The 72089-nt window shown below is 38.3% G+C and overlaps 3 protein-coding genes across 3 annotated transcripts; 2 read left to right on the forward strand and 1 right to left on the reverse strand.

Moving 5' to 3' along the window:
* Positions 1-1864: 1864 nt before the first annotated feature.
* On the forward strand, positions 1865-7381 carry tent5c (terminal nucleotidyltransferase 5C). The gene is made up of 2 exons (XM_053497127.1): positions 1865-2224; positions 3079-7381. The coding sequence occupies exon 2, from the start codon at positions 3101-3103 to the stop codon at positions 4265-4267; it is 1167 nt and encodes a 388-aa protein (XP_053353102.1). The 5' UTR covers positions 1865-2224; positions 3079-3100; the 3' UTR covers positions 4268-7381.
* Positions 7382-19764: 12383 nt separating this feature from the next.
* Positions 19765-39235, reverse strand: gdap2 (ganglioside induced differentiation associated protein 2). The gene is made up of 14 exons (XM_053496547.1): positions 38981-39235; positions 36159-36365; positions 35332-35471; positions 35012-35165; positions 32895-32983; positions 32735-32811; positions 32341-32500; positions 30756-30906; positions 30406-30482; positions 29341-29417; positions 29082-29221; positions 26917-26971; positions 26244-26387; positions 19765-21008 (listed from the first exon to the last, which is right to left on the reverse strand). Exons 2-14 carry the CDS (start codon positions 36362-36364, stop codon positions 20991-20993), a joined length of 1488 nt encoding a protein of 495 aa, XP_053352522.1. The 5' UTR covers position 36365; positions 38981-39235; the 3' UTR covers positions 19765-20990.
* A 473-nt stretch (positions 39236-39708) lies between these two features.
* Positions 39709-57512, forward strand: wdr3 (WD repeat domain 3). Its single transcript, XM_053497323.1, has 27 exons — positions 39709-39805; positions 40355-40547; positions 41361-41570; positions 41677-41795; positions 42325-42403; positions 42646-42741; positions 43065-43172; positions 43680-43781; positions 43873-43970; positions 44066-44167; positions 44264-44494; positions 44654-44747; positions 44847-44948; positions 47487-47572; positions 47655-47793; positions 47925-47981; positions 49625-49725; positions 50006-50117; positions 50389-50523; positions 50744-50794; positions 50897-50962; positions 51057-51149; positions 51953-52003; positions 52184-52227; positions 53269-53397; positions 57013-57106; positions 57186-57512. The coding sequence occupies exons 2-27, from the start codon at positions 40374-40376 to the stop codon at positions 57339-57341; spliced, it is 2829 nt and encodes a 942-aa protein (XP_053353298.1). The 5' UTR covers positions 39709-39805; positions 40355-40373; the 3' UTR covers positions 57342-57512.
* Positions 57513-72089: the final 14577 nt, after the last annotated feature.

Below are 72089 nucleotides of genomic sequence, written 5' to 3' on the forward strand. Positions count from 1 at the left end.
AGCTTTTACTAAAAAAATCTTTACTTGTTTTGGTATTCAACATCTTTTTTATTCCGTCATGTGACTGTTTCATTTGCATATTCATTAAGATTCATTAGCGTCTGTCAAAGATGGGTGTGTACACAGAATCAGTCCTGTTCAAGTCGTGTTAAATTATTTCAAGGTTTATACAACAGGTTGTATTCGATATAGTGATTTTATTTTATGTTTTCTATTTTTTTTAACATATATTCTTACACATGAAATATACAAGTTACTAGTCAGGTTTATATAATATTTCAACAGACATCTAATTCAGGCCACAAGCTGTGTGAGTAAAAACTCTAAAGTGATTGTGGAAGTCTGGAACTCAAGAATAGAAAACGAACAGGATAGACTTAATTTTCTGTATTTACGTAGACCCTTTGTTCATCCACTCGTTGACCTTGAGTAACCCCTCCTGCTCAGGGCCATGGTGGATCCGTATCCGGTGGACTTCAGAAGCATGAAGTTGGAGGCAAGAATACATCCTGGATAGGACGCCAGTCTGGTCACACTTAGCTTCAAACATACGTACGATTAAAGATACTTAATCCAGTTGTAGACATGTTTTTCTGGAGGTTGGATGAAAACCCACATGAATCCACATGAACTATACAGAATCTTAACATAGACAAAAGGCCTGAGTTCAGGATCGAAGTAGGGATCCTGGAGGTATGTGGCGGCAAAAGTGCACCAACATGCTGAAAACTCTCACTCACTCACTGTCTATACTGCAGGGTCGTTTTTCATTTTACCCTAGGGTATTTAGGGTCGCAGGAGGGCCTGGAGCCTATCCTATGTGATTTAGTGACACATGATGGTGTACACCCTGGATGGGGGGACAATCCAACACAGGTTACAGACACTACAGGCAATTTGGGAATGGCAATTAGCTTAATCTGCATGTCTTTGGACTGTGGGAAAAAATGCAAACTTCGAGCAGACAGAGACAGGAATCGAACCCGGACCCTAGAAGTGCAAGGTGACAGTGCTAAGCACTAAGTCACCGTGCTGCCACCATACTGAATTTTATTTGTGGGGATTAAACTTCAACAGGAAGAGTAATAAGATCTTTGAATTGTCCAAAATTGACAGTAACTACATATGACATTTACTATTAAAATCTGTAACAGATACTTAATTCTAGTTTTCTTAAGTATCTGTTACAGATTTTAATAGTAAATTTCATTAAAAATATAGGAAATTGTAAAAATCATTATACATTTGATATCTTTACTTATAATAAATATCCTCAACATGATTGCCATACTTGTATGTGGTTAGACTCCATGCTTGGTGGGTTTCCTCAAAGTACTCGGGTTTCCTCCTATAGTTCAAAGACATTGTGCCCGAAGTCTCCTGGGATTGTCACGGAGAGCCCCGGTACAGGATCAGTGGCATGGAAGATGAATGAAGGATTGACATATCAATGTAAACACAATATCGTCTCTATCAATCATGATATTCATTTCTTCTTTGTATGGAGACTTTTGGGACACCCTGTTCACTTAATCAATTATAAACAATTCTGTTGTAACATAATGTGGATTTGCTTCAGTTACATTCACTAATCAAGACAAAGTATAAGTATAGGGGAGCAAAAGCAGGAAGAGAAACTGGTGTTCAATAGTTGAAAAAGCATTTTCATGTTTAGACACAAAAGTGCCGCCAGCACATTTAGCACAAGGCAGCTGCTCAGTCAGTAAGGGGTAAGACCGAGACCGAGAGGCGGATGGTTACCAGGCAACGCAAAACCTGTTCAGCCAATCATGGCTCGCAGCGCGCATGCGGGGAACGGAGCCCGTGCAGTTTTAAAGCCCTACATTGAGAGCTGTGACTTTCAAACAGCGGTTTAAAAATACTCTACTCATCAGAAACAACACAGTAAAACAATCAGCTATCGTACGGATTAATTATATTATATATCGTACGGATTTATTTAAATAATACAAGGATAAGTTTTATAAATATAGTGCGTCATCGTGGAGGTTGAGTTTTTTTTTTTTTTTTAAGATTTTTACCCAGCAGGCTGTTCGGCCTATAAGAAGGCGAGGCAGCGCTCTGGACTCAGAAGTGCAGAAATTGCGTAACGATGAGACCTGGCGAGTGTGTGGATGGCGCTGCAAAACTTTAGTTAACGTCGTCGTTTTTTCTCCAGCCCTCGGTTTGAGCGCTCCGACCGGATCCGGTGTTTGTACACCAGGTATGAGCGTGTCTTTAGTGCTTTATTAAACACGCGCACTCTGTTTTTGGCTCGTTTGTGTGAGAGCGCGAGCGATTACCGTTGAATTTTATAAATTTCTTTTGGTTTGAATGCTGAAAGGTGTGTACTTCGGTGTATTTTAAAATGCTAAAATGTTGCTGTGTGATTTATTCGGAGTCGAACTCGGCAGTGGTTTGGTGAAGCCGTCACATGGTGTGTGTGTGTGTGTGTGTGTGGAGCCTGTGCTGGCCGCTCCGCCGTGTGTCTAAACCTCCAGCTCGGATGATTCTCCGTGGTATTTAATATAACGCCAAGTCCAACTTTTTTTTTTTTTTAAAGACAGTTATTTTGGGTGGAATAATGGTGGAAAGTTCGCGAATGCACGTTTGTCTGAGCGCGTGCAAGTTTGTCAAAGCGCGTGGTCCTTAACGGGTTTAAGAGCAATATGTTTTTTTTTTTTTTTTTTTTGTATTTCATATTCTTTAAAATGTCAACTCGAGGTCTTTTTTTTTTATTTTTTTTCCGGAAAAGTTTGACGTGGGAAACTTGACGCTTGTTAATGAAAGCTGTTCGGCCTTTCTGGAAGCAGTGGGAGTTAATGTGGGTGGGGGGAAGAAGCTTCTCTTTTCTCACTGCTCTGCTCTGTTCCAAAGTTTACATGTTTATCTGCATGACACAGCTGCTCTGTCCATCATAATTTCTCTAGATATGTTATCACTTCCATTATGTAATGCTCACTTGGGTCACGTTTTTGCTTGAATTAATACTTTTAATATTTTTTTATGATTACTGCTAGTATTGATTGTCCATTTCTATTCTCTGAGGCTTACCAATAAATGTTTCCTTTGTTGTAGTTTGTCTGAAGGAACAACAGCGATGGCAAATATGGCCGAGGCCTCAAACAGCAGCCAGAATGAGTCGTGCAGCGTCCTTACCTGGGAGCAGGTGAGCCGGCTAGATGAGGTGCTGAGTGAGCCGGTGCCAGTCCACGGCCGGGGCAACTTCCCTACCTTGGAGGTGCGGCTGAAGGAAATCGTGCAGAAAGTGCGCAACCGACTTGAGAAGAGCGGCATCACAGTCAAAGACATCCGCTTAAACGGCTCCACTGCCAGCCACGTCCTGGTCAAGGACATCGGCTGGAGCTATAAAGATCTGGATGTCATCTTTAGAGTTAACCTCCCTCAGGAGACTCAGTTCCAGCTCATCAAAGATGTCGTGCTGAGCACTTTGTTGGATTTCCTACCAGAAGGGGTTAACAAGGAGAAGATCACACATATGACCCTGAAGGAGGCCTATGTGCAGAAACTGGTCAAAGTGTACACGGAGCAGGATCGCTGGTCCCTTATCTCCCTGTCCAACAATAACGGACGCAACGTGGAGCTCAAGTTTGTAGACTCGATCCGCAGGCAATTTGAATTTAGCGTGGACTCCTTCCAGATAATTTTGGACTCTGTGCTGTCTCATTACGACTCAGAAAAGCCTCTGTCTCAGCAGTTTCCTCTTGATGTGAAGGGGGAGAGCATGTATGGTAACTTTGCTGTTGCTTTAGACCATCTCAGGAACAAGCTGATTGCCACCAAAAGGCCAGAGGAGATCCGTGGAGGTGGTTTGCTGAAATATTGTAACCTCCTAGTGAGAGACTTCAGGCCCACAGACGAAGAGGAGTTCAAAGCTTTGGAGCGCTATATGTGCTCTCGCTTCTTCATCGATTTTCCTGACATCGGCGAGCAGCAGCGGAAACTTGAGGCCTACCTCCAGAGTCACTTTGTGGGTGAGGAGAAAAGCAAGTATGAATACCTCATGATCCTGCGACGGGTTGTGAACGAGAGCACAGTCTGCCTCATGGGACATGAGAGGAGGCAGACTCTTAACCTCATCTCACTCACAGCGTTCCGGGTGCTTGCTGAACAAAATGTCATACCAGATGCCTCTAATGTCACCTGTTACTACCAGCCAGCACCCTATGTCCGAGATCTGAACTTCAGTAACTACTATGTTGCCTCTTGTAACCAGTCCATTCCAACCTGGCTGCCATGTAACTAGGAGACTGAAATGATTATGCCTTATTAATGAAGAAGAAAAACTTAAACAAAAAAAAAAACAAAAAACAGCTGTTTAGCCATGAGTGGTATTTCTATGTATGGGCATAAAGGATATTTAAAAGGACATGTTTTTTTTTTTTTTTTTTTTTTTTTTTCGGCACTCAGCTTAATTCTTATCTGTCAATTGTCAAGTGTCAAGACCTTTGAATCCAAAGTAATATATATTTTAAGAGTTTGGATTATCTATATTTGGGGGGGGGTCAAATGCCCCTTTAAACTTTTCTCAGATTGTTTTTGTTGCCTTTTGTCCTTAACTTTGAGCAGTGCATTTTTTTGCAAGCTCAGTACTTATTGTGCCTTATTCCTCCCTACTGTACTAAATACTTTTGTCTTTTGGGGAGGAAAATATTTTTCAAAGGACTGTTAATGCTTCTTGTGGTAAAACTTGAAAATGCCAGAAAAAAAAACACAAAATTGTTATAAAATGGGGGGGAAAAAAAAAAAAAAAAAGATTTTGGGTGACAAAAAAAGTAAGCACAGGCTTAAACAAAAAAAACACAGTGTGCAATGAGGAGGGTTCCCCCTTTTTTTTTTTTTTTTTTTTTTTATAACTACTGTGAGCTGCTAATATCCTTAAGAGCTTTCAGCTTGAGCGTTTTAACAATTCCTGTTTCTCAGCTGATCATAACCAGGGTTATGATGAGGTAAAGGACGCTGCACATTTGTTATGGATACAGATGCTGAAAATATAGTTTACATAGCATTTGTTTTGGGGTCGGCTTCAGCCACGTACATCGTTTGCATGCAGAAATATTTTTAGTATTCCAGGACAAACTTCAGAAAGTTATCTCGGAACAGCTGCAAGTTACAAACTTGTTCAGTCAAGCATTTCTAGCTGTTGTGATGTCAGGTTTCTAACAGGACAAATTAAAGTTGTAGCATTTTCCCCCTTAAGGACGACAGTGCGGGTAACAATTTAAAAGCTAATTTGTCATTGTTCTGTGATTCAGTATGGATAATGTAATGTCTGCCATAGTTGGCTGCCGGTGAGAGGCCAGGCTTGCCTTTGAGTGACTTGTACGTGAAGCTGAATTCTAAATGAAAGTGTACACGTGAGGGGAAGCATGATGACGAGGTTGTCCCCTTTCCTTTAAAGGATAAAGCGTTTGGTGTCCGGTGCTCTTGAGTCTATAGTGATCCTTAGCAGGCTTTGCATTGCTGTGTAACAAGATCCAAACTGGTGTCGCACCGCTCTAAAATTATCTTAAGCGGCGCAGGGCAGAATATGTCTACGCTGAAGTGAAGTGGGCAGGGTTTTCTGCTGTGACGAACACCTTACATGTGCTTCTGCTGCTCTTGGCCTTTACACAGATGCACGTGGAACCCTTTTCTGGTCATTGAAGCGGGCCCCATTCACAGAAATATTACAGTAGCTCGAAGTAGACTCCAATTATGGATTTTATCCTGCTATGGTTAATGTTGCTTGCCTCAACTTTAAAACTGATGGCCATCCATGACTTATGCTTGTGTGTGTGAGTTGTTTTAGACACATAATTTAGTGATCATCTTTTTCAATTTGAACTAACAGCTGTTCCACATTTTCTTACAAAGTCGGTCTTTCTGTAGATAACCTGGAGAGTCACACTCGGCCTCTTATCTGCTTCACACAGACTTTGGAGGGACATAGGAAAGGGTCACTGTAGCCCCTGGCAGTTGTGGTCACACCCTGGGTCAGGACATATTGAATTTTTGCTTTTTTTGTTTAAATTTTTTTTTTGGCAGGCTAATTTTTAGTGTTGAGTGGGAGGATAGTCGAAGGTAGTTGAAGTACGTGTATATTATGGAGCTAGACATTTTGGTGTCATGTGAATTTGTTAATGTCCTCTCTGGTCCATCCTTCCACCCTGCTTTTCATAAACCTAGTTGTCTAGTCATTCCAGTAATAGAGAGTTAAATAAATAAATAAATGGAGACTTCAATAGATTTCATTCACCCCAATGAGCAGAGCAAAATTGGGCACTGACCAGTTATTGCTAAATACCTCACACACTCAAATTTCTAAATGTGTACAGGCGTTCTTGTTGTACATCAAAACCCGGCGAGCTAGTAAGTGTTTAATCTCTAAATAACCTATTGGGAATGTATCCTGGACGAAGGGCTGCTGTGTGTTTTTTGTGAATTATTTAACTGGCATTCTGGCCTGAAATGCTATTTTTCTCATGTGATTGACGGGATGTACTTAATGTGTGTGGTGTTCAGCTGTTGTCTGCTTTCTGATATTAATTTCTCAGATGTTCATGGTCCTATTTCTATAAAGCAAACCCAAGTATCTGTTACTTAAACTATTAATTTAATGTTTGTGAAAATCTATTCAAAAGCCCTAATAGGTTTTAGACCACAGATGTGACTTTGGTGCAGCATCTCGTTAACCTGGCCAGGTTGAGCTTTTTTAGCTGCCATTGTACATGTTTTATCTTGTCTAATTAGACTTCACCCAGATAAGGCTTGGTATGATTAGGCTCGGCTGGGCACATATTGGTTGGTTGTATATAGGATGATGGCATTTGGAATGGATGCATGCATAGTGTTTATACCAATGCATAAGTATTTTGTTTTTTCAGAGATGTTTTAATTTTTTTTCTGCTGTAATTCCAGTATTCATTTGAACATTCTTTCCTTTCTGTCTGTGAACAACGATGTTTGAGATTTGCTTGTACTGTTGCACTATGTCTCAGAAAGCATCTGTATCATTTTGTTTTTAGTGGACGATTGTGATTGTGTGGTGTTTGGGCAATTGTTTTGCTGATGCTGGAGGCTTTTTTTTTTTTTCTGGAAGTCCTTTGCCAGGTGATAGTTGTAGGATATGCAGTTTTTGTGTTATGTCTGACTGTGCCACTGATTTTGAGTAACGATAAGGAAAGATCACTTTTTTTTTTTTTTTTTTTTTTGGGATAAAGCTTTTGTCAATTTGGTGTTTTTGAGGTTTCTTAAAATGTTTCATTGTTAATTTGAGCACTTTTACCTAACTTTAATTTACCTTTGGATGGAGTTGAACATCAGGAAAATGTCTATGTAGAGGGGGAAAAAATAAAGTATTAAACCCCACATTGAACCATGTGTTTATTTTAAAATTTGTTCATTTTGGTTATTCGACTTTTATATAGGTTCTCTTCTTCTATTTGATTATTCTATATATAATGTATACAATTCCCTCCCAAGGTTGTACTTGAATGCTTGTAATAATCTAATTGTCTATAGTGATTATCTTGTCTAGGGTCACAGCCCCTTGGGCCCTATCCAAGGGAACTTGTTGGGTACACCCTGTTTGTGATGCCAACTCATTGTGGGCCACAAGAATGCACACGCTCACACCCCCAATCATGCACTTCAATTTTGAAAAGGCCAACCGGCCTACGCTACATCTCTTTTAGACTGTGGGAGGAAACCAGAGTACTTGGTGGAAACCCGCCGTGCTCGTAGAGGATATGCAAGCTCTGCATGCACAGACCGAAGGTGAGATTTGAATCCTATCCCTGGTGGTGTGAAGTGACTGCCGTCATCAATATGACCATTTTTATTTGTGTAAATGCATTTAATGATGTGGCACTGGACACTGCTGGACATGCAACTTCATGCACAAACCAGCATTTCAAGTGTTGGCAATGGCTAAAAGACTGATCTGAAAAATTGAGTTGTGCACAAAAATTAACTGGTTCCAAGTTCTTGAATATACTAAAGGTTTAGTTTACTGGGGTGCTGTATCGCTGAATTGCATCTTGTCTCCAGCAGCTCTCATGCCGTCATGCCACAGCACAAACCTGTGAGTCAGCATGTTAGTTACACGGTGTCGTTAAGCAAAGTTTCAGTCCTGGGCTGAAGGTTTGGTTTTTAAAAAAAAAAAAAAAAAAAAATAGAATTAAAAAATGAAAGGAATGGATTGCTAACAAGCTGATGTGCTTGCAAAACAATTTAACTTTGCCAGGCTATCGGCCGACAAGACCAGAAGTGGTGGGCGCTTTCTGTTGTGAAGTTTTTAACAGGTTAACTAGTGCACTCTCGGATAAGTTTAAGCTGACGACAAGAATGCTATGAATTGCAGTCGTCTGTTTTTACTTAAGAAAATAACTGCAGCCTGTTTTTATTTCTTAAATGGTGAAAGCCTGCTCAATTTTTTTTTTTTTTTTTTTTTTTTTTTAACTTCAAAGACAAAATGGTACTAAAAATAAAAATCCCTGGTTAAATTTTTCAACTGTTGCTGATGTCAACAACCAGAGCAGATTTTGGAGTTCTAGCTTTTGTAACCGCTTTTTGGTTTACTGACACTAATTGCAAAACTGCTTGAGATAAATGTTCCTGCAGTGGACATCTGTCCGTGTTTCTCTTTAAGGGTGAGAGCATTACTCAGTAATGTTACTGCAAATTTCCATCCTGTGGTACACCAATTGTGTGTTTTAAACTTTGACAGGCATTTCCATTTTATAAGCTTGGAGGCGACTCACAACTCACGGCCATGTCAGAAGAAATGGCTTGCTGTGGCCTCTGTATGGTCTTTTCTTCTTGTGTATTTAAAGATGCACGTCAGCGATTTTTAAGAGCACACAAAGTGTAAGCAGAAATCACAATTCTGGTACTTCCCTGGACATGTTTAACTTTACCCGAGGCTCTGTGTTGAATCTCCAGTGTCGATGCGTAGTAACAGCTAAAGGATGTTATGGGTTCTTGTTACATGATTTTATTTTTTTTCTTATTTAGTGCAAGTTTTACAAACAGAATAAAAAAAAAAAAAAAGTAAACAAAATATATATTGTTTCTTAGAACTCCGGTTCCTAAACCTTTTGTAGCTAGGATCCTTTAACAGTTGAGGGGAAAAAAATAAAAGCACGCCAAATGCTAGGCTAAACAATCAAATTGTTACCATACGGCATGGCCTATTTTATTCACGTCAAGTAGGCTTTTATTGTCATTTCATCCATATACAGTGAGACAAAACATTACATACTGTACAGCATAAAGTAACACAACTAGCTATGAACTATACATAAAGAAAAAAGACAGCATGGTGTGCATTGGACTTTTATTTCAGAATTTTTCTTTTTTATTTATGTTTTATATTAAATCAATTTAATTCAATAAAGGTAATACCAAACAGGACAATAAAAATATTTTTATAATGACTTTCAGGTTTGTCAATACGGGCATAAGATTTCCAACACTGTAACAAAATTTAATAGTGATAAGAATATAAATAGCAACAACAGACCACTACGATTTTCTTCCCATAACAGCAAGTCATTGTGTTTTATGTCCTGACTGAATGGGCCATAAGTTTTATTAAAGCTCTCATTCTAGTATGTCGTTTATTACCACACCTCATGCTGGGCCTAATAATCATATAACCAAGGCTGGTCCAATACAGTTCTATTGTGGACCAGCAGGATCAATCGTTTTTGAATATAATGTTATGGGTAAGATGCTTTTACATTACATCTGACATTGGGAACGTGATCAGTTTGAACGGAAGATGTGCAGTGTAAGATGTTTCTTTTACATTTATAGATGGAGTCTTCAGTGGAACGTGAGGTAATGTGTTAGCAGGATCAGGCATGTGGGTGAGGCTTTCAGACCCACACAGAAGCGACCACATTAGCGGTAAAATGCTGTCAGCATGCTTGTGTTTTCCACCCGCATTAAACAACAGTAACAGGTTTGCGGTTATGACAGTCAATGTCCAAAGCCATCCCCAACAGCCTCTCTCCTTTACACCCTGACTGCTACACCCTCGGCTTGCCTCCACAGGTTTCACTTCCTTCTCAGTGGAGTCCTCCCCCCACCTGTTTCTGCAACTCCCTGTCATTAAACACAGCCTGCAACTAAATCAAATGTTCAGCATTACTTTCTCTCGATGTTATTCGTAATGAATCAGGCAAATAAGTATGCTAGCTCCAGCTAAACCCAGGCTCAGGTTCTGTGGATGACACCAGAAGAGCATTTCAGTGTGTCGCCTTAGTGTTTGCAAGTTGGGTAAATGTACATCTGCTTCGACATGACCGTCTGTCTGGTCAGCACCATTTCCAATTCATCTTATTTATTTTTTAAAACATGTTTACTGGTGTGAATCATTGACTTCTGATTGACCTTTCTATTTTCAGTTGTTTTGTGTTAAAGACATATGCTACAGAAGTCTAGAGGTTAGTCTGAATACATTCTGCCTAATCCAATGTTTTCTTTGTCTTCTTCTCACACTTTCATTTTCAACACTGTATCCACTGATGGGTGAGTCCATGTTTTTACTGTATGACGCCTCCAGCTAAATGCGAATTGACATGCTACATACCAGCTTAAAAGCCAGGTGTGTGTGTTTATGTGCTTGTTGCAACCGTGATGGTCAAAACACACATCTAAGCCAGTGACGAGAACAATCAAAACCAAAATAGGCAGTAAAAAAAAAACTATTTCTAGAATATGGCTGAAAGATTTGCAGAGACAATGAAAACACCACACAGCAGAATGCAGGTACGAGAGACACTGGCAGAGACAGTTCACTGTATGTCCTCCCTCACCATACAATGTGCTGCTCTCATCTCTGCACTTTTCTGTCTTTTGTTCACACGCTGTAGAATTTGTAAAAGCCGATTATTAAATGTCATGTCCTCACTACCTGTACCGCGGACATGAACGTTAAATGGAATGAAACGTCACACATTTAATTAGCAGGTTTTTCACAGTGAATAATGATGAAATAGACTGGTTTGGCAGCTCGCTTCAATGTGGACAAGTCGTACCTTTCACACCTTATCTTAATCCAATGACAGTAACGTGAAGACAAGATACAATCACACAGGTGAGACGATGAACAAAAGCAGTGAAGTATGTGATGAGATGGTGACCGTGATAACATGCATGACGGTTTATTAGTCAATAAAACAGCACAAAGACTTCAATAGACTAATGATTAAGTGGAAACGTGAGTATTTGGGGAAAGGAAAAATTATTGAGATGGGAACAGCAAACTCGTCATAAGGACATGCAGTTAGATGGTTTATTTCTGGCTAACCACATCACGCGTGCCTGGTAAGTAGGATTTTCATCGGAAGGCCAGCCTAATTTTGATAAGATCAATCGTGAGGATAGTGTTTACGCAACACACGTCTGGGAACATGAGAATTGAAATCGCTCTTTAAGCAAGCCTTCTTAAAAGTCCCTCAACCCTAACTATAACCCGAGCTTAACGTCACATCGACATCACTGCTCACACCATAAAAGTAAAACAGTCACGTTACTTTCCATGTGTTTATTGTGGTATGCACTTCAGCTTATTCATATTCAGCGTGTTCATTATCATTCTCGTTAATTAATCGGTCATTAAAGTAGTTAGTGTAGAAGCCATAATTAAATCTGCAATAATTCTCTTCCTGCTGAGCTACATAGCTGAGTGAGCGTTAGCTGACATCAAGCCAAGTAATTTTATAGGTACCGCAATGAGATGGGAAACTCCTGATTCTAAGCAATGATTTTTGACTCCAAATATTGACTGTTTATTTTATTACTCTTTATTGCTCTTTATAGAAGTTTCTTTTATGCAGAAATGTTTTTAAAAGCATCTTTTACTTATGCCATATTTTTGCATATAATATGGTGCCTAAGGGATGGACATGGTCAGAAACAATGCTCAGGCAGCCCGTGGCATTTAAACGGTGCCCAATTGGCACTAAGGAGCCTAAAGTGTGCCAAGAAAACATCCTCCACACCATTACACCACCACCACCAGCCTGCACAGTGGTAACAAGGCCTGATCGATCCATGTTCTCATTCTGTTTACGCCAAATTCTGACTCTACCATTTGAATGGGTTAACAGAAATTGAGACTCATCAGACCAGGCAACATTTTTCCAGTCTTTAACTGTTCAATTTTGGTGAACTTGTTCAAATTTTTCCTATTTGTAGTGGATATGAGTGGTACCCGGTGGGGTCTTCTGCTGTTGTGCGTGTTGTGGCTTAACGAGTGGTTATTTCAGTCAAAGTTGCTCTTCTATCAGCTTGAATCAGTCAGCCCATTCTCCTCTGACCTCTAGCATTAACAAGGCATTTTTCGCCCACAGGACTGCCGCATACTGGATGTTTTTCCCTTTTCACACCATTCTTTGTAAACCCTAGAAATGATTGTGCGTGAAAATCCCAGTAACTGAGTAGATTGTGAAATACTCAGACCGGCCCGTCTGGCACCGACAACCATGCCACGCTCAAAATTGCTTAAATCATCCTTCTTCCCCATTCTGACACATTGGAGTTCGGAAGATTGTCTTGACCAGGACCACACCCCTCAATGCATTGAAGCAACTGCCATGTGATTGGTTGATTAGATAATTGCATTAATGAGAAATTGAACAGGTGTTCCTAATAATCCTTTAGGTGAGTGTATATATATATACACACACACACAATTTTCTCCATATAGTAGTGGATTATGGCTTGGCCTCACTCATGATGGACAGGGCTTAGGTATAATATTGCGAGTAACTTGGTCTGTGAGCATTTTGCATATTTTAAAATAAATTTTAACTTGATAAACGAGCTAGGTCTTCACATAGAAGTGAAGCACAAAACACAAAGCATGTACTTTGTCCATCATCACAACTGTGCCACTGGTGGTTCTCTCTCTCGTGCTATGGGATTGTGGGTAATCGTTTCCCACGCTCAGTCTCATTACGCATCACTCACATAGTCACCATCTGTGCGTGTACTGTTTATTATATCATTGTGACCATGTGTGTGTGCGCACAAAAGCATTTCTTTTTAATTTTGTGTCCAAGTGTAGTAACTGTACTGCAATGGCCTCCGGAAAAGAAAAAAAAAAAAGTTAAAAAGTGCGTGAGATAAATCTGTTTAATAACAACACAATGTCATATTTCAGTAAAATCCTCAAAAGGAGGCAAAAGCAAGTGTCATTAGAGACGTACCTTGTTATGTTGTCAGTTTCTATTTGTGTGTGAAAAGCCACATGAAAGTCTCCTCTCTCGTCCTACTTTTAAATAATAGTTAATTTGTTTTATTCTTACTTTATATTTTGTATTAATTATTTTTTAATTATGAATTAATCAATTAAGTAATTAAGTTTCCATTATTTCTTATAAGAGGATTTGCTTTGATATACAAGCGCTTAAGATTACAAGCACACTTCTAGAACAAATTATGCTCACAATTCAATCCATATATATATACTGGAATGGTTTTTACAGCATAATCGAGAAATACAGAAAGTTATGAAGAATACAGTACACTATATAAGACAAATAGTCTAATCCACAGAAGCGCTGATAATGCTGAAATGATGTTAAGGTTAAACTCAGTTTCTTTTTGTAAACCTTGTTTTTATATTAAGTCTGTATTTCCTGTATTTCCAACTAGGATATAAAGGGCTGGTTGTACTATATCAAGAGATTAGAATGAAATAGTTATATTGGGATAAATCGCTGTGTATTTAGAGATAAACTGTTATCTGCTCTTATTGCAAACATGAGAATGGAAGCAATACAATCTGGTGCATTTTCTTTGGCATCCATTACAAGAGGCTAAAATTATGAACTCATAGCTCTTTGTTTTAAAGCTCGATAAGTGGCACTGTAAATTGCCAATAGTCGCAAGACACGTTCAATTTTGGTTGGCACGGAGGACGTTTGCTGCACTGACACCACCAATTTCCATCTTCTCCGCTGTTTCTGTTTTTGCCTCCAGTCAGCTCTGGCTTTCAGTCTCTTCTATCTCTATGTTCACTAATCCACTGCCATTGGATTACTGTACTCTCTGATAATGGGACTATATAGTGACAAACAACAGCCACTTATCACAGTAAATAAACTAACTGTAAGTAACTAAAAAGTAAATATTATTGCTACTTGTTTTAGCTGTTAACTGGTTTGAGCTGTAGGCTGAAGAATAAAGAAAACACTACACGTTTACATTTATGGCATTTGCCAGACAACCTTATCTGGAGCAACTTACGGTTTTATCTCATGATACATCTGAGCAGTTGGGGGTTAAGGACCAATTTGGAGGTGTTGCGGTTTGAACCAGAGATCTTCCAATCTGTAGTATCTGTACATAGTGACCTGTACACTAATTTTCTTTCCTTAGAATAAAGAAGTAATAGTTGAATATCATATTTATCATATAATGTGCAAAAAAGCTAGTTGCAGCACTAGATCTGTAAGTGCAGCTGTGATCAAAGGAAGTAAACTAATCTAAAAGGTCAATATGTTGTCTGCAGTCCCTCCAGCTGCAGGCATGTTCAATTATGAGGACGTCTGTGCTTAGTGGAGCCAAATGCTAAAAGGTCCAAGATGTCAGAACAAGGACAAGTGAGGGAAGAGTTTGTGCTCAATAAAGCAACAGCAAAGACAGGACATGTTCTTACTTACACACCACACTCTGAAATGCACCCATAAGATGGTGAACACAGCCTGCAGTGCAATGCTTAAATTACAGGACATTGGAGTCTGATGTGAGGTTTTTGCGGAGTAACAGGCACGGAAAGAGAAGCCAACCTAAGCCCTGTACTTTAATAGTCTGAGAAACCCAACAGCTTAAGCAAACTGTCCTTCCTTTCCAGGAAATAGGCAAGCTGCTCAAACAGTATCTGGCTGCACCAACATCTCTGAAGAGGTGCAATTTATAGGAGCTCAAGGTCCTGAGAAACAGGTGATGTGTGGATGAAGACTGGCAGATGTTCCTGTGGCTGAAACTGAGAGGTGCTTTGGGTGTGAGTGCGTGTGTTTTGTGCGTGTGTGAGGCCACATACTAGAATTGTTTGGAGTATTTCCTGTTATGGTTTGCTATTTCTCAGAAAAAAAAAACATGCTATTTTACAGACCTACTCTACCTCCCAGCATTGACTTTTCATTTTTTTCATCTCTCCACAAATCAACTCCAACAATCCACACGTTTGTCTTATCAGACACTATATTTTGTGTCTGGAGGGAGGAGGGGGCATTCTGGTGTTGCATTTTGTTGTTGCATTTGAAGTACATTTCAACTCGATCAGTTGTTTGATTAAGATCAACGCTGAAGAAGCAGCAACTTCTGCTATTTGCTTGCTTAATGCAGAAAAAGGATCAGTTGATGATGTAGTTAGAAACACCAACTGAACAACAAATGCAACCTTTGCACTCAAAATTTTTAGTAAAACCTGAATATGTTCCAGATCGAATCACGGAACAACCATTTAAATATCAGATTACTAAACTCAATCTTATCTGTGAAGACCCAATCAGATTTTTCTTCACATATCACTTTAGATTTTTATTTATTGAAATCACAGTGCATGTTCAATTATTTTTTTCAAACATTATAAAGAAAAAAAAAGTAAATAAAGAAAAAAGGGTTATGGAAAATTTGTTTACGACCTAAAAAAAAAAAGGAAGAGAAGGAAGGTGCCCGATCTCTTTCCTGCCCCCCACTGGACAGCAGCTCCTAGAGCACAATAAAAACACAAGACCCTCATTCTCTTGCCACAGGAAGTCTAATCTGTTATTCTTTAATGAAATGAAGTGAGAATATGTTTTTACTATGTAGGTAGAATGTAATCTACAGAATGAAGGGTGTGTATTTGGTTAGAGGTAGTTTCAGGTTCTCTTTAAGTAATGGCACCAATAAACTTCGTCAGTAACTTAACCTCATCTGTCAACCTGTATAACAAGAATATATCTTGTTGTCTTAGTACTATGGTGGCATTTGGGTGAAATTCAAGTCTGGTGCTAAAAGTTCAGATGATATTAGACAGAAGATTAGACAAAGCAAAGAGAAGAAGACATGAGAGGACAGTTAGTAAAAATGTATTTGCTTTTGTTAAATGCTTCATTGCTCTTTCCAACATTCCCTGAAAGAAAAGCTGTTGTGTACACTTAAGGAGGTGTAGTTTCCCTTGTAGTGTTTGGAACAGACGCAGGATTAATGCCAAGCCAGATGAAAAAAAAGAAAAGAAAAAGGTTTTGCTTGCTCTCAGTCAGCTTCAGTCATATTGTTCTTTCTTCTTTTTGTAAGATATGGTTTTGACTTTCAGGATTTGCAGCTTGCTGTAGGACAAGGGTGGAATTATATAATGCCACAAGTCATAATATAGAATTCTTTTGCTAAAAACTCACAATCATTAATCCATTTCTGAGCCACCAGTAAATTTCTTGTAAGAGCGTCGGTTTAATTCACACTCACCACCAGGTTCCTCTTTGAAATCCTTTGAAAGAGTATAAGTTGGGACTTGTTTTTGGTTTTAGGCAACCCTTCAAATCCATTAGCTACTTAGGTACATTAAGCTTTGACAGTGAAAACCTTTTAGCGTTTAGGCCAAAACCCTGTTTGATGTTTCTGGCAAAGTGATATCAGATACATCACTACATGCAGACTACACATCACTTCTCTTATTTTGGGAGAAAAAAATAACATTTCCAGCTAGCCCTTGCTTCTTCCCTGAACCCCATCTTTTTTATAAAGGGTATATATATATATATATTTTACAGACTTTAATGTTATTTATCCTGCTTTTATTTGGCTGTTGTGTTGAATTCTCTAGAAACAGATTCCACACTCAATTTCATAAATTACATAAACAGTAACTATTCCTAATACCACTCCTAGTGAAATATGTTCATTCCATTCTTCATTTAATTGTTAACAGATTATTAGCCATATTAGTACAAACAAATTTGAAAATGCAGAATTTTGATTGACCTCCACGATCAGAATTGGGGGGAAAAATTTACTTGTTTTATACTACTGTCTTTATAACAGTAAACTTTCCCAACAGCTGGTTGGAACAAATATTCCAACATGAGGTCATTTGGGTCACTGCACTGGTTGGAAATGCTATGAAATTTATTAAGTACTTTTGTATTATTTACCATTATGGCTTTTACCAAATTATTTTTGTTTTTATTTCTCAGTTTTCTCTGATATAAAAGAATGACCTCTCTTTCACAATATGTTCAAAAGTTAGTATCCGCTCTAAGTTTATTGTGTTTTTGTGAAAAAGCATTATATTGGGTCTTAGTAATAGCCAAATAAATTTTTTTTAACCATGCAATTATGTAACAAAAATGAAGCCAAAAAAAAAAAAAAATGCCAAAGAACATGTGGATGGTACCAAGTAACCCCTTACTGGTGGATTTAAGAGTTTAAGTTCAAGTACATCTTAAATGTTAAAGCCCATGACGGCATAATTAAAAGAAGTCTGAACAAGTATGGTTTGTTTGGAAGGGTTGTAGGGAAAAGCCTTCTCTATCTAAAAAGAACATGGAAGCACAACCAAGTTTTACAAAACTGCATGTGACTAAACACATGACTTCTGGAACAATGTCATGTGGGCAAATAAGACCAAAGTGAAGTTGTTTTGCCTTAATGCCCAGTGACATGTTTGGCAAAAAGCAAACAGCATTTCACCAGAAACACTTCACACCAACCGTCAAGCACAGCGGTGGAAGGGTGATGAGTTGGGCTTGTTATGCAGCCACAGGACCTGGGCATCTTGTAATCATTGAGTTGAACTCCACTGTATACCAGAGTATTTCTGAGGCAAACGGTTAAAGCATGGGTCATGCAACAGAATATTGCACAGTAAATCTACATCAGAATGCCAAAAAAAAAATTAAAGAATCAAGTCCTGACCTCAACCCAATTGAAATGCTGTGGTGGGACCTTTTACAAATTCCCAAAAAACTTAAATGAACTGAAGCAGGCCAACATTTATCCGAAGTTATGTTCAAGGAGTTACACTCAATAATTCAGAACTTAGGGCCTACAGTTTTGTACCCGAGCGTTTAATAATAAAACTAGGCTATTAACTTAAACACATCTCCTGTTACTGTATATTGAACCTCCAGCTGTATGACTGCAAACCAATTCCTGCTAACCGAATCTGTTATCAACCTTGAGGATGGGTCCCCTGTAGACTCAGGTTCCTCTCAAGGTTTCTTCTTATTATTACAAGAAGTTTTTCCTTGCCAACGTTGCCTTCGGCTTGCTCATCAGGGACAGTCCGATCATTTTGATTCATACATATTTTTCCCCCTTCACACAATTCATATAAATTTCCCAAATTTTCTTAAGCTATAAAGAAGGTATGAGACAATTACCATTTTTACAAGCGTTATATACTGTAAAAAAAACTTGAATTTAAAATTTAATTAAATAAAGTCATACAGGAAATGATTACTTCAAGATGCTAAAGGTGGATCTACTTGCTATTGGATCAGGGGGGTACTTGGTATTGCCCATGTACTTGGTATTGCCCATGCCCATAAATCCATAATACAATAGTTTTGCCTTTGATCGCATTAGCATAATACTAAGAACCGCTGTGATCAATGAATTTAAGTTTTTGCACAAAAAAAATTAAATTTTTAAGAGGGAGAAAATCTTTTGAACATGACTGCATCTTTGGAAAATTCTTTGATAATTCTTCTCTTCTGTCCAACTTTATTGAGAGTATTATTCTGAAATATCCCTAAAGCTGATTTTTATTAGGGATAAGTTAATTATTCTGAAATAATGAATAAAATGATTTAAGATTATATATACACCACATTTTATATGTCAAATATATTTTCAAATATTTTGGTAAACTTTAGAGGATGCAAGTCTAATTTTATTTTTGAACTACATGGTCTACATGAGAGGAAATAGCCAGGTTTTCTCTCTTGTGAGAGTTGTAAGGTTATTGGAGGACATCGTTGATGTAAAAGCACATGGCCACATGTCCTGTGTTTTCCACATGCTGTGAAACTCTCCACTCCGTGCTAATGTTGTTTTGTTCAGGATTTTGATCCTCTTTTGATGCCGGCTCAGATTCACAAAAAGCTGAATTAATTCCATCCAGGTGTCCCAAGTTCACCATGGCTTTTCACCTCTGTTAATACCACTTGCAGACACAGAGAAAGCTGTGAATGATCGATTTATTTTCCCCAGCACACACCTCACAGATTGGTTTTCCCGCCCTTATGGCAGTTTCCTTAAAACATTTTTCTATTACACCTCAGTTTTCACAAATGCCATCTGTTTTTGGATACAGTGTTGAAGTGTGAGATGGAGACAGGCAGTGTAATAAAGTCCATGTTGGTTTTAATCAAGGTCAGCTCTGGGCTTTCTTCACAATGGAACATGTTCATTTGGAACGAGTGGTGGAAAATGTGACTCTGCCTCAGTAGCCAAAATGTCCACTAGACACCTGTTAACGTCCCCTACATTGTTTGATTTGTACAGTTTTACAAACATTAAATACACAAAACGTGTTCAACATAACCACAGGCTCATCGCTTTTTATTTGATGGTTTATATCATGTAAGACACCTGTTCTTAGGATATAATGAGATTTCCTTTCTTTCTTTTTTTTTTTTGGAATAGTGGTGTTGTTCCTATGCAATTTGTCGTATCTTGGCAAGATATGCCTGATAATTAAATGCTGTTTATTATTTTAATATTTATATTATGATAAATGACTAGAAGGGCAAATGATAAGAGGAAAGGGTATTTATTTGTCTTATATTAATCTAAAAGGATATTTTAAATGCTTCGATATACAGCAAAAAATATTACCACTGGGACAGCAATCTATGTACAATATACAGTATGTAGAGAATAATTACAGAAATAAAGCGTTTGGACACCAGATGGGTTCCACTGGATAGTGCACATTAAAAACTTTTCATTGTAAATTTCTGTAAGAGTTCTTATAATAACAAAATATCAAAAGAGTGAGGATTACAACCTTCTAATCGATGCCTTTGATCGCAAATACTGATACATTTACAATTCATTAAAATAATGATATAAAAAGCTCACCACCTTTAGTAAATTGAATGACTTCTCACTCAGCACAATAGAAATCACACTTATTCTAGTTTTCCTTTCACATCATCAGGTGTACCTAGAGCAAACAGCGTTCTAATAGTGTATTAGATGCAAACAAACAAAGTACTTTTTCATTACAACTCTTTATTCTCATGTACCTGGGCCAGAATGGTCTATAAAAGACTAAAACATATAATAAAATATTCCAAAGCTGACAAAAAAGATTCTATGGAATTAGACACAAAGAGAAAACTATTTAAAAAGGCTGAAGTGTAAAGGGCTACTACAAAAATCCAGACTGTCTCTATGAGAAAATTATTATTCAATAATAGTGTGCAAGAAAGAGAACATAAAAAATATTTAATTAAATACTTAAAGAACTACGATTTTAACTTGCGCCATTTAAATTTCATTTGGCCACGGTTCAGTCATGACAATTTGTATCAAATCACATTCAGAAATAAAGCAGCTTACGCATGTAGTTTACATAGGGAGTAACCAGATTGTGTGCATTAAGAATAAAAGAAAGCCTTACAGATGATTGATTATTTAGAGAATGTAGAACTGTTTTTTACACTGCAAGAACGCTGTAGACATTCAAAAGCAGTTAACATTTTACCTTTCTGCTTTTCTGGTCAGTCAGACAATCACATGCATCAGTCAGTGAAATGTTACCAGTGCAAAGTGTTGCAGCACGGCAAACTTCATGAGCGGAGAAGATACCATTGAGTCAGTCTTCTTCAGCAGTTTCACATGCATCATTGTAACATGAGGGACAGGCTTGAACATGCCAACATCCTCATAAAGTTCAACTAAATGCCGGGCATTCAAAGAAGGCTTAGTTAAAACCAACTGCAAGGCTTATTTTATAGTCTTGATGAGTGGGAAGTTCAGAATGAGCCATTCATCTAAAAAGAAAAAAAGGGAAAGGAAAAAAAAGGGTGTTAGTTTAACTGTAACCACAAACATAAGGACAAAACATCTGGTATAGGTCAACTAAGGACATGGAGACTGAAGAATGAGGGGAAATGAAGATGATTTATCCTGTGTACAGGGTCGCAGAGCACCTGCAGCCTATCCTATGAGACTTAGAGCACAAGGCAGGGTACACCATGGGTGGTGTGCAAATCCATCGCAGGGCACACACTATAGGCAATGTGGGAATGGCAAATAGCCTAATCTGCGTGTTTTTGGACTGTGGGGAGGAAACAGAAGTACCCAGAAGAAACCCATCAAACACTGGGAGAATATGCAAACTTCGTTCTCAGAGATCTGGGGCTGGAATCAAACCCCGACCCTGGAGTTGCGAGGAGACAGTGCTAACCACTTCTGCAAATCAGCTGATAATGATGAATCCAGTGTTACTGAATATCCTGCGCTAGGACAACTTCATAGGGAAGTAAAATTTGTTTACAAGACAATCTGAATTTGTAATGGAAGGAGATTAACCGTTCTTTGAAAAATAATTTTCTCAGGTTTAGATGTTGAATAGTGCAGAGATCTCCCATTGGCTTTTAATTTGGTTGAAACCATTTATGAATGTATAAATTATCATCCAGGAGCAGACTACTCAAGTGAACCCAAACCATGAAAGCAAACCAAATGCTATCACGACAGTCATTAATCTATACAATATATCATATGTGATATCATTTGACCTCCATGAACTAGAAAAGAACAAGTAGTGAAATAAATAAATCATCATAAAGTGATCATAAATTACACAAATATTGTATTATACTGGCTTTAGCTTTTATTACCGCATGCATTGTGATGGCCTTTTCGTGTGTGAATCTGATGTCTCACGCTCCCAGAACCACTCTTTCACAATAATAATCCTGGAATATGCCCATACTAAAATGCAAAGATGTGATAAACTGGTCATTCGGTACATGCAGGTTGTCAGTCGAGTTCATTTTATTACCACATAAAGTGGGCCTAGACCTAAACAACTAAAGTAACCACAGATCATAACTCTGCCTCTAGATGCGTGTACAGTGGTCACTTTTTCCATTTTTAGCAAACCCTTTTTTCTGATTAGCTTCACAAACGAGTGGTTTTTCCAAAGACCACACAACTGTTTAGTTCCAATCCTGTGAGTTCTTGTTACATTGTGTGTGCTTTTAATTTCATTATTAAACAAAACTGAAACTGTAATAAAATTGTTCTACTGACAATTTGTTTGAGAGGCAATCACTTAAATGCTTGGTGAAATTTCACCATTCGCATTGCTTCCATAAAGCTGACAGTCCTGCACGAACAGTATAACAAATATGACTGCCTAACATGGCATGCACTTTAGTAGTGTAGATACATTTCCATTATAGGCCTTAAGAGTCTTATAGTCTTAGAGGAAATAAATAAAAATGCCAGTATGGTCCGTATGACTGAAGTTAATTTTTGCAACCCATTCATGTGGAGATCTTGATTACCAGTCCAGCCACCCAAGAGTATAGTGACTTGTGTACTTAAGACATATTGCTCTACTGCCAATACTAGGACCAGAAGGACAAAAGTGAGTACCATTAAGCAATACTCTCTGTAGCCTGCATGTTAAACAAGAACAAAAGTAGATGTCCATGACCAATTGATTTCAAGCACTCAAAAAAGTAGGCCAAGTACTGTTTAGGGCATTTAACCCTTGTGTTCTGTTTGTTCTTTAGCAACGGATGTACTGTTTTTGGATTTATGGAAGCAGATCGGTCTCATAAGTAATTTACACAAAAAACACGATGTTCATGTGCGTATCCCAATTCACATGCGTAAAACCCAATTCACGTGCACAAAAAAAATATATATATTCACAAAAAACACATTCACGTGCATAAAAAAAAATATACATATTCATAATATACAATTCACATATGTACAACTGTGTAAAAATTTTTGAATGTTTAAAATTTACGAGTGCATCATGGGCTGTGCATGTGAACATCGCTGGATTCGCACGTGAACATCGTGTTTTTTGTGTAAATTATATATGAGACCGATCTGCTTCCATATGGATTATACTGAACAGCTGAGACAGAAAATAACTGCGCTGATTGAGATGTCTGTTTTTATGTAACAGTAAAGATAAACACTTACCATCGGGTGAATTCAAGCACGAGTGAAAATAAGGCATGTAACAGTGATTGTAAAATGCTATCGGTGTCAATTTTTTATTACCCTTTTATAAGTTGATTTATTGTAAGAGACATTCTTGAGACAATTCTTGAGACATACAAAAATTTGTAGTGTTATCATAAATGGGAAGATGGTCGATTTTTGTGTTTGTGTAACACAAGTGTGTAACACGAGCATTAATGTGACCATCAACTTGTCCCTTGGATTTTGATAAATTTATTTATTTTTTCTAGAAAACACTGCTTGGAAGTAACCCTGGATTGTAGCTAAAAAAAATAAGATAAAGAACATAATCCACACATGCAGATTAAGTCCAATGCATTTAAACGCTCATGTCTTAATAGAGATCTTGCCATGGCATGAAGACGCTATTTATGCTACATTTAGCATTCACAAGTAGATGCAATAATTTTTTTTTTAAACGTAAACATCTCACCAAGTCTTTAAATGATAAGTGTTGAATAGTTGGTTCAACACCAGAATGGTAAATTAAAGTGCTAGAGCTTGTAAAAATAGTGTGCCCCCCTCTGTTTGCTTGAAATAGGGGATGATGGGCCATATAACATGCATTTATATTTGTCTTTAGGTTTGTGCACTGCTTCTACACGATCATTGGCATCTGTTTAAAAAAAAAAAAAAGTACAATGTGTTTTAAGGTCTGTAGTTTAGACGATGTGCAGTGAACTGTAAGTCAAACCTGTGCTCACGCTCGCTCACACACACACGGTCTAATAGCTCTCAGTAACTGCAGCTGAACTTATTCCCAGTTTCAGCCTCACACCAAGTGCAGACAAACAGTGGCATGCATCCTCTAACAGCCAAATTAAATTGAACCTTCATCTAACTAAATTCAGATCTAGTTTGAAAAAAAAAAAAAAAAAAAAAAAATCAATAGCAGGTCTTGCTATACAAATGATCAACAGTGTTATTTTAGAGAACAGGAGCAATATAGTAAATATTTAATTGATGCACTGCCAACTCTTGACAGGGTATATTATGGAAACTTGATTACAGCTAGTAGGAAACTTTTGCCTTTTCCACCAACTATGATGAGGGTTTCCTGGGGCTACACACTTGAGGAAATATACTGCTTTAAAGTATTACTCGCTACGCATCAAACTATATCGTCAAAAGTTTGTGGATACCCAACCATCATATTCATATGTGATACTTTTTCTACACTTGCCACAAAATTGTAAACTGAAACTCAAGGCCCCAAACCCATTCCAGCATGACAACATGTTTAAGCACAAAGCAACAGTTGAGCTCCAGTGACCTGCACAGAACCCTGACCTCAACCCCTGATTTAATTTTGGGCATGGTTGTGTCTTAATACAGTGTATTTTCGATAGTGTTCACCACGCCATGTACATATTTCGGATTTGTTTTTTCAAACTAGTCCAATCTCTTGTCTCATCGTTTATACTGCCTTATCCTGGCATAACTGACATGGGGGCGGGGTGAGGTGGGCAACACCCTGGATCGGGTGCCAACATATCACAAAAATAAAAAACAAAAACAAATTTTTTTTTTTTGACAACCTAGCTAGTGTGGCTCAAGGGGTTTTTGTATGACGCAGAGTGCTTTTACACTGTTGGATTTAACATTCAGCTGTAAGCTAGCCAACCTGTTACGGTCACACTGCTCTCTGAAGCTCATACGGAATTTGTAATAACATACTTGCTTTTTCATATGTATCGAATCAAGGGGCTCTTATTGTATGATATGATTTGCATGATACACTATAAAATATGAAGTCTGCAAATTCAAGATTTAAAGAACTTTATTAATCCCAGAGGGAAACTGCTTAAATTAAATCCTTACCGAATACTTTAGCTCAAACTTGAAAATGGAACAACCGTAGCAGATCTTCCCCAAGAAATCACCTACAAAAATAACCTTGCACTAACTTCTCTTGTAGAAATGTCATACTGCATTAGTTTTATTACACATATAGACATGACCCCCCGCCTCTCCCCGCCAATAAAAAAGCCTTTCACTGACCTGCATCTTACAATGATCGGACATGGTCCTACTTATGCTTATTACAGCTTCCAAAAAAAGCGTTCCGTTTCCCACAGTTTCACTCTCTCAGCACAATACAGTGTAGAGTTCATGACTCTGGTGGCTTAAATGCCCTTAATTCTTTTTATTCTAAATACTAAAATCTCTAACTACCAACAAAAACAACAAAAATAGGAATGCATATGTATGTTGCATAAAATTGTCCAAAATAAATTAAATACCATGTTTGCTTCAGAGATCTAGGTATTAATAATCTTATATAGCATTTTCTATTTAAAAAAAGAAGAAGAAAAAACCTGCACACAAAGGTGAGCATTGTGAAAACTACTTTATGAAACGACCTATATACTGTACATAGACACACTTATGTACATCCCTGTCAACAACAAACTTCAAAGCTAATTTAGAAGAGGATGTAAAAAAAAATAAATAATAATAATTAATTAATTTGGAACTGCTCTAAGCCACTCAGGTACATGGTTCCTTTAACTTTATACATCAGTAGATAAGATACATGTTTAGACTTAATATCTAATTTACACTATATATAAAAAAGCTAATGAATGCCATATGTGTCTGTTGAACATCCCAATCCAGATCCTGCATTTGCTGTTATAACAACCTCAACCCTTCTGCAAAGACTTTCTAATGTATTTCAGTGTGTGGCTGTAGGGGTTTGACTCACTGGGGTGGAGCTCAGCACTTCAACTTTAGCAAACCATCATGGAGCTCACTTTTTGTGCACAGGGGCACCTTCATGCTGGAACAGGTCTGAGCTTCTTATTGTCAGTAAAGGGAAACTGTAATACTACAGCATACAAAGACATTTGAGACTATTGTGCATCTACATATAGGTGTGATGGTCCAAGTGTCCAGAAACGACTGGTCATGTAGCGTATTTAGGCATCAAATGTTATTGCCTTGATGGTTAATGAAGATCGGGACCATGCCGCACCATTAGCGAGAGTGTGTACGAGAGTGTGCGCGCTCACCCTGCTGTTGTATTCCAGCACAAAGGGGGGAATGTCTATCTGTTCAGGTAAGATGCAAGTGAAGAGCTGTTGTAGATTCTCTATGTGATGAACCTTCTCCTTTATCCCAGGAACACTAAATGTAGTAAAGAACCATGTGGACACCTGAAACAGAGAGTAACAATTAAATGAATTGATACCAATCTTTGCTTTCTTAAGAACTTTTACCAGGTCTTTTCAATCCTCCTGTTTCTTAAACTAGGTCACTACATAAGAGACAAACAGCAGAGGCTGGAAATTACCATGTGAAGCTAAAAACAATGAAACATGGAAGCCTGGGCTATTTACTGTACTAACGTCCTTGTTAAAATCTTAAAAGAGAAATTATCTTTTGAATGAACTCCACACAATAAAACTCGACTAGGAAAGAACATTTGGATTCTGTTACAGTGAACTGTAAACCTTTTAACATGTAAACATAAATCCTCATGAAGTCTCCCAGATGATTTTGCATATGTGCTAAACACATAGAAATGCTGCATGTATGAAAAAGAGAAGTCAATCACATTGTGGATGTCAACTGCACATGTAGAGAGAGAAAGAGAGAGAGTGAGAGAGAGGGAGAGAATGTTTTGAAAGCCTGACATTTCGAAACAGGAACAAGGCTACAGCATTCTCTATATCAACAAATTACCTTAGAGCGAAACGTGGGATGAACGAAGTAGAAAGCCCTCAGATTTTTTTTAAACCTGGAAAACACACAAATGATGAATCATCTCAAATAAATAATTCGCACATCATATCACAGATGAAACTGGTAAATAATACTTTGTCTTTAGCCCAAAGTCTACACTGCTACCTATGGCACACAGGGAGACGGTGTGATCTGAGGGGCACATCTGTCACCCTTTTCCCACTAACCCCCACTTTCCCATCACCTTTTCCGTACTGGACACACCATCAGATTCAGATCTTCTATAAACCTAAATGAGCCAGTGTTACTGAGAGCCACAAGTATCTGTATCCTAGTGACAGTAAGGAGAAGTGGCTAAGGGAAAACCCCACTACATTCTCTAGATCAGTCCTCTATAGTCACTTTATATTCATGCCATGCGCTGAAGGTACTTCCGAACTTGGTATGTTAAATCCGATCGCGATAAGGATAAATGACAGCAATAATGACTAGAGTAAAAATCCAATCAAAGTTTGGAAAACTATGATGAATATGTTGTTTTAATACAACAGGGACTTTTGATTGTACAGACAAACAGAGGAAAAAATACCTTTTTTCTATATAATCCTTTGCTACACTAAAGCACCTTCCTTACATTTTACTAGTGCCTGGATGCCATCAACAGAGAAAGTTTATTAGTTTGCCTCAGCCATTACAGGACTGCATGCTACATGTCTGTCACACTGGCCTCCCAGGAACTCCTTTAATGGCACAAACATGTGGAAACTGCATGGAGCAAGATCAGGACTGTATTGGAAATGTGACACTAACTCCCTGAAGAGTACAAGTGGTGTTCATGAGAGATTGTAAGAGGTCTGTAAATTTTTTATTAACAGGCATTCCACTCGCTAAATGTTCCCAGGAACAACTACTCTAAAATGGTTACATGATTTAATTGGGTCTCACCACCGTACTGTGCTTGAGGTCTCCTGTACATGTCAATTGGTTTTGAACACCCCTTGGAAAGCAAGATTGGGCCACCAAAGTTCTGTGGGTGCAAGTGTGAAGAACAATGCCAAGAGAGTTGTGTCACATTTAAGATATGTCCATACACACTGTGTTTTCTGTCAAACACAGATATAGAAACTCCAGTAAAGATTATATTTAATGAAGAAGACAAAAAAAAGTAAATAATAATAATAAAAAAGCCAGGGTCAGATACAGATCATCTAAAAAACCTAAACTTGTGAGTCATCATTCCCATTCTTTAGTACTGGTGAGTTTCTTGGGCTTCTTCTTCTACTTCTGTTTTCTTATTTATTAGTGGATTGCATCCTGAAAGCACAATGCATGCTTCATGATCTCATGCTCAGAACTTCCTATTAACGGTGAACCGAAAAAACCAAAAACCCAATACCAGGAAAGCACCTAGTCTCGACATGTACTACTGTGACACAATAAATCAAAACATTTTGCTGCACTGTAAAATGAAATTCTCCAGTACAGCATCCACATCATGACACCACCTGGCTGTTACACACACATTTACTCATATGGAAGGAGACAGCCAATCAGAGTTGTCCCAGGCTCTGATTAATAGAGTGTCGAAGCCAATACAGTCAGTCCCAAAACTTTAGCCAAAACCCCCTTCCAATTTCCCGATTCGGTGCCAAACAACAGCTATTTCATTCCTCTCTTCTGAGAATAAACGACATCCTCTTGGCGGCATTCAAACAACAATTTGGCACTAGGTAAAGCAGAGTGACAACAGCAGGTATGAAATGAGAAAAGTTGGAGTCATAAGCACACTGGCTGCACTCTTTATCCCCAGCAACAGATGGATTTGGAAGGTCAGAATGCTAGCTTTACATCTTGATAATGGAGAGCAGGCTTAGGAAGCAGAGATATGAAACCTCTCCTTCTCCAAAATGTGTGTGCAGTATATGGCTGTGCAATGCATCCATTTTAGTTTTGGAGTTGGGACTTGTAAAGGAACAACATTTTAAAAGCATAACACAAATAAAATCCCACTAAGGTTATTTCAGGGTTATTAATGATTGCTTGGTCATACAGAAGCCTGTGTGGATTTTCCAAAACAAAAATCAAGTCACACAGCTCACAAGGTCTCTAGTTGAGATCTGAAGACAATTTTGCACTTTATAAAGTAATGCAAGACCTTGTCTTACTTCAAATCAACAATATCATAGAGCCTCTTGAGGAAGTCAGTGTCTAGGTGATTATGTTCACTGGTGAGAGTGTGGAAGTACACCATCACGTATTCCTTTACGGTGATGTGGTCCATCACATGGATAAAATATAACAAAGCCTAGAGAGAGAAAATGAAACACACATACACACTAAATCTGAAAGTTGGACATGTGGTATTAATAATAATTTAATAAAACACATATAACAAATGAATTTCTAAAAATAGATGTTTTTTACCTTCTCCATATCAATAAGAGTTACTGGTATGTTTCTGCCCACCACCACCATTACTGTTCTGCCACACATGTCAACACCTGTGGGCAAAAACAAAGCATTCTGGGTAAATAAATGTGCAAACTATCATCTGGACCTCAAACTTTCCAAGTTGCCATTACCCTCTTACAGATTCACTTTTGAGTAATTAAAATAATTCCATAATCAGTTTCAGCTACTCTCCTCTCTACAACTTCCCATCTATACCACTTATCCTGCATTGGTGTTGCCAGGGGCCTGGAGCCTATCCCAGGAAACTTAAGGGCACAAGACAAAGAACACCCTGGATGAACGAACCAACCCAAGGCACAAGCACACGCAGACACATGCTATGGTCAATTTCAGAAATGGCAATCACCGTACAGCTCAACATGCAAACTCCACAATTCTGGAGGTGCAAAGCGACAGTGCTAACTAAACCACCTAAGCTACGGTGATGCCTCTCTAAAAATCATTTACTGTGTTAATTTAATTTAACAGTCATTTTAAATTTCATGTTATAATCAGTGATTATGATGTTTCATCTTTCAGCTAATGCATCCACAGCAAGACAGAACTGTGTGTTTCATACTTAGTAGGGTTTCTTACCACATACAGTGATGACATTACCTAACCGGAGCAAGTTACAGATGATCGAAAACATCACCACAGCAACCAATACTTTGGTGTCTATTTTTGATCCCGAAATTGCGAAGCGAGAGAAACGGATTACAGAATCCCCCCCCCAGTGTACTTAATGAGCTGGAACTAAGGCTTCCTGCCCAGTTAGCAAACACATGCAGTGAGAAGATCCAGCGCGCGCGCTCACACACACACACACACACATGTGCACAGAGACACACAATGATAAAAGAAAAAGGAAAGGGAATGAGTTATTGTGTGCTGTAGAGAGACAAGAAGAGTGAAGGATGGATAGAAATAAATAAATAAAACATGGACGCTCTTATTAATTCCACATTTCTGGAATGTGATCATTCGTGCACGCACAGACTTATATGATGAACAAAAGAACTCAATGCTGAAACAGACCGGTTTGATACAAGGCCTTTAGCGCCGCTATGTCCGAGAGGTCCTCCGCTCGCGCTCTGCACAGCCAACGGGTATAGCTACAAGATAACAGGGGAGAGAAATTTAATACAGTAAAAATATTGCACAAAATGTAAAACAACCGAGAACTTTAAAAAGATATGACTTAGGATTAATTAATGAGCCTTTGATGATAAACTTTGATGATAAAATTTCAAGATTCATTATGAAACTGGCATCAGAAACCTAAATCTCACAGATCAAGGTTGTTACGTCATTTACAGTTTATGAAATTGCATTAAAAGGCATGCGTGTTCTGCAGAAGTAAGCTGCAGCATGGAGACAGTTCTTACTTTCTTTGGTGCTGTTTTTGCTGAGCTGCTTCAGAAAGCTGACCCTGAATAATGAGCCTTCGCTGCTTATCCACATCTCCTTCCATTCTTGCAAAAGCGTGATTACCAACCAGTCCCATGTCTGAGTCTTCAGAGTCGTCATCGGAGCCATCTGAAACACACACACACAGAATTGAGTTGTGCAATGTTAAAACCCACATACAGTTACATTTTTTTTTTACATGATCCACAAAATCAGATATGGCAAAAAAAAAAGTGCTGTGACAAAAAAAAAAAAAAAAAGGAAGATGTGAAAGTCACTTCAGCTACATAATACTTGGCTCTTATCTAACTTTAACACTTGAAGTAGCACACACTTAATGAATATTTTCTTCTATCCTAGAGTCACAATAAATGAAACTTTACTTGAAAAACATAAAAAGTCTTGATTAAAATACAGTACCACCATCTTCTATGAAAAGAAAAGGACAAATGTAATAAACATGAGGAATAAATTATGTGCAGATGTATTTTAAAGGAAATTTTTGTCCAAAGGCGCCAAATTAAATATAATGAAGAAACTAAGATTTTTCTGATAACGTCACCATACGATCCTTTTCAGCCACTTCAGAGGCTCGACAACCTTAATTTGCTCTGAACAGTCAAAGGCTTTAGAAACAGTTTCACGCAGAGAACTTGGGCCGTCATCCCATATCATAAACCACAGCAGCAGGTTCAGACGGGAAGATAGTGCATGTTTATTTTTACTGGGAGCAGCTAATGCACAGTTTGTTTGAGCTGGATCGATAGCTCAAAGGGAGGGTAGTCACTTGCACACAGCTGGACTACAGGCCACAGGATATGGGTTGGGGAGAACGACTGGCAAATGTGCATTGACAAATAAACACGTCCATGTAGACTCACTGACACCAAGCAAACAAGCCACTCATCTCCTACAATCCCAAATCACACACTACAACATTGCCTCAAGTGCACACTAATTTGGGCTATGAGTGATAGATTGTGGTGTGCCAGCTGAAAATGCCTCCTGAGAATGCCACTCAGCACTCGGAGCAAAAGATGGATGACTGGAGAGGAAGAAATGGTTCATTTAACAATTAGACTCACCTAAATCCACACCACAGAGACCAGCAGCATGTCTTACTGCATTAGCAGGACAAACTAAAGGCCTTCCGTTCAATTCAGATATAGATTACTAAACTTTCAACGCTGCAAGCAAACTGTTTTCCCATGAAAAACCACCCTTCCCATAAAGAGAAACTCTTTGGCAAATCTGATGATGGAAAGCTGGAAACAATGAATATGATTAATGAACGGTTTTGGAATACTATATTAGCAGCTCATGCTTCAAATCCTTAAAGAGTAACACACAAGTCTGCATACAGCTTAGGTCATTTTGAATGCTGAATGCTTTTTGGCTGGAGGTGTTTTTTAAGTGATACAGAACGGGTACAGTCATACTAAAATATGTGCATAAAGTTTCAGGTTTTTCAGTTGTGTGTAAAGAGCTTATTTACTTTCTTGGAGCTGACTGAGCATGCTGTAAACATACTGAAACACAGAAGCCAGGTTAACAGGGTCTCACCTTCCAGGCTGCCAGGCTTCTCCGTTATGCGGATCTGCCTCTCAGGAACCACCGGCTCCCCCTCTGCATTCCCGATGTCAGCAGGCAGCAGGGGCAGACTGGCTCGCTCCTCCTCCTTTGAGCGTGGGAAATAAAGTGGCAGCAACTTCTTATATGCTGCCTAATCAGGGAAGACCAATCAGAAACACACAAATCTAAGTTAGTTATAATAACATCTATCACAAGCATGATATGTAATTTTAAGCGTTTAAATGATCAAATAAGGTACAATGCAATCAGATTGCAAAAAAAGACTTAAAATCAGGCCTTTAAAAACAAAGAAATTAAGATCTGCTTTCAACAAAGAAAGATAAATATGTGTGAATAAATACACTATGCTATGAGATCTACAGACCTCCTCAGTATCTGACACTGCAAACACTACAGTCTCTATGCTTTCTCCATGGTTCTCGAGAAACCTGCGTACAGTCCCTGATAAACAATATGCAACATAAGATATTATAAGTGATGCGTTTTATTTTTAATAAGTATCTTATTTTGTGAAAGTGACTTACGAAACGTTATGTGAGTAGCATCTTCAAGTGGATATCCTCTCTTTGAGGTACTGATCACACAAAGACCCACGGAGACCATACCATGCTCTCTGGATTAAAACAGAGGAAGACAGAAATCCAGACATTGAGGTACATACATTCTGTGTTGTAATTGAATTATGAATCTGCTACAGAACCTAAGAGACTGTTACTGACACAAACATTCTTTGCATAAACATTTATTCTGCAATCATTTTAATAAAAAAGCTCCAGGTGTTATGGGGCACACCTAGTAAGGCTGAAAAAATAGCTTCACTGAACTGCTAAGGTAAACTCAAGAACATTAGCGACAGATCGTGTAGTTCAGGGTCGCGATCTGGAATATACATAACAACATCCACCATGCTTGTGATGGATTTTAAAATAAGCTCCTAACCACTATGCCTGTTGTCTACGGTTGCACAATTTGATACAATTTTTAAAGTAAAATTCACATTGCAATTACTTTAAAATGTACTGTAAAACTGCCATTTAACTACTACAGTGGAACCTCGGATTACAAGTTTCATTAGAGGGTCAAGATCCAATTTTTTTCTTGCTCTCTGTATCAGCCTGTCCATGGGTGGGGGTGGACTTGAGCCGAGAGGAGGAGGGGGTGGTAGGGGGGCTGTAAAGGCGAGAGTGTGTGTGTGTGTTTTTACTTTTTTTAAAGGTAAAGTGCAGGTTAATTTGTTTTATTTTTACTTTATATTTTGTATTTATTATTTTTATGTATTTTTTGGGGCTGTAGAATGAATAATTTGAGTAGGGCTGCAACAACGAATCGATAAAATAGCGTTGGCATCGAATTTCATAATCAATTCATTGTGTGAAAGATACATAGCGGAGGCTGCTGGGTCTTAGTGCGCATCTCTTACTGATATAATCAACATCGTGCATGAGAGTACTGTTTACTATAACACTGTGACCATGTTTGTGCGCGTAAAACATATTTTATTTTGTGTTTGTATGCGTGTGTGTGCAGTGCGCGTGTAAAGCAAAAGCAAGTCTTATTAGAGACGTTAAAAACCCATGTTCTCTCTCTGCTCAGGGCTTAGCCTGCTCTTTGCCTGCGTTATTGGACACCGTGCCTCACACAGACAGACACAGACAGACAGACAGACAGACAGACAGACAGACAGACAGACAGACAGACAGACAGACAGACAGACTTAACACTTAATGCTTCTTATCTCCCAATCCATACTTCATTTTTGTAAATATGCATACACATTTATATCTTTATTAGATAAAAAGAAACACACTTGCTAAATACTACAATTTCATGCCCTTTTATGTCATGTTTATAACTTTTTTAAATTTAATTCTTTCAGTGATCTTGTCATTCAGACGAAACTTGACCAATTTGGATTTCACATGAAAAGACAAACCTGAAAGAGTATTATTCCTAAATGCAAAATTGTTAAAATATTGCAACATGTATTTAACATAGTAACAGACACTACAGATTTTTTGCTTGAGCTTTTACCAAAAAACTATTTATGCAACAATTTGAATTATTTGTATTTTAAATTATTATTGTTTACAGCTGGACAGTATAACAGTTTAAAAAAAAAAATCCTCTCTGCAAAGCGGCTTTAAATTTTTAGGGTAGCAAGATTGGTCACTTCCATTTTGGATAAACGTCAGAAGTAGTTTTTTTAGCTCTCATTTTGTGTATTATATAAATACCATAAAAAAAAAAAAAATCATTAACTCCTTTATCTAGGCTAACAACAAATGATGGCAAAAATGATCTCATTAAAAGGATGTTTGCCAATATTTATCACCACAAAAGTATTAACAAATAGTATAAACAAATACTAAACTTATTGAAAAACTCTACATAAAGTCATAACTGTGTACATCACCTGTAATAAATTGCAGCCTTTTGCAATTAAATAATTGCACAGGTCCGTATTGCGATGTAGATTTTTATGAGATTACTTGTGCATAACCAGCGCATTTCCCTGGTTCCCATATTTGTTCTTAAAAATACTGATGTTTTCTTGCGTAACAATTAAACCACAATTATGGGGATCTGTCAGACAAAGCAAAGGATGCGTGCTAATGTTCCCACAATGTGATATATTACTTACTTGGCCAGTTGCATGACATTTCTATAGCAGCTGTATAAGGAGCTCTCAGCAGCTGTGCGATACTTGACTTTATATTTGGGGCCAACTGTATGTATAACAAATCGTGCAGCCAAGTTAAAGCCTTCTGTCATTTTCGCCTCCCCTGTTCGACATCCTGTAAAAACACACACAGTCTAATCAGAATGCAATGCATCAGTTCCATAATGCACAAAATTCTTCCTTGTTTAATTAACTGGTGAACAAAAAGGGAAATAACATGAATACTTGATTTGCTGTGGTGTTGCCTGTTTTCTGTATAGTCGCTCTGTACTGCCCCCTACCTTTCAGTTTGAAAAGTTCATCCCTGAGCTCAGGGCCAGAATGTCTGTGAATGCTCTCTGAGATCGGGTTCTTGTCTGTAAGAGTCTCGTTGCTCGTATTCACGATGGCAGTGCAGTTTAAAAGTGCCACATCGCCTTTGCTGTAATGATGAACACACAACAGTGTTAGAACATTGCAAGAACAAATTTAAAGTGCTGAAACAGAAACTTTAGTACATAAAAGTTGTATGAATAAGAAGCAATATACAACAGATCTAAGGTTTAAAATAAAGAAAATTCTCTGGATGGCAAATCACTTTTTATACAGGAGCAATTAGAAACACATATTTCCTTTACTGCATATCTAATCACTAATTTGCTTTCTTAAAATGTTTACGTTATATGAAGCGTATGATGCAAAAGAAGCAATGTCTTATTAAAATAGCAATAACAACAATGGCAGAGATTTACAGTTTAAGTAAGAAGAAAAAATAAAAGCAATGTAACTGGAGTTATAAAAAAGCTTGCAATCTTACTGAAAGGAATAAGACGGCACTCATGGAATCGTGTTTATGCACTAACAAGAATCAGGAGGCAGGAGGGTGCGAGTTACTTGAATAAATCAGGCTGTCCCACACAATTTTTACTATCATTATACCTTTAAAATACATTTCCTTACCTTTCAAGATTACTTTCTCTAGGGAACAATTAATTGTTCTGAATTATTTTATTTACAGGAAATAACCAATTTGTACCTGGAGTATAACGACTTATAAGGGGTTAATGGAGAAAGAGTATTCCCGTATAGTAGAAAAATTAATGTGAGGAATTGAAGTGATGTGACTCACAATAGAATAATCTTCCTGTTGATATCCTCTCTGAATGGAAATGGAGAAACTGGAGTGTTTATGTGGTTTAAATCAGTCAGCTCGTCAACCTCTTCTCCCTCATAAAATTTTGCTTCCTCCTTGCCATCAACCACGTCTTCAGGCTGGTCCCAGGTGGGTAGAGTCTCCACAATCACAAACTGGGAGCGTGCACCCAATGGATCCATACTGTGGATGGTATACACACACATATATATATATATATATATATATATATATATATATATATATATATATAAACACACACACACACACTGCAATATACAGTTGCTTGATAATGATTAAAAAAAAGTGTCTCAATCTTAAAGACGTTTTTGACAGTTGATTATGTCACAGTTTTGTGACTATGGCTGTGACATTTTGAAGGCTACTTTAAATATGGCCTGCTTTCCTCTGAAAACTAAAGGTGCAAAGGTGTATGTCTTTATGGCCTAACTCCATAAAAGACAAGTTTTCATAAAATGGTTAGGTGTTACTCAATTTTAGCCAACAGCATCTCAATACTCTTCGTGCCCTAAAATGAGACACACCCAACAACAAATGCAAGTGTGAAACACGAGGGAGAAGTTGAGTGCAGAATGCGATGAAGAAATTGTCATAAATAAAAGAACAGGTTAACTCGGCGATATGGCAGTTTCTTAGTCAGAGCACAGCCGTGTGTAAATATTGTAGAAGGACAGTTCCGACCAAAACTGGGATTACAGTGAATTATTTTTAGAGTGAATGTATAACATTATTTACTGAGCTATAAAGAGTATATTCTTTTTAGATTAATTGTATCTTATTGATCTTAGTAATGATTGATTTTACTTGCTTTTTTATGTAATGTGACTAAAGGTAAGAGCATACCATTGTCTGTATACAGTACATTTTTATTTAAAGTGAGTATGTCTCCATTCTACTGTGCCTTGACAGAAAAAAGTGGTTTAATTACACCTTTTTCTCCCCCTGTTCATCTATTAATTTACCCTTGTTAAAGTTTATCAATAGTTATCAATTATTGACCGATATGAAAAAATCATGATAAAATTATTTGCCATATCGCTTAGCTCTAGTTTTATGTCCACATTAAGTAGCATCATATTGTAAGATTCAGGGTAAGGTAGACTTCAATGCCTTCGTAGTCTAAAATAAAAGCGCTAACTATAATATGGCAAAGGTTTGGTTGATTGACTTCATATAGAGTAAGTGCAAAATGTAATTGAGAAATATTAAATTGTGAGAGCCCTCTCCAGTTTAAATGGTGAACTGCACTTGTGTGGAGGAAAAAAAACAAACAAAAACACTTATGACTCCACCCTTTTTGCAAAAACTATGGTTACACCATTATACATGACCTTATAAAGTACCTTCCACGTGGCCCGATTCAGGTTCATTACCTCCAATTAGAGCACAGCATATGTATTTCGTGTGAATCAATTGTGCCGAAATTGCAACAAGATGAGTGTTGCGCCATTCAGGAGCCACAGAAAACTTTTGACTTTTGCACAATGCCTTCTCCCTGCAGTCTAACACACAATGTAGGCCTGTGTTTCAGTAACGAAACAGAATGCCGGTCTTGTTGAGTAACGTGGCTTCCATTTCTAATCATTAGTGCACAATGAGATGAACAAGAGTGGAAATGTTCATTTAGGACGCTCTGCTCTACCTCATTACAGAGTGTGTCTATTTGCCTCACACCATTAAGCTTGTGTCTCCTAACAACAACAACTAACAATTATACATCATCTAAATAAAATACAATACATTTGAATTTTGGGACAGCGGGGGTCAGTTGATCTGAAAAATAAACTGTTTAACCAAAAGCCTGATTTATTTGTCGATGATTAGGAATCATTTGCTGAACAAACAGGGGAACCTCTAAAATTAGTGTTTAAGATTCCTGTGCTTGACGTGCAGGATGTCCAAAAAGTCTCTATAGATAGGGTAAATTCATTATTTTTTTATTAAAATGCAACAACAAAACATACATGATTGCCATTTCCCTCCCACTCATGGTAAACTGGTGTTATTCACATAATTACTAAAAGTGTTCATTTCCAGTACGCATGTAGACTTTTGGTTCACTCTTTATATAATGAGAAGTTTTTAAAAGGTTTAGTGTTATTTGTAGTTGAGGCTCCATGAAGTTCCGAACACAAACCTGTACATTTATCGTAACTCTTCTTGTATTTTAGATGATTTGGGTAAAATGGGTGAGGAAAAGTTTTTGCTGAGACCTCAAATCAAACTTCACATGCATGTACATAACTAGGCTAGAATGAGGAGCTCAGAGCAGCCAAAGTCCCACAAAGTGATTGATCATCTGTTTCCTTAATCCAGTAGTTAACTCTGGAGTTAAATAAAAGGATAGACACTTCAATGTGTTGTCATGTCAACCGAGATTTGTGTGAGGATTCATTTGAGAATTTTCTTTGCATTGTCATATAGAACCAATTGTGGGGAAGATACCCAAACAGGCTAAATCTAAACTTGCTGAGATTTAAGATATTTATATATATATATATTTTTTTTATTTATAAGTCAAGTTATAATGCATCGTTACTCAATCCAAAATCGTGTTTAACAACATTCTGCTCAAGGCTGGTTCAGGAAATCGAGATCAACACTTAATTGTTTACTTATGACAGCTGAAAACTGAAAGAGCAAGAACTTGTGACAACAAAACAGTGCAGTGGAAAAGTAAACCAGTGCAAACCTCCCAGGCTTAGGACAATGGGTAAATGTTTTAAACGTGCGAACACACAAGCTCGACACACACCATTACCATACTTAATACTTACCTCTATCTACCTGATGAAGCAGTCTAGACCAAGTGTATCACACCTGCTCTACGCTAAGCTAAATCAAACCAGCCTCCAAATACACAACAGACACCACGCAACTAACTCAGTCTAACTGTAAATCCGCCTTTTTATAACATTCCAAAGGTCCTGGCATTGCAAAACTGTCCATTAGCATTCTCTCACTAAGACATATCTCATACTGTTGGAAGTTTCTAACGACCTGCTTGCTAAGTGTTATGTAGCGCGTGCGGTCAGCTGATTCTCAGTAAGAAAAACGCGTCGACTTCCGGTAATGTTGTCTTAAGGCACCGTCGTAAATGGGTCACTAATCAATACAAACGTGTACTCCGAATTTGTATTTGAACGTGTATTGACTAATACTTTTGTCCTGTTAACGTCACCAAACATAAATAAAATGCATACATTTAACATATATGATTAAAATATTAAACATATATGTTAAATATATATTCTTGTACGTTTAAAGAAAACATAGATTTTAGACCTATTGTTAGAGGAGCCCTGGATCGAGCAAGACCAAAGTAATCGTATATATTTAAATTATTTTAAAACGACAGCTTTATCTTACAATAAAATCAACATTAGTGTATTTAAAATAAATGAAGACGATGTTTTCTTTAAATGTATAAATAACACAGCTTTGAAATTGTGAACATATATTTTGAGCAACGTGATGAATCGATTGCTTTAGCCTGGAATGAATAGCGCACATGGCGGCCCTGTGTGGATGATGGAAGTTCTTCTTAGAGTCTTTAATAAGTTACATAAATACTAAGGAAATCAAATCAATCAGCTGGAACGGTAGGTGGATAAGTAATCCGTTTATGTTATATGCATTGTATTTTCTGAAACTCACACTGGATAACTGGATTGTTTTATGTGTATCACGTGGTACACGTGCGGCATGTTGACCCACGGAGTTCTGCCCTGCTGGATAATCACACTGGGTTAATGGACGTTTTAAATTAATAATGTTCACTTTAGTGAAATAAAGCAGCAGTACGATAGAGATTACGACTCTGAATTGTGTTACTACTTGAAAGACAACTCCAGATATCTCGACCCTAAACTAGTTCATGGTTTGATGCTGGGATTTGTCTTTGATTATGTTTTTACACAATCCAGGACAGAGAAATTATTTTCTTTATTCCAGCTTGTTAGGAAGTTGGGGTCAGAGCACAGGATCAGTCATGAAATAGTGCATATGATCTTGCTCAAGGGTCTGGCACTATCAGCTTTACTGATCAGTAACCCAGAGCCACCACTACTCCATGGATCCTTTATTAACCCACTATCTGTCTTTAAAATGTGACAACCTTTTCAGCCTTATGTTTCTTCTCCTTGCAAAAGATATTGAAAAGTCTTCGCCATGGGGTTGACCAAGCAGTACCTGCGCTACGTACCCAGTGCAGTGTTTGGCCTGATCGGGAGTCAGAAGGCGAACGTGGTGTTTGTGCAGCTGAGAGGAGGAGAGCAGGGTCGTTACGTGGCCGTAGGAGCCTGTGAGCATGTCTTCATATGGGACGTGCGCAAAGCTGAAAAGGTACGCGTTTATATCAAATCATTCTACGTAAATACCAAGAGATGTTAATTTTTGGTGTTAATAATTACAACAGATTTGTAGATTAATAATATTTCTCAGGATTGGATTTTGCGGAAAGGTGGCTGATTAACCACACATAACAAATCACTTATCTCTATGTAGTGTTTACTCATATCCATCAGAAGGTAAGCGTAAAGGCGGTCTCAGGCTGATTAAATTACCTATTATCATGTCAACAGCACTTTACAGTACTACAAAGGTTCATGTGCTGATCTAAGTACATCAGGACGAAGAATGATGTTATTATTTCAATAGGTGTGAAGCAAACATTGAGGTTCATACAGTGCAAACTAAACTTAAACCACAAACTTAAATTTTGAGCCAAATTACTCAAATTACCTAATACACTTTTTAGCTTAGTTGACCCCCCACAGATGGGACGAATGGAATATGCACAATTATGCCATACTGTAGTTTACAGTGCAGACAAAATAAATCATTTTCTTATAACGACCTCCAACAAAATATGTAAGCAAGTAAATAAGCATAAAATATCCCTACTATGCCCATCGCAGAAAACAAAACTAGTTTTTACCATAATTAGACTCAAAACTATTTATAGTATACATAAATGTTAATGAATTAATTTGTGCTGCTGTTCTTCATTTGTGTACTTTGCTGACATAAGAAGCAATGGGAAGATAACATCCCCTACACCATGCCTATATTATGCTAGAACATCTAGTACTTGATGCTTTTTGCATAGACGTGCAGTAAGTACTCACCTTCAGTTTCACTGTCTTTTCTTCCCAGGTTTTGATTCTTGAGGGTAAGAAGCATGAGGTGACTTACCTCTGTCCTTCTCCTGATGGAATCCACATAGCTGTGGGTTATGAGGATGGCGGTGTGCGCATCTTCAGCCTTTTAAGTGGTGAAAGCAATGTCTCATTTAATGGACATAAATCCGCTATCACGGTCATCCATTATGACACATTGGGAGCGCGACTTGTCACCGGCTCCAAGGTACGACAAAAGTCTTATCTGGATGTATCTCTGTCAACTAGAATGAAATCATATCATCCTAAAGCCATGTTTAAAGCTGTTATGCTAAAATAATGTTTTTCTGTAGGACACAGATGTGATTGTGTGGGACGTCATAAATGAGTGTGGTCTGTACAGGCTGAAAGGACACAAAGATGCCATCACACAAGCTTTGCTTTTAAAGAACAAAAACTTGCTCGTTACAAGGTCAGTCGGATTGAGTTTTAGTTTTAGCAAGAAAAACAAGTATAACCTCCACTATATGGACAAAAGTATTTGGCCAAACCTGAGTTGGTCCCCCTTTTTGCAGCTATAACAGCTTACACACTTCTGGAAGGATGTTCACAAGGTTTTTGTGTTTCTGTCGGGATTCTGTGCCCATTCATCCTGTGAAGCATTTCAGAGGTCAGGCACTGATGCTGAACCCCAAAGGTGCTCTATAAGGTTGTTTTCAGGGCTCTGTGTTAGGACCAGTCAAGTTCTTCCACACGAACTCATCAAAACATGTCTTTATAGTCCTTGCTTTGTGCACTGGGGCACAGTCCTGTTGGATGGACAGCAGTTTCCCAGATGTCTTGATACGCTGAAGCATTAAGATTGTCCTACACTGGGGATAAGGGGCCTGATTAAAACCTGAAGTCAATAATTAACAGATTTGGCCAAATACTTTTATCCATATAGTGTAGGTGTTTAAGGTATTTTCACAAAATCTTAAATTACTCTTTTTTTACCACAGCTCAAAGGACAGCTTCGTAAAATGGTGGGATTTGGACACTCAGCATTGTTTTAAGACGATGGTGGGCCACCGCAGTGAGGTAAGCAAATTCATTCCGTCTTTCTGAGATCATTTCAGGGACAGACCTGTAACATACTGTAAAGTACTTTACGAGGGGCGGGCATAAAGTTGTCATTGCTAGGAAAACCTTGTGTCATGAAAATGAACAATGGTTGTGAGCTTAGTCCTTCTCTACATACCCTTTAGTGGTTCCGTTTTGATATGGAAAGTATTAGGAGTTAGGCGTGAGCGATGTCGTTGCTGAACTGTTTTGTTCTTTAGGTGTGGGGAATGGTTCTGTTGAATCAGGAGAACAGGCTGCTGACCGGCTCTGCTGACAGCGAACTCCGAGCCTGGGACATCGATTACTTAGAGGAGGTAATCAATCAGCACTTATAAATGGCAAAACATGCGTGGTACATTTTTTTTTATGGATAAGAAAGAATGCAGCATAAAGAGCATCATTTTATGTTAACTAGCTGCAGGATAACTTCAAGTTATGAAGTTACAGTGGAGTATGGGTTTAAGTATAATTTAGTATTCTAAATTTGTTGGGTGTATAAGTTGAATTATAGTTATTATAGTGTGCTGATTATTTTATTTTATACAATCACAGAGTGTTGGTGATTCTGGAAATGGCTGTATGAATGTTTTTGTTTATTTGGATTAATTGCAGTATTACACTGTCTGTCTTCCTTCAGGGTAAAGAAGTAGGAGAGCCACGTGAAAAGAAAGGAAAAAGTCTCCTTGATGATGATGATGATGATGATGTTAATGAAGAGGAAGGTCCTAATGAAGAACTTGAGGATGTAATTTCCTACAACTGACATCAATAACACTCACTCACTCAATCAATCATTTTCTGTACCGCTTTATCCTGTATACAGTCGCGGAGTCTTGGGGCGTGAGGTGTGGTACAGCCTGGATGCTGTGCCAATCTATTGCAGGGCACACAGAAATACACTCACATTCATTCACACATTACGGGCAATTTGGGAACACCAATTAGCCTAACCTGCAAGTCTTTGGACTGTGGGAGGAAACCGGAGTACCCGGAGGAAACCCACCAAGCACGGGGATAACATGCAAACTCCACGCACACAGACCTGAAGCGGGAATCGATCCCAGGCCCTGGTGGTGCATGGCGACGGTGTTAACCACTAAGCACATTAATAACAGTGATGCATATTAATAAATTCAACCTATAACAATTGCACCATTGCTATATTCCAGCATTTGACTGTTACTTTGTGGGACAGGATCATGATTGACGTCTGTTCTTAAGAGCATGTTTGCGTTTTCTTTTCTTCCTACAGAGAATCCTCAGCTGTAAGAAAGCTGGCTCTATTCTGAGAGAAGCCAGAGACCGGGTTGTGTCCTTGATTGCCGATCCCAAAGCTAAAGTCTTGGCATGCCATGTATGTATTCTTTTGACATCGTTTGTTTTATAAATGTCTAAGCAATTTACCGGTACATATCTTGTTTTTGATTAAACAATTATATCCTTAGGGGCTTGACAGCACTTTAGAGATCTTTGTTGTGCTGCCAGAGGAGGAAATTCAGAAGAAAATGGAAAGAAAGCTGAAAAAGGCCAAGAAAAAGGCCAAGTATGTAACCAGGAATTTAGAGCATGAATTCCCCCCCCCCCCTAAATAAAACAAATTATAATAATAATAAAAATGTCTTGTATTTCTGGGTTTAGGTCTCAGGATGACGGCGCTGATGTAGCGGATATAGTTATAGAACGAAAGCTGACGGATGAGATCCTAAAGCTGACCAGCATAAAAGCCTCCTCTAAGATCAGGTCAGTGCACTTTAGGATTTAAATGGGTTATATAGACTACTACCTACTGCTCTGCTTAACATTGACATATAAAATACTGTAATTTGTTTTTCTCAGGTCGGTGGACTGCCGTCTGTCTCCTAATGGTGAGATGAAAGTGGTACTGTTGCTGCAGAATAACTCAATAGAGACGTACACTGTAAAGACGACTGAGAAGACGCCTACTGGCACCAAAACGTCTCGACTCACCCTGGGTGGCCACCGGACAGACGCCAGGACGGTGTCTTTCAGCTCGGACAACATTGCAGTCCTGTCTGCTTCTGGAGACACTGTCAAAGTCTGGAACAGGTCAGTGTCAGGACTTCTAACGCAAACGATCGAGTATACCTTGTTTTTGTTTGCTCTTAAATCAATCTGATCTGAACCCATCATCTGCATGTTTAGTTTTATTCTTAACCTTTCCATTAGTTTCCTTGTGGATTTAACAGGAAATGTGTTTCGTCCCAGGGCCACTTTGCAGGTGATCCGCACTATGGTGTGCGAGTATGCGCTCTGCTCGCTGTTTGTGCCTGGAGATAGACAGATCATTGTAGGAACTAAGGTATATATAACAGCAAGCTTTTTATGTGATTAGGAAAAGTTGAGTAAAGTAGGATTCCTCTGTTTCCGTGCCTGTAATATTCCATTTTCACTTTCACAGACTGGAAAGATTCAGATTTTTGACTTGGCATCAGGCAGCCTGTTGGAGTCTACTGACGCTCACGAGGGTGCTGTGTGGTCCATCTGTCTCTCTCCTGATCAGGTACTACAGTAGATTGAGTAGATTGTCAAATTCCTTTACTTGTAAGATTCGAATTTTTCATTGCTGAAAAGATTGGGTTGTAGGCATAAAAAGTGCCGCTAAACTATGTCAACTTTAGTGTTTGTGGACACCATCGTACATTTTTGTGGCTCTTCCTTAAGCTGCTTCCACAATGTCAGAAGCACATAACTGTATATCTTTAATGCTGAAACAAAACACATCTACTAAGCAACAGTTCTGCAGGCCAGATGTGTCAAAATAATCTTTTTTGATGAGTCTGTGCCCACAATAACCTCACATTTCTGTCCTTGGCTGATCGCAGCGGAATTTGATGTGGCTTTCTGCTGTTGTAGGCCAAGTGTTGTGCAATCTCAGATGCTTTTTTGCTCAATGCAGGCATGATGTGCACATTTGTGTCCCTGTAGCCGTCCTGTAAGAATGAACAATCAGTCAAATCGTTCTTCGATCTCCCTCAACAGATCTCCAACAACCAAGAATGTTAGTAAGGATGGTAGCAAGAAGAAAACAGAGTCACTATCAGTTTAATTTTTAAAGCAGCCAGTGCCAAAAGGAATCCTAAATTAAGGTTAAGTGAGGTATAAGGTATACTTATTTTATATTTTTCTTTCCTAAAAAAAAAGAAACGTCCCTTTTTCAGGACTGTGTATTTCAACAATAATGTTGAAAATCCAAATAACTTTACAGATCTTTATTGTAAAGGGTTTAAACAATGTTTTTCATGCATGTTCAATTAACCATAATCAATTAATTAACATGCACCTGTGGAATGGTCGTTAAGACCTTAACAGCTTAAAAAAGTTAAGAAAGTAGGCATTAAGGTCACAGTTCTAAAAACGCAGGACACTAAAGAGACTTGTCTACCAACTGTGAAAAACACCCAAAGAAAGATGCCCAGGGTCCCTGCTCATCTGCGTGAACGTGCATTAGGCATGCTGCAGGGAGGCATGAGGACTGCTGATGTGGCTAGGGCAATAAATTGCCATGTCCGCAGTGTGAGACGCCTAAGACAGCGCTACAGGGAGACAGGAAGGACAGCTGATCATCCTCGCAGTGGAAGACCACATGTAACAACACCTGCACAGGATCGGTACATCCGAATATCACACCTGCGTGACGGGTACAGGATGGCCACAACAACTGCCCGAGTCACACCAGGAACACACAATCTCTCCATCAATCTCTCCTCAGACTGTCTGCAATAGGCTGAGAGAGGCTGGACTGAGAGCTTGTAGGCCTGTTGTAAGGCAGGTCCTTACCAGACATCACCAGCAACAACACCGCCTTTGGGCACAAACCCACCTTCCCTGGACCAGACAGGAGTGGCAAAAAGTGCTCTTCACTGATGAGTCACGGTTTTGTCTCACCAGGGGTGATGGACGGATTCGTGTTTATCATCGAAGGAATGAGCATTACACCAGGCCCCTGGAGCGGGATCGATTTGGAGGTGGGGGGGTCCGTCATGGTCTGGGGCGGTATATCACATTACCATCGGACTGAGCTTGTTGTCATTGCAGGCAATCTCAATGCCTTGCGGTACAGGGAAGACATCCTCCTCCCTCATGTGGTACCCTTTCCCATTGAGCACGTCTGGGACCTGTTGGATCGCAGGGTGAGGGCTAGGGCCATTCCCCCCAGAAATGTCCAGGAACTTGCAGGTGCCTTGGTGGAAGAGTGGGGTAACATCTCACAGCAAGAACTGACAAATCTGGTCCAGTCCATGAGGAGAAGATACACTGCAGTACTTTAAGCAGCTGGTGGCCACACCAGATACTGACTGGTACTTTTGATTTTGAGCCTCCCTTCATTCAGGGACACATTGTGAAATATTTTTAGTTTATGTCTTATGGTGTTGACTCTTTTAGTGTTCATACAAGTATTTACACAAGTAAAAGTAAAAACAGTTGAAAGTCAGAGGACATTTCTTTTTTTGCTGAGTTTATAAGAGAGGCTGAGGGAGAAAATGGATTTTTAACCTTCTAATGAGACTTTATTACACAGTAAACCTTTCTTATTTGAATTTCAGATACACACACATTAATGGGAAGACTGTTTTGTCTGAGAAATTAGCAAGGAACATCGCTAATGACACTTGTGAGAGCGCATACTAATAAAATCACTGCAGTAAAGTAAATCAAACAAACAAAGAGAGAGAGAACTCGGTGCTCATTAACCAAGACTTGCTCGTTTCTCAAAAAATTTTTTATTAATAATCTTTGCTCGTCTTGCGGAACACTCGTAAATCACGTTATGCTAATTGTTGAGCGAGACCTTATGTCTGGTGATTGGTGACATTGTCGTCTAGGATGATGCCACACCCGTCAGGATGGAAATGTTTAATTATAAAGTAAAAGGTGGTCAGTCGTAATAACTTGAAGGTGATTGATGGTAAACTTTACCACTAAAGGGGCATGTGAACTTACGCCTAATGCCTGCAGCGTAACAGTACTGATACTTACTGTATATGGGAAAATATTGTTGCACATCTTAATCATTTTGCAAAAATGTGTTTGTGTTCAGAGGGGAATCGTAACTGGAGGAGCTGACAAGATGGTGAAATTCTGGGACTTTGAGCTCATAAAGGACAAAGAATCAGGAGCCAGCAAGTGAGTGCTGATCATAAGAGAGCTCTTCATGTGCTTGTTAATGAAGGTTTGGTGTACAAATGCTGTGTGTCTGTCACTGCAGGAGACTGACGGTGAAACACACTCGTACACTACAGTTGGATGAGGATGTGCTGTGTGTGCGCTACAGTCCTGATCAGAGACTATTGGCCGTCTCGCTCCTCGACTGCACCGTCAAGATATTCTACACAGACACGCTAAAGGTAATCCGCAGCTCACAATTCTCATGCACACTGTTGATTTGTCTTTGTCAGAAAATGTAATGCCACTGTTCATTCATGAGATTATCATACACTGATTGTGTGACAGTGACAGATCTGTTTTCTTTCTCTAGTTTTTTCTGTCTCTGTATGGACACAAGCTGCCAGTGCTGTGTTTGGACATCTCACATGTAAGTTTGTAATATATTTGTATATTACAGTAGTAATTGTAACTAGGTTGCTATAAGACAATAATATCATTACATTTTATTGTGGTTTACAATATTAAGAAATCATGCCTCGCTGCTGTTTAGTGTTGACTAATTTTCTATGGCATCACGTGTGACAGTAGTTGAGGCTATAGTTTCTATAGTAACAGTTCAATAAAAATGTAACACTAAAAATGCGTGCGTACTTGTGGATGTGGAAGTTATTTAGGAGAACCGATTTACTGTTTTGTGGTTCGTCAGTAACGTGCAACACTTTGTTTCGTGTTAACTTTAGAAGAGAGAACAACAAAAGAAAGATTATAGCTGGTAACAGGAACTACATTTTACAGATGTTTCATAACCTTAAATGCAACTATAAACTGTGTCATTTATTAATTAATAAAAACTGCTATGGTGTTTTTATTCCATATATAAAGTTCATTAAAATAAATAAATGGGAACTTATGTTTTAATAGTGCCTTAGGAAACATAAAAAAAAATATTGTTTATGTAACAACCTCAGCAGCAACCTCATTTCCCCTCTTATCTGTTCCAACTATATACTAATATAACTAGTCACCTGCCTGATCACCTGTCACTGGTTCATGGCTTAAGTCAGATGGTTTTTACATTTGAATAATTTTTAGGATACTGTGTGCCTTAAAAAACAAAACACATTTCCCTGAAACTGGCCAGTTACAGGGACTGGACTGAAAATAAGAACACTATTTTTTTTTTTTTCAGTTGCGTCAGCTGGGGAACGCTAAGCCGTTCCTCTCGCACAATAATTTTGAGAGAGCAATTTATGCTTTTATTAGCTCAAGACAGGATTACTGCAGCGCACTTTATGTTGGAATAAACCAGTCATCCCTTGCTTGCCGCCAGGTAGTGCAAATTGCAGAAGCTGTTTTTTTTTTGTTTTTTTTTAAACAGGCACTCGCAGGAGTGAACACATCAGACCTGTTCATTGCTCTCTCCAATGTCTCCTGGTTCATTTTAGAATTGATTTTAAGATTTTATTGTTGGTTTTAAGGCGTTGCACCGACCTATGTGAACGATCTTTTGACTACGCAGAATCGAGACAGCCAGTGGTGTCTCAGGTGCCCAGGTCGAGGTGTAAATGTTGGGGTGATCCAGCAGATAAACATAGAGTCAAGACACATCTGTTTTCTAATGCATATCATTCCCACTAGAATGCGGGTCTTTTATCTGTCGGTTTTATTCCCAATCATCATTTTTGTTTAATTGAACCTTTTGCACAGTGCTGCGCATCTTAATGACTCCACCATGAATATTGCATTCGAGAAAAGATTTAGAATGATCCTACATCACCTCTAGTGGACTACACATAGGGCAAATACTCACACTCAGCATTCTGGTGATATCTAAATATAAAGAAATACTAAGGAATATCTAATCAATCTTCCTATAGTCGTGTGTAGCATATCAAAGCGTTCTCCATATCATCACGATAGTATTTTGAAGGTGTTACTGTAACTATAGTGCATTTTAATTATTAAAGGTTGTTAAATATATAGGAAACTATTCCTACATTTCATTGTAATGTTTATTTACAATAATGGCAAGTGAGTTCATTCTGATTTTTCCTCCTAACTGTGTTTTAGGATAGTGCACTGATAGCCACTGGATCAGCAGATAGAAATGTAAAGGTCTGGGGTTTGGACTTTGGTGATTGCCATCGTTCGATGTTTGCGCATGATGACAGGTACTCAATGTTTCTGTTACTTATCTCATGTTATATGCATCTGTTTACTGTTCGACTAAACCTACAAGACCTGACTTCTAATGTATATGAAGGTACATGTCTTTAGTGCCAGACTGCAATGTAAGTGTGGTCATTTGCTCTCTGTAATCTGCTTTTAGTTAGTGGTTACCTTTTCTGGTGTTTGTTCATCCGGACTACTGGTAAAAATTCACAAGAAGATGATGTCATCCCAGGTGGTCAATATTTGCCTCCTTCTTTCTTTCTTCTTTTCTTTCTCCAGTGTAATGTTCCTTCAGTTTGTCCCGAAAACCCATCTGTTCTTCACAGCGGGAAAGGACAGAAAGATCAAACAGTGGGACGCTGACAAGTTTGAACATATCCAGACCCTAGAGGTGATTATTATCTAAGAGAGCAGACCATTTTCCATATGCCTGTAAGTGATGTAAATGATTGCACTGAGGGTTCCAGGGTGAAAATGCAAGCTGTCATTATTGGCTTTAGGAAAGCTAAATGTGTGATATGAACAGAAAACACTCAATAGGCAGCAAAGGTTAATTGTATGCAAGCAGAATAGTTTTCCTCTAAGCTTTAGTCAATGCAGAAACGGCCAAAATAACTGTTCGAATGCCTTATTATAATTTGTTTTATGCTTTGTTTCCACAGGGACATCGTGGTGAAGTATGGTGTCTGGCTATCAGTCCTAATGGAGACCACGTTGTCTCCTCATCTCATGATAAGTCGCTCAGGCTCTGGGAGAGAACCAGGGAGCCTATCATTTTAGAGGAGGAGAAAGAGATGGTGAGTGGCTGTACCACAGATGGTGATCTTGGGAACCTGGTAACATCACTTCATCTTGCCAATAATGACAATACACTAAAGCAGTCTACAGCATTCAAATGGGGAATATACAGCGATTAAAAAAAATGAGAAATGTGCATTTTTAGCATGTCTTTAAACAGTTCTCAACTACCCAGCCTGAAAAATCAGACTTACTGTGTATTTCTGTTTTTTTTCCCAGGAAAGAGAAGCAGAATTTGAAGAATCTTTGGCTAAAGGAGATCAGCCTGTGGTATGTAGTGGTCCTGATCTTTAATTTAGGAGAATCTTACTTTCTCCTACGTTCGAATATAAACAGGTGTCAGCCTGATTCAGTTCTTCCTATTTGTTCTAGGTCCCCGGTGAGGGCGCAGGCGAGGCCGAGCCCGCAGGGAAAAAGACCATAGAGACAGTCAAAGCTGTGAGTTACCCAGCACTTAAGCTTATTTATGAAGATTAAAACTCTCTCTTTGTCTCTCTCTGATTTGTTTAATTACTTTAAAAACCTGTTCCAGGCGGAGCGTATAATGGAGGCCCTGGAACTCTACAGAGAGGAGAGCAAGAAGCTGGAAGCGCACAAGGCTGCCTGTGAGGTGGCAGGAAAGGAGGTGTGGAAAATCATCCATTCTAACAGGGCTTGGGAATGTAAAGTCATGCAGTGGTGATTCACCATGCTATTAGGTTAAGAACAGTAAGGGTACTGATGATGAAAATAAAGTTGCTTTCTTAGAATTGCTGCCATTATGGTAATTATATTGTAAGCTTTTTGTGTGAACTGAAAAAGCAATGTCTGTGAAGCAGGCGTCTGAGATGAAGAAGAAGGAAAAAAATGATCGAGGATTTGGGTTTTACTTGGCTCTCGTGGTACTTTAAATTAGCTAATTAAATTTGCAAGCTTGTTAGACTGTCTTCCCCGCTCTCTCTCTGTCTCTCTGGCTCACTCAAACACAGTTCCATGATTATTTATATTCATAGCAGGAATAAATATTCTGCAATGGTTTACTTATGTATGAATAAATGTATAAAATCAATCAATATGTGAATATCAGCTTTCAGCATTAAACTTCATCATGACTTAACACATTATTTGTAGCGATCAACATTAGACTAAATTTCTCTCTACATATTGATGTGTACTTCTGAATATAAACCAGTGGAGCTCTTTCATAAAAATACTGTGTTATTATGTCACAACCAAACCAGTATGTTTGCGTCCAGTGCTTATGTGGAGCGGGTAGTGGGAAAAATAGGCCTGGTCCCATTATGACCTCTCAGTCCCAGTATGCATATATGAGGAGACCTTCATTCCAAACCTCAGCACATATTAAATTGAACATGCCATTATTTTTTTTTTTTTTGCTGGATTTGTACAATAGTCTTTAATTACTAACACACTTCATCTGTTTTGCAGTTACCTCCTCCAACGACAAACCCAATTCTTGTGGCTTATGGAAGTATTTCAGTAAGAAAATGTTCTAAAATGTATATTTTAATTTCCACAAACAAGTTAAAAACTAGCTCTATATGCTAAAGAAACACTTATTATACAGAGAAGTAAAGGTCACATTAATGAATGTATCACAGAGTAAATGTCTTCCTGTATCAGTGCTATGCTAACAGCTGCTAATCTGGTTCCTCACAGCCTTCTCGCTATGTTTTGGATGTTATAAAGAAGGTCCGCTCCAGGTAAGGAAACATTTTCCAGTCAGACACACAAACTTTTCATCATGTGGACATTACATGAGTGTGTGAATGAGTTTTTGGTAAAATTGTTTTTGGTTTTAACCAATAATAGAAAAATACCAAAATGAACTACAAAAGCCAGTTAGCATGTAGCTTGTGGTCCACCATTAAGGCATATTTATGTGAGTCTCTGGTGACAGTGTATCTGAGTATACCTGGTGTGCACATGATTTAGTATTTAATATACAGGCCACAGGTGAAAAGGATTAGGATTTTTTTTTTTTCTTTTTAATAATTTTTAAATCTGTTATGAGTTTCAAGGAAGTAATTTTAAAGTCAAAGCCAACTTCCGGATTATTCTGCACACCTCTATATTAATTAAGATCCAGGGCTTAACTTTCCAAACTGTAAATCTTATTCAAAACTCTATTGTGCCTTGTAAAAGTATTTATACCACTTGAACTTTTCCACATTTTGTCACAATGGAATGGTTTAGAGCAAAGCATATTCATGTGTTAGAATGGTCCAGTCAAAGTCCAGATCTAAATCCAATAGAGTGTCTGTGGCAAGACTTGAAAAATTGCTCTTCATAGAGACTTTCCATCCAATCTGACTCAGCATGAGGTTCCTGTACTTTCCTAAAAAGAAGAATGGGCAACATTTTCAGTTTCGAAATGTGCAAAGCTGGTAGAGACATACCCCCAAATAACTTACAGCTGTAATTGCAGTGAAAGGTGGTTCTACAAAGTATTGACTCGGGGGCTGAATATAAATGCACTGCCACAATTTGGGTATTTTATTTGTTAAATAAAAAAAAAGGAAGAAAATGCCTTTATTTTCCTCCCACTTTACAATTATGTGCCGCTTTTGTTGGTTTATCACATAAAATCCCAATAAAAGACATTTGTGGTTGTAATGTGACAAAATGTGGAAAAGTTCAAGGGGTGTGAATACTTTTGCAAGGCACTGTGATAGTGCTTGTTGTGCATAAAAGATGAAAGCTAGTTACAATATTAGTAATGATGTCATTTTTCTGTGTTTCAGCGAGTTGGAGGTGTCTCTAATGGTGCTGCCGTTTCCTTACATCCCTGGTTTTCTGTCACTCTTAAACACCTACATACAACAGGGCCTGGAGGTGGAACTGGTTTGCCGCTGTCTCTTCTTCTTGCTCAGGTACTTACAAAGCTCAGTTCACACAAGGCTGTAAACTGGGTCGAGGCTTAAACATAAAAAATAAAAAATGACTTGATCAGCACCTACGCTAAGAACAAAAATTTATAACATACTCATTCTTAACTGTTTTGGTCTAGCATTATAATTTTGTAGTCTCTCTGACCAATTAAAAATGTTGTTTTTTAATTCTGTGAAGCTTACTATGTTTATTATTTTTGTTTTACCTTTTAAATCCCCAAATATTTTTGGATTAGGATCATTTTATGCAGGATTTTGTTCAATGTATAATTTTTATTTCAAAAGTATCAGGTGCTGAACTCATAAGAGTTAAAAAAAAAGAAAAAAAAAAGAAATGCTTAAATTGGGAAACTGCTGACTGTGTGTCATCTGAAGCGGCACATCTTAATACTTCTTTGTTCATGTTATTGGGGTTAAAACACACCATGAGTTTCTGTGACCACTCATTTAATTTCAAGCAATAGATGCAATTTTAGCGAAAATATGCTGGGATTTTGTTTACCTGTATTTCATGAGTTCCGAATGCCTTACTTGTTTTAGCAGCTATATGAAGTCCCTGCATTGCCGGTGAAGACTAACTTTAGTGAATGCTTCATGTATGCACTGGGGCATTCATTCCTGTCTATTTTCATTTAGGTCGCAAAAAGGCTTATTGAATATGTATCCGATCTAGGACCACATACGAAAGTGACTCAGATTTGATCTAAAAACATCAGATTTGTTTATTTGGACAGCCCTAAAATAACATTGTCTATGTCAAATTAGTGTAAAAAATGGGATGTTGGTAATGTTATCCACCCTGATGCCATCTCTTCCCCAGGTAAGTGACATATAGGCACCTGGACTTCCACTTGATGTAAAAGAAAATGTGTTTCATCAGACCAGGACACCTTCTTTTATTGCTTTGTGTTCTAGTTCTGATGCTCATGAGATTGCCCTTGTCGTTCAATTCAGTTCAATTTTATTTGAGGAAAAACTCCCTGAGATGATAATACTATGAAACCTTGAAAGGAACCAGACTCAACAGGAAACCCATGCTCATTTGGGTGAAACGGATAGCAGGATTGATCTGCATCATATTGTTAGACTGGAAGTTCAGTATAACAGGAGATTAAGTTAAAATGGATTCCAGTTCATTATTGGAGGCTTAGGTAGAGTGTAGGAAACTCCAGTCCTCAAATATCGAGCGACTGAAGTCACAAGTCCTCAGAGAACAGCTGTCTGCATCAGCAGAGGACCGGACCGTCTTTGTGGAAAATGAAACCGTCTCCAGTCACCACACGCATCTCAGGCAGACCACACGGGGCATCCATGCGACGAGATCTCCAACCAGAAGCAGGACATCAGGTCAAGTCAGACAGCTCCAGAGGGTAGAGAGGGTCTGGATCACTGGCAGCTCAGAAGCGACATGTATAGCTCAACAGAGAGACAGGTAGAGGGGGAAAAGGAGAGAGAGAGAGGAGAAGAGAGCGCAGAAGAGAAGGAGAGATGCCAGTTAGGTATGATCACATTTAAACAATGTATAATGTGAGCGTATATTTAGTGCAGAGTGCAAGCAGGGACTCTGGCAGGACTAACTATGACAGCATAACTAAAAGGGAGAGCTAGAACGAAACACGGACATGAGGGCTTCCTGTGATGTAAAGCGACCAATCACTTCACCGTCAGCAAACCTGAGTGATCAATGAGAGTGGGGAAGACAGCATCTAAGCATACCAGTTTACCATAATACTCTATCCATGAGTCCTCCAGATCTGCTCCTTTACCTAAGGCAAATCTATTTACAAAAATGCCTGGCTAAATAAATAGGATTTTATCCTAGACATAAACACTGATAAGAAAAAGCAAGAGTAAGAAAAAGCTCTGCCCCCAGCTGTAGTTATATATTCATAATACGTGGTACTGACAAGCAACCTGCATTCTTTGAGCGAAGTTGGCGTGGTGGATCGTAGGACACTAGCAGTTCGCTCAGATACTGCGGCGCCAGACCATTTAATGCTTTATTCGTAGTATTCCTTTTTAGTATATATACATTTTTTAATCGATGCGAAATTTTACAGGGAGCCAATGCAGTGTGGATAAGATAGGGGTGATGTGCTCGTATCTCGTGCTCGGTTCTAGTGAGGACTCTTGCTGCGACATTTTGAACTAACTGAAGCTTGTTTATGCGCCTAGTTAAACAATCAGACAGTAAGGCATTACAACAGTCCAACCTAGTGGTGATAAAAGCATGAACTAGTTTTTCTGCATCGATTGGTGACAATATATTTCTTATCTTGGCAATATTTCTGAAAGTGAAAGAATGCTATTCTGGTAATACCATCCACATGTGCTTCAAATCAAAGGCTGGGATCTTAAATCACACCGAGGCCTTTCATTGTTGCACTTGATGGAACAGAAAGGCCATTTAAAATTATAGTGTTAACAGAAAGCTTACTTTTAGCTGCTTGTGGTCCTACTAGAACTGACTAGAACTTCTGTCTTATCAGGATTAAGCAGAAGAAAGTTAATTAACATTCAATCTTTTATGTCCTGCACACATTGCTCAACTTTAAGCTGTTTTTTCTCATCTGGTTTTGTTGAGACGTATAACTGTGTGTCATCAGCATAACAATGAAAAATAATACCATGCTTACGAATTATGTTGCCCAGTGGAAGAATGTAAAGAGAAAAAAGCAGTGGGCCTAAAACTGAACCTTGTGGAACACCAAACTTCAATTGAGAACATGCAGGATGGTCACCATTTAAATCTACGAACTGGCTAGGATCTGAGCCACAAGAGTGGCGTTCCCTTAATTCCTACTACATTTTCCAATCTGTGAAGGAGAATACTATAATCAATAGTGTCTAAAGCTGCACTGAGGTTGAGTAACAGCACTTGTGTGTCATGTGCCCATTGTAGGCACTTTTATTTAGGAGGCTGACTGGTCTGTACACAGCCCCATACATAACAAACTGTGATGCACTGTGTTCTGAGAGTTTCTATGAGAAACTCAGTAGCTCTTCTGTTGTTTCGGACTACATGGGTCTACCCATGGCAAACCATGACCTTGTCGCTGGTTCAACGGCTTTCCTTCCTTGGGCCGTTTTTGTAGGTCTGACCACTGCAGTCCGGGAACATCCCACAAGATTGACCTTATCAAAGAGCCTCATATCCTTACATTAGCCCATTTTTCGGCTTCAAACACATCATCTTCATGTACAAAATGTTTACCTGCTGTCTAATATACCTCACCTACTTCTAGGTGCCATTGTAAAGATGTAATCAATGCTTTTATTTCACTTGTCAGTGTTCATAATATTATAGCTGATCGTTGTATATGTATGTTTAGCACACACAAAGGCATGCATGAATAATTAATAGTTTAATCATGAAACATTGAACAGAACTTAACCATTTTCTGCAGCATGAAGACAAATCTTTATTTGAATGAAAATAAATCTCTATTTTACATCAGAACCATACAACATGCCCTGATCCAGCGATTATTTTATAATTTCCGGGAAATAATTTCAGTAAAGCTACACAGAAAAAGAAAGGAAAAAATATGGCGTGTGTAACTTACAATCCTGTTTATTGTTTGTATTCTGTTAAAGAATCCACTTTGGGCAGATCACCAGTAACCAAATGCTGCTGTCAGTCATTGATGAGCTGCGGACAAACACAATTTCCAAAGTGCGCGAGATCAGGGTGAGTATGTTCTACCTGCTGCAAGCGTGGCTGCTTTTGTTAATCTTTCAGCTTTAATAACTGTGTTCCTCTCTCTCAGGATGTGTTGGGCTTTAACAGCGCAGGCCTTCAGTTTCTGCAACGGGAGATTGAAAACAAAGAAGATGTGATGTTCTTTGCTGATGCCACAGACCGCTTTGAGGAGAAAAAGAGAAAGAGGAGAAAGAGAGAGAGGGCGATACTGACCATCACATAAACCAGTTCACAGAAAACATCATCTCAACTATAACAGTCAGCATAGATTCCACAGGTTTCCTTTTCAATTTCAGGAAAATATCTCATGTGATATTTACCTTTTTATTTGCTTAGATATGATTTGTAATTGTTTCTTTTAATTTCTGCTTTTCATAAATGATTTCACACACAAGCCCGCTGTCTGAGTTTTTTTTAAAACACTTAAATTACGAAAGGAACCCACTGGAGTTATAAGTTTATAACTCATCAAATCTTATACACACTATATACAGGTGCATCCCAATGAATTAGAATATCATCGAAAAGGTAATTTATTTCTTTAAATCAAATCAAACAGTGAAACTCATATTCTGTAGATTCATTACACACAGACTGATATACAGTATTTCAAGTGTGTACAGTTGTGCTCAAAATAATAGCAATAGCAAATAATATCAGTGTGTTAAAAAAAGTGAGTAAAGCTCCATATAATAACTTTTAATTTAAATCACACAAATGCATTGGACACCCTACACATTCTATTCTGAATCAGAACATAAAGAAAATGGGCTAAATGTATTATTAGTTTAATGTAAGTGAAGAAAAACAAATATTAGCCTGTTCAAAAAAAATAGCAGTCTCATCTCTGACAATTGTACTACATGCCACAATTCCTCTGCATTTCTTGGTTTTGCCTCAGAAACAGCATTTTTAATGCAAGGCCACAAGTTTGCTATTGGATTAGGGTCTGGGGATTGGGCTGGCCACTCCATAACATTAATCTTGTTGGTCTGAAACCAAGATACTGCTCGCTTACTGGTGTGTTTGGGGTTGTTGTCTTATTGAAACACCCATTTCAAGGGCATTTCCTCTTCGGCATAAGGCAACATGACCTCTTTAAGTATTCTGATGTTCTTAAATTGATCCATGATCCCTGAAATGTGATAAATAGGCCCAACACCATAGTACGAGAAGCATCCCCATTGAAATGATGCTTGTGCCTCCATGCTTCACTGTCTTCACAGTGTACTGTGGCCTGAATTCAATGTTTGGGGGCCTGACAAACTGTCTGCGGCCTCTAGACCCAAAAAGAACAATTTTGCTTTCATCGGTCCACATAATATTGCACCATTTCTATTTAGGCCAGTCAATGTGTTCTTCGGCGAACTGTAACCTCTTCAGCGCATGTCTTTTTTTCAACAATGGGGCTTTGCGGGGGCTTCTTGCTGATAGCTTGGCTTCACATAGCCGGCTTCTAATAGTAACAGTACTCACAGGTAACTTTAGATGTTCTTTGAGTCAATTGTTATTCTTCGATCCAATATCGAATGGTAATTGTCCGTTTTCTTCCACGTCTTTCTGGTTTTGGTCTCCATTTTAAAGCTTAAAAATGATTTGGTATCATCTTTTTCTGCACTTCTTTGTATGTTTTCCTATCTCTAATCAACTTTTAAATCAAAGTAAGATGTTCTTTTGAACAATGTCTGGACAACCCATTTTACTCTGATTTTCAGAGAGAAATGCACAGGACAACCTTTTCTGCATTTATCCTTAAATAAGGGGAACTTGATGGACAAAAGTTTTCACAGAATAATTTACCTCTCTAATTTAACTCCACACTGCTATTTGTTTGAACAGGCTAATATTTGTTTTTCTTCACTTACATTAAACTAAGAATACATTTAGCACATTTTTGTTCATGATGTGATTTAGAATAGAATGTGCAGGGTGTCCAATGCATTTGTGTGATTTAAATTAAAAGTTATTATATGGATATGGAGCTTTACTTACTTTTTTTTAACACACTATTATTTTGAACACCACTGTATTTCTTTTAATTTTGATGATTAAAAAATTACAAAATACAAATAATAAAGGACTGGACTGTTGCTAGGTGTGCCAAAGTCCTCTTTTCAGATGAAAGTAAATTTAGCATTTTATTTGGAAATCAAGGTCCCAGAGTCTGGAGAATGAGAGGAGAGCACAGATTCCAAGTTGCTTTAGGTCCAAAGCTGTGGACTGGACTGTGTGTTTACAGTCAGTGGTGGTTTATGAAGCCATGACATCTACTGGTGTTGGTCCACCATGTTTTATCAGGTCCCATGTCAGCACACCCATCTACCAGAAAGTTTTAGAGGACTTCACGCTTCCCTCTGATGATCAGGTTTATGGAGATGATTATTTAATTTTACAGCAGGACTTGGCAACTTCCCAAACTGGCAAAAGTACTAATACCTGGTTAAAGGACCATGGTATCCCTGTGCTTGATTGGCCAGCCACGTCACCTGACCTAAACCCAATAGAAAATCTTTGACAGTCTGATTGACAGACTTATGCAAAGGGAGCCCTTGCCAAGTATTGAGTGCTGTACATATTCATTCTTTTAATTAGTCCAACATATGTGAGTTAATTTTTATTACATTTTTAAAAATTGTTCTTAAGTAATATTCTAACTTTCTGAGATACTGAATTTTGGCTTTTCATTATTTGTAAAAATACATAAATAGAATAAATAGAAATTAACACTTGAAATATATCAGTTTGTGTGTAATGAATCTATATATGGGTTTCACTTTTTGAATTAAATAACTGAAATAAATCAACTTTTCGATGATATCCTAATTTATTGAGATGCACTTGTGGGTGTTTATATGTGTGTGTGTGTATAAACAATGGGTGCATTTTAGTCCCTTTCCTTTCAAGCGCAAGGAAACCGGACAGGTTTAGTGGTTTTCTTGTTCCAATCCTTGTTTTAGTAATGAAGTGGTAATGTTGGCCTGGGCTTGAGTGGGAGAAACATGTCAGATCTGTCACTAGCGCAGAGGACCACCACTGGGATTTTTTATCATATAGATAGTAGGCCGGAGGAGTTGGGTTGTATAATTTATTCTTATAACTCATAAGCGATATACAGGCCAGTGGTGAAATGACCACGAGCGCTTTATGAACATGTATGAATCTCTGACAGAAGTTTAGAAAGGATCAGGTGTGTTCCATAGTTTAGATATTATGCATAAGTTCACCTATGATACCTATGAAGAATACCTTTACTTAGCTACTGGTTAATGGTTACAGGCTAATTAATTACTACGTTTAGTAAACATCAAGTACCGTGTAATAATTTGAGGTAATTGAGCCTAAATGTGTTGTTGCATGCTTAAGCATAAAGAACACAGAGCATGCACAGACATAAGAGTTGTTTTAGTTGTGAACATGGATAAAGTTTTGCATAATTAATATGCAAAATGAGCCCTTACCATAGTACTGAATATTAAATAGTGTACACTGCGTGTAATGTGCGTAGAAAACTATCAAATGGAATGTAACAAGGGCTAGTGTTGAAAAAAAAAAAAGTCTGAACATTATTTACTTGCAAGGCCCGTTATGGCTGACCTATTTTTAAACCTTCTCTCTGCATATTTTGATTACAATGCAAAATCATTCCCTTTTTCCCAGACTTCAGTCTTGTAAAACCCAAAAGTACTTATTATAAATATTCCCTATGTTATTATGGTGATTGGTCCCCTGCTGCTCCTGCAGCTACAAAAATGAACACATGTACTGAAGTGCACTCTGTACTCTGCGGGGACGGAATTTGCACCAGAGTTTTCTAAGCACATAATGTACATGAATGGATGGATTTGTTTCGTAGCCCTTCTGATTCAGGTCTACATGAGGTGTTGCCTGACTTATAGCATGTCGTAAACAGAAGCTATTCTGGGTTTTTACACTCTGGGTTTTGGGGTGATTCAAGAAAAATTCAATGTTATGAATGAAAGTCTTTTGCTAAAGCCTTTAGAGCTATAGTACTTAAATAAAACAAACCGAATGTTTCTTTCTATGAAAAGCCTAAAGGAACCTTTTTTCTTCCCTGAGCAGACAGCTTTTACAGTCCAACAGCAGGAGAAAAAAAAAGAGCGTCAATCAAACCTTCAATTTTGAGTAATAATCCCAGTTTAAATTACAGCACTGGGTGGCAGCATTGACTTGCTAAAATTCTTCCTGTAACTAGAGCCATGCTGACAATACTGTCATGCTGCAGTCCACTAAAGATCACCAGCTTTATGTATGTTCCAAGGTACTTTACCACATATTAAAACAAACAATGAATAGAAAATAGTAAGCTAAAGAAAAAAAAAACTTATCAAGTAATGAAGCCATCCGCTGCAAATCTGAGCTTTTCACAAGTAATTTGATCACTAAGTCCAAGTTGCACCTAAGTCTCCACTAAACATGGCACAGGAAATTTTTCTCGTAGTGACTGAAAGTAACAATGAAGCTAAGAGTGTGGGAAATCTGAGTTGTACTCTGCCCTATACTAAGAATGTAACAAACTATTCTAGACATGTGCACTTCATATTACTACCCATAAACAGTCACTCAATCCTTCCCTGTGAGTGCAATGTTTATCCTGTCCAGATCATTACAGACAGGGCTTTTCTTTTTTTGCTTCTTGGCTTATTCTCCACCATCAATAATGCTCCTGTTCCCTCCGGTCTCCTTCAGTTTAAAAAGAAATACATATAAAAATGTAAGGATGTAATAGGGACTATTACGATGACACTCTACTGGATGAGATTCATTTTGTAAATATGCAAAGTGTGTAAGTGAAATTATGTATATTCCATACTTTTAAATAAGTATCAATTTAGCACTTACCTTAATTTGATGATTATATTCCACTCTTCCATTTAAAAATGCTCCAGATCTGTCACATTGCAATGGGATCTCCTGTGCACAGCTTTCTTTCCACAGTCATTTCACAGGTTTTCAATGAGATTTTGATCTGGACTCTGACTCGACTTTCCAGAAGATTGATTTCCTTCCACTGAACGAATTCATATATTGGCTTGGATTTGTGCTTTGGGTTGTTGAGCTAGAATGTGGAATTTTTCTTTCTTTTCATCTGTCTAACAGAGGTTTGCAGATTTTGTGTCAAAATAAAATATATTTTGGAGTCATTCATGATTGGATCTATCTTATCTATACTCTATCACTAATCTTAGCTAAACAGAAACGGCCCTATAGAATGATGCTGGTGCCACCATGTTTCACCCAGGGTACAGAGTTATTTGGAAGAGTCTTCTTACTTTATTGAACATTTCGTTTAGAATTATGCTCAAAAGGTTCTACCTGGGGCGGCACGGTGATGTAGTGGTTAGCACTGTCACCTTGCACCTCCAGGGTCCGGGTTTGATTCCCGGCCAGGCTCGAGTCCTGTCTCTGTGTGCATAGAGTTTGCATGTTCTCCCCGTGCTTGGTGGGTTTCCTCTGGGTACTCCAGTTTTCTCCCACAGTCCAAAGATATGCAGGTTAGGTTAATTTGCATTCCCAAATTGCCCGTAGTGTGTGAGTGTGTATGTGTGTGTGTGCCCTGCGATGGATTGGCACCCTGTCCAGGGTGTATCCTGCCTCGTACCCTAAGTCTCCTGGGATCGGCTCCAGGTCTCCGCGATCCTGAATACAGAATAAAGCGGTATAGAAGATGAGTGAATGAGAGTGAGTGAGGTTCTACCTGGACCAGACCATGACGCATTTTGCCACAAGCTTTGGGGTGATTTGCTGTAGTTCTGCTTAGACACCCTACGACACATCTCCGCCATGTGACTCCAGGTATGGACTCTAAACCTCCTTTAAGTCCTGTAAGTTGCAAGGTGGAGTATTCATAGATGCAACTTGTTATTATTCCAGCACATTTCAACAATACTCGATTGAATTGAATTGAAATCTGGCGAATTTGAAAGCCAAGTCAACTCTTTGTTAACTCAAGTTTGAAAACTCAAAACTGTTTGCTATTTTCCCCAAACCATTGCTAAATGATGTTGCAGTCATCCACATGTACAGGCACTCAAAAAATCAGGACTGACATTCCCACAAACACCTGAGCCTCCAATAACTAAAGCGAACAATCTGATAATTCTGATCTCATATTTTCTCACACATTTCATATTAATTTTCCTAGTTTTCTATTGATTCTGTAAATCTGTTTTGCAACAATGACCATTGTTAAAAAAAACTATGTAAATAAAATAGAATTGAATTTAATTAATGAACATTGGACGCTCATGACTAGTTCACTGGTTGTCCTTTCATGAACTGTGCACATACAGACATGACTGAAAAAAAGTGTCACTGAAAAAACTACTGGTATAAAAGGACAATTTTACATGAGGACATATAGTATAGAACCCATCCATCCATCAAGCCAATGCAGACCATTGTATTTATTCACATTTTACATCCGTGGTAGGATCTCCAGTCAACATTCACACGGACATTCACACACTACAGGCTAATTGAAAATGCCAATTAGCCAAATCTGCATGTCCGTGGACTGTAGGAGGAAATCAGAGTGCCCGGAGGAAACCCACCAAGCACGAGGAGAACATGCAAACTCCATCCACACAGACCCGATGCAGGAATCAAAACCAGCACCTGGAGGTGCAAGGTGAGAGGGCTGACTACTAAGCCACTGTGCAGCCATAGTATAGAATGGCTGCATAATAACTTTACCTGACCGCTGATAATGACTTAATACACAGAGATTCATTTGGTCTTTTGTAATGGAGCATGAACTGGCCTTCTCTTGAAAACAAGAAAAAAAAGAAACAGAAGAAAGAAAAACTACACCTTCCAGACTTTTGTTATAGTAATCCCAGATGAGTGTTAAATGAGAAGCTGTAAAAATATTTAAAAGGTGGATTCAGCTATGTTGGGTCTTAACTGTGAGGGTTTTTTTTAGCAGGTGTGTGTGAAAACATCGGATTTGCATTTCTGGGCTTAGGCTTAGAATGGTCTGATCTGTCAGTGACCCTGTTGTTTTTCTCACTGATTTATAAGCAGAAGATATTTCTTCCGGCAGACCCAGACTTGGAAATTAACAGATGTTTACAGATGTCACCAAGGTCCAATTACCTAAATATCCACAGGGAACGGAAGTCTTGGAAAGATGACTGCGTGGTCATAGCACACAGTTTGGTGTTGGTGTCTTGACCAGTTGGTGTTTGGGTGAGTTCATAGTTCAGAGTCTAAATCTAAAACTGTTAAGTAAATTAGAAATGTGAGGTGAAGTGGCTAAATTTTAATTAAAAGTGAAACATGGGAATGGTAATCTGTAAAAAAAAAAACATGGAAAACTGTCTATGTGGATAAAATACTGTAATTATTAGTGACAGTTTTTCTTTTAACTAGACATGTGCACTCTTATTTATGCCAGAAAAGCTTATAGGAAAGCAAAACTGATTCCTGGGATGACCATTGCCTTTAAAGCATACATACAGAGAGAGAGAGAGACGAAAAATGAAAATATCTGGAAGGCCAAAAGCCTGTCAACGAATACCGACCCCCAACTATTTGCCACTCAGACCACCCAGACTTCACAAAGACAGCATGTCAATCATCCCATATATATTAATTTCCTAACCTCAGACAACAAACTGTAGGGCATACAGATGAAGTGATAACAGACTATACAATTTTATATGCATGTATCTATTGAATGACTATATATCTATAAACTGTATGTATACAGTCTCAGTATGCTTTTTTTTAATGGAAGCAGCAGATGATAACATTTTCTACAAATGTTTTAAAAACAAGGTTTTTCATTGTTAAAACTCCCTATTTTTTTAATAGCATGTAAATATATAACATCTATATTATGCAACAAATTGCTAACAGTATATGAGCAAACATATACTGTATTTCATGATATTTTTTGTACCGTACAAGTGTCTTTGCAAATCGTTACATGATATTCATGTCATATCGGCCGCCCCTGACCCCCACGCTCCCACACACACAGCAGGCAAAGAACGCAGAATGTTTTACAGTGTGGACATGTCTATTTCATCTGTCAGCACAGAGGTCATAAGACCACAAGCTATTTCAAACCTATTCTGTCAGTTATTGGACCTCAGCACGGCCCTAATCATGACCTGTCCCTCCACATCTCCTCTTACTCAAGACCAACAACACAGCCAGGGGCTCAGTGTAATCCTGCTAACACTAATAACACCTCCACTACAGCACCAACACCCACAGAGGGGCCCAGATCCCCCACAAATACCCCACAACAAAGGCGGAATATGAAGCCCTGACTGCTTCATATTAGTGTTTAATTAAGTTAAAGTGTGTGCCTCTGCACGCTCCACGTTTCTCCAAAGAGCAGTAACCCAATTGAAGTCGTCTATTCTTTCATGGATCAGAACTGGAATTTCAGTATGAAGACCGGGCCTGCTGCAGCCTCCAGCCATCATTGATCCTTCACTCATGTGATTAATTTAATCAAACCATTAAGACTAACTTGCTCTTTCTACAGATACACCTATATGCACGCTGACTTATACCGTACATATTCCGGCGGATAAACACACATGAGCACACATATACACTCCCTCAGGCATTCTCACACTAACAGATCTCTCTTTAGCACCTTCATACATTACAGATACCCTTTTTAGCACCGACTAAACAGAACCAAGTCTGTTCTCCAGAGGTCTAACCTGAACCTTGAAGATAGGAACAGATTTTGTTCATTTAAAAAAAATGGTTTGCACCACATCTGTGTACTAACGTTTTTTTTTATATATACAATATGAAATGTAGTACGCATTTAAAAATGTTTTCATGTATTCAAGCCAATTTATTTATCAAATCTGCTTCATTTCAAGTTGTGAAATGAAATATTAATGTGAGCAAAAAAAAAGAATTATGAAAAACTATTTAAATTCATCATTTGTCACTCTGCACTTACAGCATTTTAAATGTGTTTATTTTGGCTCTCAGGATTTCATTACATACTCATTTGATATCTTGTATCAACATGAGTAAAAACCTCAGTGTTTGTACGATGACATGAATACTTGCCCTGGCTGTGTTCTGTAATGTGCAAGCAGCTGAATGTCCCTCTCTTGTGTCCTGACCTCATGGGGACACAACACACTCTGTTCTCTCTGTCGAGGTCCTCCTTGGCAGGATGCCACAGAGCAGCGGGGAACTTCATTCTAGAGGTGCCTCGTGTACTGCCTGAATGGAACGAATTGCAGCGGGCTACATTTCTGGCCGTATCAGATGATAGAGTCGTGTGTCTGCACTATAAAAATAAAGTGTGTGTGACACCACTGTTGTTTTTCCTTCCTTCATCAGTCCATCTGTGGGACATTTTTCTATGGTTGGATAAGAATATCTTATAATCTCTGTCTTAACCTCAGGAAATGAACATATCCACCGTTTACTTAAAAAGTTAATCTATTACAGAGGGAAGAGTGAGAAAAAAAGGCAGTGAAAGTGAAAACGTTAAAATTGTGACTACAATCTAGTGATGATAAGATTTTTTGAGGATAAGAAGGAAAAAAAGCGCAGAATAAGAAAATATTAGAGAATTCAAATACGGTTTTAGTGTCTAAATACTCTAAGACTTCCTTTTATGATGATTGAGCATGCTTTTTTTCATGTATTTTGTCTCTAATGGATAAATTTTCTATTTTATTTCACCTGAGGGAAACAACATATATTCTGAAGCAACATATTCTGGAGATTCATCTTGTTTTTAAGGGAAACATGGGGAAATGACATGGTTGTATGAATGTCAGAGCTGCCAGAGACCGTAGCACTCTACGGAGGTGTGGTAGTGTGTGGTTAGGGAACAGTGGCATGGCCCACACTCTGCTGGGTCTAAGAAGTGAGTATTGGTCTCCACCAGGCCTTGTGCAACCTGACTCCACAGTCATATTTTCAGCCCCCAGTCATGTAAAACATATATGTTAAACACTTAATCTTTTAATGGCATGAGAGACAAAGGGCAGAGCTAAATAAGATATGTAGAATCCACCCTGTGTAATAAACTCCTAATTACACTTCTAGTTTCGGTCTGTCAGTTACTGATCTTTGCTGCTGATTACATGTTCAACATTCTTAGGTGTCCTGCTGGTTGCAGGCCTTTTAGAATGTGGACCACCTTCAACAGTTCAACAGATTTTTAACCATCTTACTCGTTACAACCGAGGTATGCAGCAAAGCATTTGTGAAGCCAGAACACGCACAACCTTGAGGCGGATGGGCTACAACAGCAGAAGACCCCACCGGGTACCACTCATCTCCACTACAAATAGGAAAAAGAGGCTACAATTTGCACGAGCTCACCAAAATTGGACAGTTGAAGACTGGAAAAATGTTGCCTGGTCTGATGAGTCTCGATTTCTGTTAAGACATTTAAATGGTAGAGTCAGAATTTGGCGTAAACAGAATGAGAACATGGATCCATCATGCCTTGTTACCACTGTGCAGGCTGCTGGTGTAATGGTGTGGGGGATGTTTTCTTGGCACACTTTAGGCCCCTTAGTGCCAATTGGGCATCGTTTAAATGCCACAGGCTACCTGAGCATTGTTTCTGACCATGTCCATCCCTTTATGACCACCATGTACCCATCCTCTGATGGCTACTTCCAGCAGGATAATGCACCATGTCACAAAGCTCGAATCATTTTAAATTGGTTTCCTGAACATGACAATGAGTTCACTGTACTAAAATGACCCCCACAGTCACCAGATCTCAACCCAGTAGAGCATCTTTTGGATGTGGTGGAACGGGAGCTTCGTGCCCTGGATGTGCATCCCACAAATCTCCATCAACTGCAAGATGCTATCCTATCAGTATGGGCCAACATTTCTAAAGAATGCTTTCAGCACCTTGTTGAATCAATGCAACGTAGAATTAAGGCAGTTCTGAAGGCGGAAGGGGGTCAAACACTGTATTAGTATCGTGTCCCTAATAATTCTTTAGGTGAGTGTATATATATATATATATATATATATATATATATATATATATATATATATATATATATATATATACACACACACGTTGTTGTAGCTGACTTTCTCTCTCTCTTTCTCTCATGTATTTAACATATACAAATGTGTCATATACTGTATGTTGAAGATTGAACCTTTATGTTTTTGTAATTTCTAGGTGAAGCATAGTTTACCATTTTCCCCCACTACCTTAAATTTAAAAAAAGAAAGATTTTGTCAAGGCAAAAAAAATGACACAGTTTTATACGGACATAAACTTGAGATTTTCACAACAGCTACTTGCATATGCTGGTTTGATTTCAAGTCTTGGCTACTTAAAGTGATAGTTTGGCCAAAAAGGAACAGCTCCAGAGCGAAACTAACGAATAAAACTTCAGACACCTAACATGTCTTGCCTGATTGATTTCTTTTGGGATAAGAAAATATTGGCTGAAATATTCCTTTAATATCAGCCATTAATTGGCACAGTTTCCTCTGGCACTAAAATTACAGGATTACAACATTTAACAATGTTGACAAATGAAAAGGGCAAGCACCATTAAGCTTGGATATTCACATTAATTTCACTTAGTCACATGAGTGTTTAAGGTTTCAAGAAAGCATCTACAAGGCAGAAAATGAGTAAGTTTCCTTTCCTTTCTCAGAGAGGAATCAGACAGTCCACCAGTGCCAGAGCCATAAATTTCTACTGTATGAAACACAAGACGAGTTCTCAGCAGGTCCGGAAGGTTTTTCATCACTGGAGCTTTTTAGTGGCCTTCACTGCAATGGCCGTGTCACCGAAGACGAGGGCTATATACAGTATGTATGTGTGTACATGTGTACTGTTGACTGAGGGTTTGCAAGTATATATTTCTGTACACAGACAGGAAAGAAGAGGAGCCATCAATGGGAAGCAGATGGAGCTGGAGAAGAAGTAGAATAGAGAGGAGTAAAGAGGTGAGGAGAGAGTCATAAATTCATCGAAGGCCGGGGATGGGAGTGGCTTTAATGCAAAGGCGAAAAAGACCCCTGGAAAGTTTGCTGACAAGATTAATATGCAGTTGAAGGGAAGGTTTTCATGACAGGGTGCCAACAAATAAACACAATTCAGGGATGACACCTCCCCATTCCCAGAATTCCACTGAAGTGATCCCATGTCAGGTGCTCCCAGTGCCTCTGATTAGACCTCCAGAGACAGAGAGCCTATTAATTCTTGGAGAAACTGGAATACTGGGGCTTCATAAGTTCACACTGAAGATGAGGTTTATGCTTTTGTCTTTGCTTACTAAAAGTGAGAGCTCTATAGCAATTTTTTTAGGTCTTACCTACTTTAAACTATTTCGTAGAACTAATTTTGTTTTATTCCAGTGTACATCTTTGAAAAAAATCAAAGATCTTAATTTCTCCCAAAATCTTAGGGAGAAATGAACATTACAAAATTAACCTCATTTTTTAAATATTATATATTAAACATGTAGTGGTTGGCACACTCGCCTTGACCCTCCCCTGTCCAGGGTCGATTCCCACCTTTGGTATTCAGGGCATGGAGTTTGGATCTTCTGCCTGTGTTTGTTGAGTTTCCTCCAGGTCCTGAGACCCTGTACACAAAAGAAAGCGATATAATGTAGATGATAAATGATGAGAGTGACTGATGTTAAGTGAGCAGGTAAGGAAAATCTCTAGGTTGATATTTTTCAAAAAATGGATCTAGGAAATTATTATGCCAGGGTTTAACCACTCAGTGCAAAGTAGCTATTCACAGACTTTATTTAAGGTTCAGTAAGGACTTACAGTACAGTACAAACTCACCAGATTTTAAATAGTCATGCAACTGAGTTTACTATGTTAAATTTAAAATGTGATTTTGGGAAATCAGGCCATTTTCAGTTAAAAGTGAAAACATCACCATTAAAGAAGCTTTTTCAACAGTTTAAAATGACCCTACTGTACTGTTCTTGCTCAGAATTTATATCATATAAACGCACAATTTGATTTGTTCATCGTTGCTGAGAAGTATTCTCGTCTAAATCCACAAGAGATAATGCCAGATTTATAGCACCTTTTTAATATTCAGGCCAACGTTTAAAGACCACCCTTGAGGCATGATATATGAATGAGAAACAAATTAACTTAAACAAATCACTCCCATGGAGCATCATAAATTTACCTTGCAAAGACAATGGGCAAATGCTTCAGTTTTACGCTCATTTGTTAGTGATTATTAGAACGATATCTAAACTAAATGCTACACCCCTTAACAAGGGGGTGCAAGGTGGCTTGTCACTCTAGTGTGTGTAGAGTTGATATACCATACACTGCATCATGAGAGTTATACAGAACTGTACATGGGCGGAGCTACATAAAAATGTCTCACCTACTATAGGTGAAAAAGTCTCTTTTTTTTAAAAATATGTATGTATATATATATATATATATATACACTTAATGCTTTACCTAACTCATGCTTTGTTTCTTGTAAATATGCATAAGTGAACTTGTGAATGTGAATTTGACATGGTTTCGGACACTACAATTGTTTTGAGGTAAAATCTTAAATTTTGCACGTAATGTTTTAATTTACATTTTGTTAATAATTTCACAGGTCATATGCTTCTAGAAGCTTATAAAAATTGTAGTATTTCTTAAAGAAATCCAAATAATTTGCTTTTTAAATTATTATTGTTTGAAGTGAGACAATATAACACTGAAAAATGTACTGAAGTTAGAACCTTGAAATTTTTAGGGAAGCAAGACTGATCACTTCCATGTTGCATAAACTTCAGAAGTAGCTTCTTTGGCACACATATTTTTTGTATTATATGTATAACATAAAAAAAATTAAATCAGCACTAATATTGTGTTTTGGCCATTAACTAATTAGCTTCACACATCATGTGTGTAAATTGTCACGGAGGATGTAATGTGTGTGTGTGTGTGTGTGTGTGTGTGTGTGTGGATATATGTAGGGATAAAGACAAGTTTATATAGGATGATTCAAAGTTGTTAATAAGAAAAACTGGCAATATTATGGTATGGATATTGAATAGACAATGAAAGAACACTGATAGATTTAAATATAGTTTAAATATAAGGTGTTCAGATTGTCTGTGCTGAAAGTCTTCCCAGTAGGAAGCAGTAACCTACTGACCTCTCATAAACAGCATCATGAAGACCACCATGCTGAAGTGCAAGTCCATGCTTTCACACATAACATAGATTTTCCCAACGATCCACACGAGGCTTCATTTACTGAAGATCACCAAACTCTTTTGTTGAGCAGACAAAATTAACACCTTATTTGACACCTCAGGGTGCATCCAAGACATTAGCACTCTCTCACCTTCTCACTTTGTTGCATTACCACGCAGGCACTGCACCAAGTTGAACTGTTCTTTAGTATGACAAGTGTTAGATAGCGTTACACATTGAGATAGAACTTGATGTTCTATCAAAAAATGCATTAACAGATGGCATACACACACCATGCTAACAGTCAAACATGTGCCCACCAGCAAATTCTAAAAGTACCATGTATTTGGGGGCAGTCGGAGGATAATGTTCAGTGCTGGCTCCAAGGTCACACTCCCTGCTCCCCCTCTCCTAACAGACAGGATTGTAATAGCTGTGTTGACAGACATGTCTGACCAGCTGGGATTGCTGACACTAGCATATGTTAACCCTTTAAAGATAGAGGACTAAAGTTCAGTTTTATATTCCGAGCACGAGACAACGTCCTAAATTAAGAACTTATTCCATACTTACAAAACTCAAGTCCCTCGATGATGAAATAACGATATAAAATATTGTACATTGTCCAGAATTTAAGTACAAATTTCTTGTATTTTTGTCAAGGGCATAGAGAGGTGGAAATTAGTGTTGTGTTTCACTATAGCATGTTTTGATTAAATAAAAAAGATTTCTTTTTTAAGAACTCTGACTTTAGAGTGCTCTTTGCATGACATATGGTGAGATG

This window comes from Clarias gariepinus, chromosome 5, assembly GCF_024256425.1.
Source record: "Clarias gariepinus isolate MV-2021 ecotype Netherlands chromosome 5, CGAR_prim_01v2, whole genome shotgun sequence".
NCBI lineage: Eukaryota > Metazoa > Chordata > Actinopteri > Siluriformes > Clariidae > Clarias > Clarias gariepinus.

Excerpts from the sequence above, each read along its gene's own strand:
- tent5c (XM_053497127.1), top strand. The coding sequence starts at position 3,101 with ATGGCAAATATGGCCGAGGCCTCAAACAGCAGCCAGAATGAGTCGTGC.
- gdap2 (XM_053496547.1), bottom strand. The coding sequence starts at position 36,364 with ATGGATCCATTGGGTGCACGCTCCCAGTTTGTGATTGTGGAGACTCTA. Across the intron at positions 35,472-36,158 it reads AACAGGAAGATTATTCTATT|CAAAGGCGATGTGGCACTTT; the intron begins GTGAGTCACATC and ends TCATCATTACAG. Across the intron at positions 32,984-35,011 it reads AATGTCATGCAACTGGCCAA|AGAGCATGGTATGGTCTCCG; the intron begins GTAAGTAATATA and ends GTTTTAATCCAG.
- wdr3 (XM_053497323.1), top strand. The coding sequence starts at position 40,374 with ATGGGGTTGACCAAGCAGTACCTGCGCTACGTACCCAGTGCAGTGTTT. Across the intron at positions 43,173-43,679 it reads CTAATGAAGAACTTGAGGAT|AGAATCCTCAGCTGTAAGAA; the intron begins GTAATTTCCTAC and ends TTCTTCCTACAG. Across the intron at positions 44,168-44,263 it reads AAAGCCTCCTCTAAGATCAG|GTCGGTGGACTGCCGTCTGT; the intron begins GTCAGTGCACTT and ends TGTTTTTCTCAG.